Here is a 60,948-nt window from a genome sequence, read left to right as displayed (position 1 = left end):
AATGAAAACATGAATACAGTTGCAGGAAGTAACAAGGACGCTGCCCTCATTTCAAGTATTAAGGACATGCTGCAAATCAAAGTTTCTCAATCAGGTTTGGCTCCCAGAAACCCTCTACTGAATCTTTATTCCTGAATCTGTATATACAATATATACATGAGCATCATCCTTCTAGAGCAAAGTCATTCTATTTGATTTCATTTAAAACTGGAAAAAGCTGCTAATTATTTTGAGAGCTCAACACACGTATCATTTATAACAATATATTATATATAAAAAATATTAAAGTTTCTATCAGAATGTATTTCTTTTATACAGTTTTTTCCAGAGTTTCAGCTTTTTTGTTTTCTCAGCCATGCTTGGGAAATCATTAAATGTAGTGTGGCAGTAAGATACCCAAGAAATAAGCTTCAATCTTCTTCCCCATGGAGTGAAATCATTTCTGAACAAACGTTTGAATAACACAACTCAGGATTCTCTTAGAAAACATTCATTACAAGACAAAATCTTTGTTTTTTAAAGTGCTTTTTTAAATGAAGCGTTCTGTATTTTTGCAGGTATTTATGGCATCTTCTCACATTTGCGTGGTGATGAACAATGACTGCCAAACCTGCTCATTAAAATGCTTGATTTAAAGAGGTGATGCAAACTCACAGCAACCTTATCATAGTGTATGTGCCCTGCCATCACATACAGCGCAGGTAGAGAGCGCCATCTGCTGGTGCATGAGCTGTATTTGATGTAATAAACACAATCTGACCATTATGCTGAGCCACAGTATTAAAAAACCCTGAAGAAGTTACACAAAAAAAAGCCAAAAAACAGAGCAAATTCAACTTTTCAACAGGTTTATTGACATGTGTATAGCGATTGTCTGTGCACCCGACGATTACAGGAGAATATGATATAAAATAATACAAAATAGCTGTACATAACACGGATGTATTAAAAGGAATGCATTGTTAGAGGTGAGGTTCAAACGCTGTATGTTGCGTGTCAGCTACTGACTCAACTATAGCAAGATGAGTTAGGATGTTGAGGTTTTGCCATCTGGTGTGAAGGACAAGTGAAATGTAATTAAAAAAAACAACTTCTAATTACTTAACTGGAGATATCAAACAACCTAAAACACTGAGAAATTCACAGATACTAGAAATAAAAAAATGTTTAGGAGGAAATTGCATAAAGACACCTATAACCCAAAGAGGGTTCAAATGAAGACTAAAACAAAGCAAAGGTCACGAGATTAGCTAAAATAAATATATCAGATTATAAAGTGGAAGCCAATGAGGGTGCTGCAACGGTTCTCCATCCACATGCCAATGGTGTTACATTTATCGTTGTATATATTATCTTGGAAAGCAGGATTCACTGGATTTGGCGTGCTCAGAATAGGGCAGCTGATGGAGATGTTTTCCTAGCCTGTTCGTGCCTCCACCCCTTTTTTATTTTTTTAAAGACCCGTATGTGACTGATGCTAGATCTGTGGCACTACACCACAGCATGCCCTCTACAATTTGGCATTTTACATTAGATGATTACTCTGATATGACTGAAAGTGTCTTCTACCAGGCCTCGCAAGCTGTGAATCTGAAATCACTGATCCTGAGCTACAGTAATTATCAACACTACGTCAGTTATCCACCGCACTAAAGCAAGTTTAAATCTTGTATCGAGACTTCACACGGCATTTTGAAAATCAAATCTGGCTTTGAATATACCCCGATTGGTGTGAATACAAGATTAAAACAAGCGGATTTCTTTCAGCAGTGATTTGTTTGGTGGAAAATATTAGCATAGTAGTACAAAGTGGGATAAGGTCTCATTCACAAACGTCACACATCTATCAAGTATGAGGATTTTTTTTTTTTTTAACTCTCTTTGCTTTTTTTCTTCTTTTCTTTTAGAGAGGTCTTCCAAAAACAAAGAACAGAAATTCTGAGGTTTTACCAGCCGAGGACTCGGAAGACATGTTGGTCTGCGACAAACGCTCTCAGCATGAAGAACAGGTTGGTGATCAACCGTGCAAAGTTGTTCAAAGTGAGTGTACGTGTAGTGTTCATACTGTGTGTGTACGTTCAGCACATGCAAGCTAGACACAATTTTCCATGTGAGTGTGTATTATCAATTATACATCTTCCACACTTGAGGCTATTATTGAAATTATCTGACTTTACTTTTTTCTCATCGAGCTAATCCACCAAAGCTACACCATAATATTCAGTTACAAAAATAGTATCACAATATAGACCATTCAATATGAGCACCAGGGAAGGCTAAATATAGCCTGAGTATTTGGCTACATTCATTGTCTGGGCAATGTTTTTTTCATGGTAGCGGTGTGTTAATAAGTGTGTGTTTGTTGGACACAGTGTTGGCAATGTTTTTCTCACTCACAAGCTCTCCTAGATCTACCACACGATAATATTCGTAAACATACGGAACTTGCTTACACTGAGTAACAACGGTTAAACTAAAACCCAATATCAGTTAGAAAAATAGTTTTTTTTTTTAACACTAAACATCTAAAAGAATTCCCCCCCGCTTCCCCCAAATAAATCCCACCCCATTTCCTAACAAAATAGTTCTTCTTCAAAACAAAACAAAATGTTATCTTTTGAGGTTATGCAGGTCAAACCTTTTTGACTCTCCACCGTACTAACATGGACCCTGTTTACGCATAGTTCAGTAACCAGAAGTGTGTTCAAATGATCACAAAGGCGCTCTTTTATCACGCTGCGGTGTACTTCTGCAGCCTAAAAGCATACTTATATAGTTAGAAATAAATGTTTAATCACTGATTCAGTTGCTCGTCATTAATTTCTAGTGCTTTGGTTACATCACACACACGACATTTGGAAATAAACCACTTTGAGATATTGAACACGCCTCTGGTTGAGCCCTTAACCTGGAAACCGTTTCAGCCATGTTCAAGAGTGACCGCCGACCTCACACCTGGCTAAACATAGCACAACATGTAGCTTATCTATGGGAGTGCTATTATTGCTGTAGAGAGTTATGGAGTGGATTTCTTTTTACCCGGTTTCAATCCGAGCCCTGTGCTTATCCTCGCTCTGCTTGGTAATCGGGGTAAGATCTGGCCTTAAGAGGAGAACTTGGAGTGGTTCGATCACACAGCTTGTGGAGTTCCCTTACGAGAAGTCTGCAGGCTTTCATTCCAACCTTTTACTACACACTGGGACTCATTTATTGGATTCCCCTGCATAGATTTCACACTAAAAGATGCACGAGGACAAAAGATGAAAAACTGCATAAACTCCCTTTAACGATGATTAATCATTTTCCCTTGATCAAACTTTCAAAACTTAAAATGATGAGTAAAAGCTTCTGACTTCACCTTTGCGGTTAAAATGTCCTGCTCACAATTCAGCTATGAATGTAAATCAGCAGGATGTTCAGGGGACAGGGAAATCAGCAACCAACTCTATAAAAAACGTATAAATGATATAATATTATATTATAAAATAGGGTGTTTTTGTTGAGACCAGATCGGTTTAAAACTGTTTTATGAGTTGCAGCATTACAATATAGTGTGAGTAATGATGAAAGTGGTCAGAGGTCAGGCCGAGAAGAAGTGCAAGAGGTGGCGTTTCACCGAGTTAAGGACACACAGGCACTGCAGACGTGCAAGACACAGCAGATCAACTGAGTAAAAAAGGCTGTTCCCTATTTCTGTGCAAGAAAGCTACGTGTCATGTCATACATGGCTTCTGAAAAAGTCAAATAAAAAGGATGAGATCTGGTTGTTTGTGTACGATTAGTGGGTCATTTCATCATGGGGTGAATTCATTTGAAATGGGTTAGAGTAGCATCGTGTAAGCTACAGTTTTAGTTAAGAGAATCCTCTCTTGTTGCCGTTAGCTAAGCAGTGGAGGTGTAATGTTTGGTTGGAATGAAAAGCGGCAGATCTTCCCTGAAAGAGTAAACACTATCCATGTGACCCTATCAATCACTCCATCATGTTTGTTTCCACCTACTCTCAAGATCTTACACCAATCGAGAAGCATTAAAGGTTGAACACGGGGAGGGATTTAGCTTTGAGCTGCATTCGGTAACAAAGCGGGACAGTGTTACACCAAGAAACAGACTTGCTGTTGAAAATAACAGCACTACTGATCCACTACCCATCCCTACTGAACACTGACCGACGTTTGAAACAAGAATGAAGCTCAGGCATCTTTGTGTTACTGTGTTAGTGGTTTGCCAAAGAGTGGCGGCTAGTCGATGGGGCCCTGGAAGATAAGCCGCGTCCAGCCGGGCGTGCTTAGTGCGCTGGAGCAGAAGGGGCAGACGGGTCTGAAGGCGTGCGTCCCGTGGGGGAGCGGGGTCTCGGCCCAGTACCTGGCTGTCCTCTCCGAGCAGACGTGGCCGCACGGCACAAAAGCGTGGGTGGGAGCTCCAGCGTCCACGTACACGGCGGGCTCACAGCCCAGCCACAGGGGCACGTAGGGACCCACCGTCCTGCACAGGGGACATTCCCGCCGGGTCGTGGATACCTCGCCCTCTCCTGGCATCTCCACCCCCTCGGATCTCTGGCCCCAGTCGTGGCGTCCGTGGACGTGGCCGCAGGTGAGGTAGACCCAGGGCTGACGCTCTTCAAGGCTGAAGCAAAACACCAACAATGTGAGTATTTGAGACTTTGTATGAACACCAGTGATTTATATTTAAACTACATAAGTTAGCATGTAAGCACTTCCGAGGTCAACTGTTTTTAAATTTAGATGCCTGGAAGAAGGCTAGCTCAGAAGATTTTCCAATCTTACGATAAACAATACGTCAGACAATACCCTACTCGTGATTTTCCAAAGCTTCTATGTGTTATTAAAGAGGCGGTGATACAAATGGCTAAATTAGACTACCAGACATCCTCACAATGAGTCTGACTTTAGCTAGCAGTGGTAACGCGCAGCAGAACTTCATGTCGTTTAAATGTTCGCTTTCTACTTCTGCCGATTACATTTACACTGCAACCATAAAGTGGTCTTAAAATGTGGAACCTATGCTGCTGAACAAAACATGTAAGTATCAAATGTGTGAGCCTTTTTTCCTGCAATATGCATAAAATCCAATCCAATAAAGAAATCCCATATTACAGCGAGTATTGAGGTTTTTGATTATAGACAGGTTACTTGAGATCGAACAAGATGAACGTCTGGATAGAAAAGAATGAGCATTTTTTAAACATACTTTGGCTCCCACCTGTGGCTGCGTGGCAGGCTGGGGAAGGCCAGTGTGCTGAGGCCTACAGGACACTGGGGCCGGGACGCATTGAGCTCCTGGCGAAGGGCTTCCAGGTGACGGAGGGTGGGGGCCCGCATGAGCCCCTCACCGGTACGCCACAGCAGGGTGGCACCACACAGGTCCACCAGAGAGCCGTCACGTAACGCACTGCTCTCGCCCTCCGCCTGCATGGACACACGCATGCTTATAATCAGATAGTTGTAACCTCACAGCCTGGATGACGGCGAAAGCAACATGGAGTGTGTTCATTTTGGCAATGAAAACTATGAACAATAATATTTAAAACCTTTTTCTCCCCATTTAAATTTAATGGTGGTTGTATCAACATGCAATATTGTCTTTTTTTATATATATATAAAAACTAACTTTTACCAGATTAAAATAAAGATTTCCTGACTTGAAAATAAAATAAAGACTACAATCCAGAATAATAAAAGTGATCATTGATTAAAATCATTTAAAAAATAACTATGTTCTTCTTTTGACTGAGGAATAATGCCTTGCCTTCAGTCAACTAAACATGATATACTAATTGATTGAGATTGACAAAACAATATTTTTAAAAATGACTTACAAGGACCTTTTACAGAGGACTCAATAAATTAAATTACTGACAAAAATGAAGACTACTGAAGAAGGTAACCAAACCGGTGCCTCACTAGTTTTCCCCGGCTGGGTCCAGAGCGTGTCTCCCGCAGGGCGTAGACATCCCCGCACACGGAGATCTCCCTCCACAGGCCCTGCTTAGGGTCCTCTGGAAACCCCTCTGGGTGCATCACCAGCACCCCATTGGTAGTCAGGCCGTCCATATGCCCATCAGGGTTTTTCCATTTGGTTGCTTTCTCCTGTGAAGGCACAAATACATCAGAGTATATTCAATCACTTCAAAACTGATTTGAAAAAACTGACATTTTCACAGAAACCTGAGATCATCCGTCTTCTCACCCCTAAGAAGATATTTTTGGAGGAGTCAAAGCCGGCGGCGTAGATTCGTGCGGTGTAAGGTGGGTTGCGTTCACACACTACTCTACAGGCAAAGCGTGAGATGGTGCTGGGAGCGATGGAGGGGTCCTCCCCCTCCTTCCCCCCTCCTGAGGTGTCTGTCACCACAAAGTCAATGGGACTTTCTGTGGAGCGTCCAATCTGCGGGGGAAAGCACAGACAGGGGTTCATTGTAGTTCATTGGTATTTCTGGACATTATTCATCAGACCAACTACATTTCAAATGATTTTCTTCAAAAGACTATTGGTATATTTAACTACAAAGTCATTCATCATTTGAGATTCACACTAGCGTCATGGTGTTTTTGGATTTTCTTCCCCACACGCTCGTGGGTTTTATCACCGTAATACATAAGCTGTGATACTGTGATACTATTCTAAGAGCAAACTTTGTGTTTAAAAATAGGTCCCAACAGAACCAAAATAACCATCCTCCTGGAGAAAGTCCTTTGATGGCATTACATAACAGCATATTTCAGGAGAAACCTGCACGTGATCACAAAACTAGGAGTTGTCAAAGAGACGTTGTTGACCCTGTTTGATTTCCTCGGCGTTTACCTGGAACATGTCTGTGCTGTTGTCATGGCAGTACTCCACCACCACTGTCTGGTTACGGGACAGCGTGAAAGAGATACTGTGCTGCCCCCTGCTGTGGACAGCCTGCAACAACAATGGCAAAAAGCAGAGTTGGTGAACACTCATCTTCTGGAAAAATCTTTCATTTCATCACAGAACACAAATCACACTTATGTCATGAATTAAAAGACAATGAGATGTACCTCTATTATTTATTATTAAATAAAAGCATCATACTTTATTTTTAAATGTGACAGAAGCATGTGTAAATCACATGATGGTGATAAAATAAACACACACACACACACACACACACACACACACACACACACACACACACACACACACACACACACACACACACACACACACACACACACACACACACACACACACACACACACACACACACACACACACACACACACACACACACACACACGCTTAGTCATCCTTCCTCTAGGACATTTATTAAAGACAAAAGGGAGTCACAGGAAGGATGTTACACACTGATAAAACAGTACACAAACATGACACACACACACACACACACACACACATGCCTACCTTAGTGTCCTGTGGGGTGTTGAGGATGTGCACAGCGCTGGGTTTGACACCGTTGGCCTTGGCCCTTCGGTACAGAGCAAAGCGGCTCTTTCTGCGCCCGCGGTCTCCGGTCGGTAGAGAGCCATTGTACCTGGAGAAAGATGGAAAAGTGGTCAGCAAGGACACACAAAACAAATTCATCTGAGAGGAGACAAGCTTGTACGTGTTCATTCCAGTTCCTCGACCTTCATTGAGAAAGCATAATTCTGGAAAAAAATATATTGTTTGCATACTGTATTTATGGTCTTTTATTACTCGTGGGAAAAAAGTTATACATAAAAAGCCACTGATGGTGCCAACGTGCCAGAAAAAATAACTGGATTCAGAGTGCCGGCTCCAATGATTCTATGCATATTTACGGCTGCAGATCCTTTTGTGAAGCAGTACACTAAAACTATGCGTGATTACTGAACAGCTCAATGAAAAGGACAACTACCACTTGATCTCTCTCACTCAGCTTGTACTTGAGGCTCATGTTTACAGAAGCAGAGCTCACTCTTCATCTCACCTCGATTTCTTTGTTTTAGAATGCAAAGGGCTTTCAGCAGCACACAATCATTCACGAAACCATGGCACAATACCACTAAGAGGGAGGAGTTGCTCCCCCACACACTAGTGGCATCACTATGTAACACTCGCTCTTCTATTGGCTAGTGCCACAACACATTGTACAGGGTTAGGCTAAGAAACAGGACATCCTGAAGCGGTTGACCAATCACAACAGAGCCGGCCAGCTAACCAATCAAAGCAGACTGGGCTCTGGTTTCAGAGGGTGAAAAGAGCTGCTGCAGCACAGGCAGTATGAGAAGAATAAAGAGCTTTTTGAACATTAAAGCATGTAAACACGTCACAGTAGAGGCACAACATACAAATTTGAACCTAAAAAATAAGCTTAATATGGCCCCTTTAAAATAAACTGACTTTAGAATTCAGATTCTTCCTACAAGAGCGGTAAATAATGTATTCCAGACCTCAAGAGTTTTATAATTCATTTACAAACCTTCTTTGAAGAAGATGTCAGTTTTAATGTTTTAATGGAAATAAGTGAAGCCCGATGCTGAAACCTTTTTTTTTTTTAATGGTGCTGACATGATTATGACATTGTACTATTTTTCTAAAGAAGGTGTAGAACGTTCTTTTTAAAGTTTGAGTTCACGGAGAAGCAAGTATTCTGGTTTAAGGCTTTTTCGCTAATCAACAGGGCAAGGTCCTTTTTAAAAACCAATGAGAGGACACCCAGCGGGTGAGAAGACTTTGAGGGACAATAGCAGACTTTACATGCCTTCAGACTTGATCAGATCAGAGGACATCTGTTCTTCTGATCCGTCTCACAGTGGCCTCACAGTGTGGGCTGGAGAAACCACAGACTGCTCGGACAGTGTTTGTACAACAATGCTGAAACTAGGATTGATTCATCAAGCAGTCTCTCATAAGAAAATTAATCAATGCCAATTTAGTAAATTCATTAAATACTTAGTGCTTCAAATTAAAATGCTGATGGTCAGAGCTTTTCAAATGAAAGAGTATACTTCTTAGTCTTCTTTAAGAATTGTAAGAATTATTTTGTAAAGCTATTCGACTGCGTTAAGAGTTTTAACATGTCACTGGTGGATCATGTAAACGACAGTAGGTATTTGTTATTTGTGACAGAGTTTCACATTTTTTAAATGATAAGTAAAATGATCATGACTAAATAACCAATAACTATTAAAAACTTTGGTTTGGATAAAGCGCGAGTAAGGGAGTTTGTTTTTAGTGTAGAATCAGTCTTTGAATACACAGAGAAATCTTTCACACTGGCAAAAGTATGTGTCTTGATGATAGAGCACATAACAGCTAGGTTTAAAGATTGGCCATCTCTATAGGAGGTAAGAAACACATGTATGTAGAAGTACAATGTGCCGCCATTGCCAACATACAGCATTGTCACAAACAGCACCTACTTTTCTTTCGCTTGTTTATCATCCATTCGGAAACTAAATTGAAGTTCAAGATTCCAATCTTTACCTTTTACTTTGACCTTTTCTTAAGACATTTTTTGAAAAATTACTTTTTTTCTGACCAAATTTAACCAGATAATATAGAAGCTTATATGGCAGGGAATACAAATCCAATCATCCACACTTCAGACCTGAGTAATGGCAAAAGCAAAGTGGAACTCACAATGGATTGCACATTTGCTTATATTAACCTCTCTTCTCTTTTATTTGAGTTACTAAATTTGAGTTCATAATTGTATTTGGAAGACTTTTTAATTGTTTTTTTTTGTTGGTCAGCTGTGTGCCTGTAGGTTTGTTGACATTATGCATGTTTAATTAGCTATATATCTCAATGGATCGCAGGACCCAAATTCCTTTTCGGTAAGAAACAACCCTAATGCCAGATCAGGGCAGATGTTTGAGAGAGGATTCTGTATTTTAGCCAGAAAATACTTCAAACAGGCCACAATAACCTGTGATAATCACAGTAGATGCCTCATTGCTACCTGCTCTCCGTATGGCCTTGCCTGTCAGTTTAAACTTAACCCAGGCTGAGAAGAAAAGGTCTGGGTCAGGAAAAGAAGAACATGAGGACTGGGATTCTGAGGGGTCCAGTTAAAAGGCAGAAGCATTAAAGGGGTCGAGGATAAGAGGGCACAGGAGAGATATTCAGCTTATAGAAAGAGAAAAGGTAAGCGTCTTGACAGAAACAGAGACAGAAAAGAAGTCAGAAGCTATTATGAGAAGTACAGATGGGAAACTAAATCCAAATGAATGAAATGAAGCAAAAACAGGCTGTAGGGAGACATAATGGAGAGAGGGGGCTGAGAGAAGAGAGGGTTTAGGGGTGAAAGCCACTGTAGGAGCAGCTCCACGTGGTAACATTTGCCTGGGCAGTTCCGTTCTCCATCACGCATGTGCGCACATCATAAAGCACAATATGAAATATTCACTCCTTCTGCCCCTCGACACAGTTTATTTTCGTAGCCACCAAGGAGGCCTGCTGCTGAGAAACTCAGCACTCAGCAAAACACTGGGAGGCTGGCAAGACAGGGAACTGGGCAAGACATGGAGGAATGCGACACAGACTGTGTTAAGAGGTGTTACGGGTGAGATAAAAATGTGCTCAGGAGATAATCAGAGAACGAGAGGAGGTAGTTATTGGAGTGGGTTAAGAGTGAGTTGCTGGGGGGATAGTGCAGCACTGTACACGGTGTCCAGGCTAAGTAAGGTAACGAGCGATGGCAGACAGCCACTGCAAAGATCACAAGGTCTGCAGTGACATCGACCACACAGGGCATGGGTAATCAAGGCTGACATATGCAGAGTTGAACCACAGTTGCATAAAACAGGCCAGAAAAATCTGACATCTGACAGGAAGTAGTTGAAGGACAGCCTGACACCAAATGTTAAGAGTAACTTGCTGTGTTTGGGGAAAGAGGAACTGGTGGGTCCGAACCATATGAAATCCAGCTGACCGGGATATGGGTTTACATTTTTGTTAATAGTGTATCTGTTGCTGTAACCAGAATGTGACATTTTAAACATTATACATTATGTAACATAACCAAAAAAGCAATAGCAAAGTGCAAAATCTATGGTTTTCATACCACTCAGCCCTTGCTAAAAACCACAGATATCCATAATAGCCTGCAATCCTGTGGCCTTCACTTTCACAGAATAAGATCAACTCAAACCTCCATCACTGTGTTAAAGGGAGCCAATATAAATGCATTTTCAACCATCAGCGAGGCACATTAAGCATTGCAGCGCACACCGCATAGCAGGACAGTGTTTAAGTTGCATGCCCCAAACCTCAAATTAGGCATTAAACTATCAATTCCTTATTCTGGTCTGGAGGATGTAAAAGGACCGCTGTGTTCAAAGAGTCAGATGACGACGAGGACGACTAATCAGTATTCTTATGCAGGCGGGCTACAGCCTCCTCACTCCATGTTCAGCCAGAGGGGAAGCGATAGGCCATTAGGTCAGTTATCTTTGGCATACACAGGAAGCTCCGCAGGGCAAGAAGAAGGCCTGTGTAAGCCTGGATATGACTGTGTATGTTGTGGCATTTCTGGTCCCTGCAGACCCTGCACAGTGTGAAGCTGTAAGGGTGGAAATGCTGTGGAAGCTGGTGGCTGTCATCAGCACATCCTGTCTAGTGTGTGCTGGGGATGTCGAGGGGCTTGTCTCCTCCTCCTCCTCCCTTGCCATGAGTGGTCATCTGGCTTTATTAATTAGTAATAAAAGAGACTTTATGACTTAATAATATTCGCAAGATTCATGTATTTTTCAGACAATGATATCATCCCCAGAGCTACTTTTAGCAAGCCCAGATCCAGCATAGTATGACATCATTGGGATTTTCAGGCTGAGCAATCCAGCGCTGCTGCTTACCCACACTACAACCATTGATGAAAAACAGCTACATCCGTAGTAGCCTTATGTGCTATGGCTAAAGCTAAATGTTGCACCTTTTACACTCAAACGCATCACCCATAGTGTGGAAACAACACGGCGACGTAGTTACAGAGAATATGCTTGCAATTGTGACATAAAGTTAGTTTGTAACACAACTACATAGCCATAGACAGACGGTATACGGCAATGTGCAAAAAATGAGCTCAAATGTGTTACTATGATTAGTTAACTGTCCAAAAAACGACTAATAAGAGGTTATATTGTTAGGGAAAGTGGATTAAACGCTAACTCACACGTCATCTGTTGGTGTATTGTGCTGATGGTGCCGCTACATGTAAACGTTCATTTTCCGCTGGACCTATTCTCCGTCCTTTTCGATTTTACTATCAGTTTAGGTTTTAACAGACTTACCCCAAAATGACCAATTCGCCGTATTTTACCGGGTCTTTAACGGGCACATCATCATCTCCGTCTTTTTTCGGTGAATTCATCAGACTGGACTCCTCCAGAAGAAAAAAACGCGTCCAATAGTGCTGAGATAAAACAATGCTAACACACTCCAAACTGAAGGGAAGTGATTCGGGTTGTAGTCTAATAGTGTTTGGGCACAGTTTGGCAAAGTTTTCCCAGACTTCTCGTTGTTTGTTTTATTGTTTTAATCCCGTGAATGGGCATCTTTTCGTGGCTTTAATGCTAGTGTGTAGCTAGCTAGTATCGCAACATATCTGTTCACTAGCATAGGATACAACAACGGCTAACGGCGGGGTGTGGGGCGTACCATATTTTGTAGGGGTCGTTATTCAAAATGTATCTCGAAATGTTTTGCAAAATGATCTCTACTAAGGGAATGTGTGTTTTTCAGGAGTTTTACACAACAACACAGCAATAATTTAATAGTGTTTTGGATTATGAAATGCATTCATATATTTGATATGCAAATGTTCTTAAGCACTAACCCTCCTGTGGAACAAGGGATGGAGGCAGCCTAGATGAAGCTGGCTCCCGCTGATAGAATAAAATGAGGCATTTCGAAATCCAGAGGAAGTTCCCACATCTCTTGGCATGTAGAGCTGCACTGACACATTTAACGTTAAATACCCAGATCATTTGATGTAATTTAAGGAAAAACATATATCTGATCTCCAGGGCCATTATGGAGTCTGACGTAATGAGACGCTTCGGGGGGTGTGGTGTAGATATAGGATGTGGGTCACCATTGCGCCCCAGACAAAACACCTTCTTTTCGACATTTAATGTGGGCAATGGGAGACAGAAATAGGCCTACTGCTCTCTTTAAACATGTTCCCAATGTTCCCACACTTCCTCACTCTCTCTCCTCCCCTCCCTCGATCTCTCTCCCTCTCTCTTAATCAAACAAATTGTGTTTAAATGTATTTGCTCACAATGCTGTGACCACATGAGGGCAGTGCACCAAAGTTGCAAAGTAAAACTATTCAGTTTATGACGAAGTCAGTAAACTATTTATGCAAAAGTGTATGTCTACACGTCTAGTTTCCACCCACTGTATTCTACCAAACAGGTTCTTCTTATGGTGTAATGCTTTGGGATACAGTAAACTTTGGGACCAAGGGCGTAGCTAGGTTTTCAAGTTTGGGTGGGTGGAGCTGTGTGCGTGCTAATGCGAGCACTAAAACATTTTTGGGGCCTCTTTTTTAAGGTGTGTGTGTGGGGGGGGGGGGGGGCACCTGCATGGTAGTACAATAACTCAGATGGCATGATGGTGGATAAGTAAGTCTGGGAGTTTTGCGCTGAGCAAAGCCACTACACCCCCTTAGTGTTTTGTGCTGGTTGTGTAGTCAATATATTCTTCAACCAGGTCCATGTTACCTAGCCTTCACATCCTCTAAGGGGGTCCGGGGGCATGCTCCACCAGGCAGAATTGTTTTAATATTTTAAAGTGAGTTGCATGCATCTGGTGCACTTTGAGAGCGAAATTAAGATGCTAGATCTAATAGAACTTTGTGGTCTTGGTAAGGGGAGGGGGCACAACTCTCAACACTAATATGAAAAATATATCAATCAATCAAAGTATAAAAAATACCTTAACCAATGACAATTAAGTGAAATATATTCATTTCAAGAACTTTATTCTTCAAAAAGGGGCATGACACGTGAATGCCCTTTTTCAAAATTAATTTCAAAATGTTCATTTGGGTGGGCTTTAAAACATTTTAGGTGGGCTGAAGCCCACCTTGAATAGGCCTAGCTATGCCACTGGTTGGGACAGCTGCCTTGTCACCTACTTGACACAAGTTCCTCCAATAACCTTGTTGCGGTTCATTGTTCTTTGATGAGATAGAAAGCAAAGCCTCAGCTGCAGGCTTTTTGGACAGAGCCAGGGTGTCAGTAACAGAATCTGTTCCCTCTCCAGCTACCTGGCTGCCTTTATCTGGAACAGTGTCCTCCTCCTTGGCAAGCGGGAGTAACATGTAGTGACTTGCATGCAGGGTAAGGAACATAGGCATCATGCATAATCTGCATGATTCTGCAGTGTGCAGTAATGTTTGCCCTTGATTTTGTGTGTGATGGTGTCATTGAAACATTTCCCTGTGCAAATATACAGGTGTGACTGATTAATGTGATAACAAATTCAAATAGAAAGGGCACGGTCATTTCTCCCACATTTCTGCATCTACAAAGAGACTGTTGATGACACTGAAAGCAGGAATGACTCATGAATGAGTTTAAGCATAAACCGAACCGAACAACCAAACACACCCTTAATATACTAACGACAGACCACTGAGCAACTAATCAACCAACTGGAGTGCTGACTCCATGAGGGTATAGAGTGGTACGCCAGCTCTCTGTTTGTATAACATACTTTTCATGTGCGATACAAAGTAGAAACTGGATGGACCAGATGTGTGTCTGTGTGCATGTCTCAGTTAGTGTGAGTTTCTTTCTTTCCCACTTGGGATTAAGGTCACACCCTTCACACTCTCTGTCGCTCTCTTTGTCTATCCATTCTCAACTGCTCTTTCCTCTGCTCTCCCATTTTCTTTCTGGCCTTCCATGTTTGGCTGAATGACAGAAATAAACTAGAAAATATGTTTGGCTTGCGTCATGCAGGAGGAATCCTTGCATGCACCTAATTTATTTTGTTTATGACCATCATAATCAATCAGTAGGGCAAGGATCCAGTCAGTATTGTGGGGACTATACTCTCAGTTAAAAAGGAGTTTACAATGCAAAGTATGCCCTGAATGAATAAATGGCACTCTTTAATCATTTATCTAGCTTTATTATGTCCCCTAGGAGAATTTGATTTAGCTTCTAACTTGGGCAGATGCTTGTCATTACAGAGTTTTGTTCATAAATTGTCTTTCTCCTCATGACACATCGCCGACAAACAGGCAAGGAAACTGTACATTTAGTGACTGTCTTTCCATGACGTAATCAGCTCCGTCACACAGAGTGTCCTGCAGTTAAAGTGATGAAGTGCTGGAGATGTAGTTATTAAAAAAAAAAAATTGGACATTGGCAGTTTTCATTGACAGGCACTTTGTACCATGATGGCCTCATCAGCCTGAAACACTTTCAGTGAGTTGATCACAGGCTTGCTTGCAAATCCCGCTACTGTATCTTAGTATTTACATTCATGGTTCACAAAATAAACCGTGCGTGACATAAGAATGCTGTACAGTAGTTAAACTCAGTAAGTCAGCAGTGCATACCAATTTGAAATCTCCATTTATGGCAGCTTGCTTTGACAGGTTTGTCACCGGCATGATTATAAGAGATGTAACCGGCCAAATTGGGAAGGAATGTGAAGGCTGCTTGAAGTCCACATTGTGTTACCTCAAACACAATGTTAAATCACATTTCAAAGTCATCTAGGAACCATATTTGGTGAGCAGATCAGAATGTATGCCTAATTTTGAACATGTGGAATGCATTACCTTTTCTGAAATTAAACATCTTTAGGCAGGCTGTATTTCAACACAAGCAAAACACATTACAATGAGTAACTACTCATCATTTCTAAGTGCATGCTCATAAAGAATGTACGCAAATATGATCCTTGTGGAGTTACATGATAAATATGTACATATACAGGTTGTCACAACAAAATATTGAGTACATATTTCAGTATAAGAGAGGCCCAAATGTAAATCACCTTAAGATAACTTTCTATTTACACATAAATGCCACAACTGTATGCTACTGCTGTTGTTATTTTAGCCTAGGCAAACTGACCACATGATCAGAAGGAGTTTGTGAAAAACGTGACTTCTGGATTGTTTCAATTATTTATGTTGAATGTCAGAGTATCAGTGACATAAAGATGCCTCCTGGCCGAGTTCCTTGATCTGGATTTAATTGACGCTGATTTAATGATTTAGATGTGAAAAAGATACAGTATGTGGTAGAAGAATGGTAAGTAAGGGATGGGAGATCAGACAGTCAAATTAGACTGCTTAGATGTTCTTCAGTCATATGAGTGTTTGTCAATGCTGCCATAGAGACAAAAGCAAACAAAGAAAATGCATTTCTATCATTTAGTTACCCTGTTTGTAGTAGTCTTAGAACGACTTGTAACGCAAAACCTGCTGGATATAACACATACCAAACAAACGAACAATTGTAATTTAATCACCTCAAAGAATGAAATCATGCCATGAATGATATCGTATAAGCCTCACTGTGTGCCTGGGTAGTGCATGAGGTTGCAACAAAGAGACAGTGTGCTACCTGTGATGCACGAGTGCACACATGCCTACTGGGTGTGTGTCTGTCTGTGTGAGAAAACATACTCCCTCTACTTGAGAAGGAGGCACACTCCTACATAGAGCAGGCATGATACTGCAGATGGCTCAGCATATTCCCATTCTCGGACACAACAGGCTCCACTAGTGATTTTGGCTTCCTGCAGGGAAGACTAATTACATACACAAGCAGGTTTGTTGCAAAACACTTCAAATGGATAGCATTAGGACCAATTGTGTATACTAACTGTACATAATAACTACAGTTATGCAGTATGGTTAAAATAGTTTTGATTTTAATAGTCCTGAAATGTGTGTAGTTCTTTGGGGAACTTTAACTGCAAAAAAAAAAAAAGATATTGTTTTTTAGCCAATCATTCAGCAAGATGAGAAAAGATCATGTGAGATCATGTGAGAAGCCGGAGATAAAGGAAGTCATTCAATGACCATAAAAACGACTTTTGAGCCAAATCAAAATCAGTTATAAACCAAAAAACTGCTGCACATGTGAAAGATTAACCATAGTAGTCAGTTGGTTAGGCAGTACCTTTTATGTATTCCAGTTTTTAGAGTAAAGCAACTGAATGCAGCTGATTAACCTTCAAAATGACACCCTCAATTTTGTTTTGATGCTAGAAGGAGAATGGTGTCTCTGTTATTCCCACTCTGGGCCCCAAAGGCAGTTTCTCACACTATGTAACTCTTGTGAGGGTAGTAGAATTTCCCAAGGGAAGTGCATACTGCTCTATGGAAATAAATTGATTTGGGTAAAACTGGATAATATCTTATGGTTTAAATGTTTTCTAGTTTGTCCCCTGATGCCCTACGGCTGCTTTGCCTCAATTCCCGCTGATTTACAGAGTTTCCTAATGGACAGATAGATTAGCCTGTCTTGAATTATGCTAACTGCAAACTGCAGTTAGCTCGGTTAGCCATGAAGCCAGGACTGGGAGTTCTTAGCGTGGTAGAGTCTTGACAGCTACAGGTTTAGTTTCAGTCCAGAGATGGGTTGATGCTGGCAGGAAGCAGAGTCACTGTTGTCCCAAAATCGGGTTAGTATATGCTAATATTAGCTGTCATACTACGTCATGGTATTGCACTTGTTTGATGTTTGACATCTCACTAGTTCAGTTACAGTATAAAGAGATAACTGATTAAAGGCAATAATGGAAAGTAGAACCATCATTACAACTTAAATAAACAAGTACTATGAGAAACAGGAAACATTGTCCCAGCAAAAAAAGCATTCTGATGCCTTTTAGTAGGACTGCAACTCAGCTGAAACATTGGCTAGTGAGTTAAGACGTTCCTCTCTGATTGCTTACAGCACAAAGAGTCCCTTCACAAATCATTGAGCTCCCTGGAGCACCTGCCAACAACCTGCCATACATGTACATGACCTGAGTACTATAGGCTATATACACAGCTGCCTTTTCGAGTGCCTTACACAAAAGCAGATGGCTCCTCAGACAGGTCATTAGTAAGAGCCTTCGGGGAGGCTGTGTATGGTGGGTTATTTTTGGATTTAGTGTTGTGTGTTATTTAGGGATGAAGTTGTAATGGTGACTCTAATTCTGTGTTTGTACAAGTGGGCGGTTGCCAACCTGCAGGCACCAGAGGGAAAGAGAGCGGCATTTAAGAGTAATTGGCACCCCCTGTTCAGGTTGACACTATTCCACAGCAGACCTATTAATAATTACACAACCTGTGAATGGCAGCCTTTGACCTGGGTTAACAGATTTTATTACAAAGGCTTTTGAAACATGTAACTTGCATTTGCTGATTCTGTTAATTCAATTCAAAATAAATTAACAGAGGAGGATTAACTGAGAGATAAACAGTTTTAAAAGCATTATAGATCAACTGCTGGCCCGATTTTAAAGGCATTTTGTGAAAAGCAAAGCATGGCCATGGAAGAACATATCACATTTTGGAGGATATCAGAAACAAAGGGTGGATACATGCAGTGCCGCTGCTAGCCATTTTGGTGCCCTAAGCATAATTCCTTCATGATGCCCCCCCCCCCCCCCCCCCCCCCCCCCAATAAAAAAACATTATGAGTTGTGATGAGTGAGTGGGGAGGGGAGGCGGGAGGGGAGAGGGGGGCACCATCGGTACCTTTGAGTAGTATGCCTAAAAAGTGCCTCATATTTCTATAGTCTACTGAAATAATTTCGGCCTTATAATTATTATGACGATTTTTCATTAGGCTATTTTTGGTGGTGCCCCCTCGACACTTGGTGCCCTACGCACAGCGCGTAATGCGCGTTATGGGAGCGGCGGCACTGGATACATGCAACATTTTTCCTCATGGAAACGGCCTTGAAAGAGGTCTGCACTTTCTGACCCTCTAGTTTCAAGTAGTTTCAGCAACAGGGAAGATTTTTGGACATTATGGCCCAAAAAGACTCTTATATAGAAAGTGTAGATTAAATACATTGTGAGTAAACCCTAATCGAAGCAAATAGGTTATCCGTTTCACTGCTTTATGCAAACATTGATCTCTCCAACTGCTCTTTTTTTTAAGATGTTGGAAAATAAGCAGTTTTGATTTGAATGATGTCAAAAAACAATGCTTTCATTTCACAGCCTCCATTAATTACATCTGTGAACCTGAATCATTACTGCCAAACACATCCCTCCCACTGCACAGCTTCCCCGCCAAATGCAAGCACAGGCCTCGGGCTCCCTGTAATTATTAGCACATTGTCCAAAGGCGAGGGGAAATGCAATGTGCGACAGATTCTGAGGAACTTACAACTGCCTAGAAGCTGAATGTCAAGCTGCACGCTGCTTTTACGACACTGTTTAAACGGGCTCCATGACAACCGCGACATTGAAACTTTTCGAGCCGTAGCTTAGGCCTATCCAGCCAGTCCTAAAGTCCCTTTGTGTTTTTCAATAGAAGATGTGGTTGGACAGGAAATGCGTATGAGGATAATCATTCAATCAAAAAGACAGTTGTTTTTGAAGAAGATTGAAAACCAAAGCATGAATTGTATTCTTGATGAGCTGAAGAAGAATTGGTTTGATAAAGAAAAAGCAGGGGAGGGGTGTTGAGTTAGATAATGTATAAATATTTTTGAATTAACTATTTTATGGACACTTTTCTTAGGAATTTCAAATGTGATTAGTCTCTGTGTGATTGAGATAATATTTCCATAACGTTTTATGCCAACATTTACCGATGAACTTGGTTTCTCTTATCAATTTTGTTTAAAGGAAAAGTTCAACAGTCCTTGAAATATACTTAATCACTTTTTCGCCAAAAAGTTAGATGGGAAATCATTACCATTTCTGATCATTTGATTATTTTGCAACAACTGAAGTGTAAAAATGACAATTTTTAGGTTGTATATTGGATTATATCTTGGTAACAGCCACCACTGGATACGCCAGGAATTGAATGCTTGTTTATTTTTATTTTGAGTGAAATTATACAAGCTATATATAACGTGGAATGAATCATGTGGTGAGCTAAAGACGAGTTACAAGTCACATTTTGGACCTACCTGAGCTAGCTGTTTCTCTTGACTAAGCTAACCAGCTTCTGCCTGTGGGTTCATATTTAATAAACAGAGACTAGACCTAACTCTAGGTATCAGTAAGTAAAAAACAAATAAGCATAGAACTCAAAGTGTCAAACTATTTAACCTGATCGTAAATATCGAAATAGTAAATATAATGGGAAGTTTTATAACACAACATTTTGCAGTTTCTGTGCATATCTACACCAGCCAATGAAACTAACTCTTAAGCACATTTGTACAAACCGAATGAGAAAAAGCTTGAGACTGACACCCGCACCAAGAGCTTCACTTGGCCTTTGACTCTTGCAGGTACAGTGAGAATACCATCTCTAAACTCCCCGGCTCTATGGAAACAACTGTGGGCAGAGGCAGACAGTGACTGCCTGAGGTGCGAGGAAAGCAATGATGAGAATTGTGATATTCAACTCTATATCTCAGTACATTAGTGTATGTGTGATTGTAGTTGACTCAAACACAATCAATGCTTTTACTGCATTCATGTAGACGAAAATTTACTTTGGCATGTGACATAATTAACAGCTGGTTCAGGTACTCCCTATAATAAATGTTAGAGGATTTAATGTCCTATTTTACTTGATTTAAAATCAGCTTCAGGTTGAAATATCTAACGGTGTCCTGGTTTGCTGATTGAAGAACTGAAATGAGATTAGAATCAAAGAGGAACGCCAGAGTAAACATGTGATAGAGGAACTGCCAATGAGTCCCCCCTTTCAAAAAGGCGTACAATAGTCAAGTCCACCCCCAGCCAGTGACACACAATGGCTGTGCTCGAGGCTAGAGCTTAACACGAAAAAATCAGCAGGTCTGCTCGGGCTTTCATTCAAATCCAACACTTCCGTAGTACGTTTTTACTGGGAGGCTGGTCACAGGAAACACATTTGAAGTGAATCACTTCTGATGTGACTAATGGTGAGGAACTGAAAGAAATGTGTCATTGTATCAATGAGGTTGCAGGGGAACTACAAAAAACTTTCAAAGCAATAGGAGTGCAACTGCTCTGCTAGCACTGAAGTGGCAGGTTTGTCTCTTGACAAAAGGCACCTTACTAGGAGTGACAATCTCATAAATGGTGTTCTTTAACTGAGGGCCACAGGTGAGCCTGACAGCCAGTGACACTAGCCAATGTGTTTGCAGTGCATCTGCTGCTGCGTGCAGTGACAGCTGCACAAAAGGCCTCCGACATGGGCCGCATGATTCACTGGCGCCGCTGACGCAACATCAGGAGCCCTTTTCAAACCGCTCTCTGCCTTTCCATATTTCCTCTCCTGAGACACGAAAAATCGTTTGTAGATTTCACTTTGGAATGTCCACATCCACAATGGAAGCCAGGAATTGAAAAGGACAAGCAAACAAGATCATACTTGACACAGCAGAGGCACTGCCCTCAACTAATAAGGAGCTTTCAATACAATAGAATGTTCTGAAAATGCAGAAATTCCTGTTAGGGATGCTTCAAATTTCCATAAAATGAACTGGAAAGTGATCACTTTCAGGAAAGTCGACAGGCAATGGTATTTGTGTGGTTATCTCAGTGTCCCTGTCCTTCATGCTGGTCACATGCAAAATACTGCTTTAAACCCAGCAACAGGTCAAACTTCAATTCACCAGCTAACAGAACAAACATCACATGAGCAAACAGAACAAATACTTAGATAGACAGCAAGCATTCCTGCAACAGGAATCCCTTGACTCAGTTTATCCTAGACATCGCTATAGTAACATATTAGGAAAAATATGCAATACCTACAAAATGTTACATTTTCAGATAATTGGAGAGTGATTCCTGTGTTGTTACTGCTTAGCACTTTCTGAAATAAAGAAATAACCTGCACTTTAAATGAGTATTTTACCTGTTTATCTTCAACCATATACTGTCACTGTTCTTGCTTTCCTACAGACATGTTAGCCCACCAATTTTGATGACAACTATTTTCCTATTACAAGCGTTTCCTGACTTCACACAGTGATGTCACCACCCACAATTCACACATGCCTCTATAGATGTGCGTTAAGAGATAGGGATACACCATTTGGATTTTTCTTATGGTTTAGGAACATATACATATACAGTAAGTGGTTTGAACAAATCAAAGATGAATGATCAAGTCTGTCACTTATGGGGATTTAGAAGGAAACCAAGGCTGACTTTGAGGCTGCAACTCTAAACCTCAGTAGGAACACAAGAATAAAGCACAACACCGCTCTCGTTACATTCTCTGTGACCCAATTTCACTTTTTGAAGGCAAATTCTAACAAAAATGTAAGATTGTTTTTATTATCACGATATTATAGAGCATGATTTGTGAGAAATGTGTATTTCCTTCTTTCACCAGCACCTATATATATACAAAAGTGAAGTTACCCATTACCAAGTACGTATGGAGTGTCCACCCATACCCTACTGAAAAGTTCAAACTTGTTGACTTTTACCCTTTCCATGTTTCAGGAGTTCGACCAACTCCACATTACTCTCCTCTGTTAAAAAAGATCAAAAGCCATGTAAGGATTCAGCTCGCCGCTGACAAAGGGTTACTTTCAGACCTGTGGCAAAGCACGCTTTACCCAACAATCACAACTCGGAAACTAGAGATCTCATCATTTATTCACAGCCAGTGACTCACACATGCAAGTGCAGAAAGCAAACGTTCCTAGTCTCCTCTCACTTTGTCCTTTCAAACAATTCTAACACACTGAAATCTCACTTCCTCCTTTATGAGTTACACTTTTTCAGAAGTGAAATATTAGTTTTGCTTCTAACGGCTGCAGCTGCTTATTGAAAAGGCGTCACTTCCGTACTGATCTGGATATATTTTTTTATTATTTCATCAGCATAGCAAAAGAGCAAGGGAACAAAATTTAAACAGAACATTATATTTTGGAATTTTAACAGAAAGATGGTGCAGGAACTTAAGTGTACAGGCAGAGGATGATGGGTAAAAAGAATAAAGGGTTGTAGTCACTGAGCACCTACATGGAGGTGGTGGGGGGTTGGGAATATCGTTAACACTTGCTGGGTTCCAAAAGTCAGTCACAGAACGTCTGAAATGTGCACAGCCAGCTAACTGGTTACCAACCCCCCCCCCCCCCCCCCAAAGTGCAAACTCAACATTTTAGAATACGTTCAGCCGCTGTCTTGATTTTGGGGCACCTGTAACCCGGGTTGCTCCTGAAGGCAACTGAAACTACAAATACTCGACAGTAATGGAAGCTCTGGGAAAAACACAAGAGAAATGAGAATGGTGGTAACGGATTAAGACCCTGAAACAACAAAAATATATATCCATATCACAGTGAGTGTGTGTGAGTATCCAGCTTCCACATAGTGTCTTTCAAACAAACCGCCACAGTAGACATGATGGATGTGATAACTGCACATGAAATAAGAACAAACACATCTCCTCAACCATCCCAGTACAATCAATTATGAAAACTTTTTTTTTTTCTTGATGTCCAAACATATCCAGAATGTACATTATTTCAAATTACAGAGGCCGTTTGGGCCATGAAAGCGATATGCTGATGTAGGCAATGGTTTCTGGACTTTCCCCATCCTTTGGATATGTAGCTGGGTCATGGGAATACTGAATGAGAGTCAAGCATAGGTAAAAGTAACCCAAAGAGTCCCCTAAAATGAAATTATACAAAAAGAGGTGAACAAAAGAAGAGCTCAAAGGAGAGCGTGTTGTATATTTAAACAATACTGATTATACAGAAAGTGAACCAAAGCAAAATAAAGAAATAATAAAGCCAGAAAAATAAATTGTCTGTTGTTTAAATGAAATCTGGGGTTATATTGAAGTCAATATCAAAAAAGAAAAATAAAACAAAAATATAATTGCTACTCTCTTTGATATACACTTAGCAGAGAGGTCATTGTATTAATTGCTTCAGATTGCATTTTTTTTCATTCTCGGCTACTTTATTTGCCTCAAAGTGTCCAGGCTGGTGAATGGAGAAACACTAAGATTTGTAATTTGAGGTAAGCCAGGTCAGGCCCTCGTATAGTCCATCCCCTGTTGTCGCACATGAGGGCTGAACGTACCAATTCCTATCTCTGATCCGGGTCAGGCCCAGCTTCTCCTGGATCTCGTGGGGTTTCATGGCATCTGGAAGGTCCTGTTTGTTGGCGAAGATCAGGATGATGGCGTCCCTCATCTCACGGTCGTTGATGATTCGGTGGAGCTCCTGCTTCGCCTCATCGATCCTGTCCCTGTCAGCGCAGTCCACCACGAAAATGAGGCCCTGGGTGCCTGTGTAGTAATGTCTCCACAGTGGTCTGATCTTGTCCTGTCCCCCCACATCCCAGACATTGAACTTCACATTCTTATATGTGACCGTCTCCACGTTGAAGCCAACGGTGGGGATGGTGGTGACCGACTGTCCAAGCTTCAGCTTGTACAGGATGGTAGTTTTACCAGCGGCATCAAGTCCAAGCATCAATATTCTCATCTCCTTGTTGCCAAAGATCTTTGACAGCATTTTGCCCATGTTGTTTGCTGTGCATAAATACTTTGATAGAAGAAAAAAACTTCTCCTGTGAGAGACAAAATAAAAGTTGTTTTCAATACAACTGAGAAGTTACAGTATCAGTGTGTCTGAAAGTCCACGTGATGGCAGCGGTGGGCTGACAGTGTCAATATTCAAAAGGCGGTGACTTTCAAGTTTGTGCAGTTTGGTAACGGATTACAATTAGCTGGATGATCTGACCTGAGAGGGTGACTTCAAGGGGAGCAGTATGTGTGTTGCCCTCGCAGAATTGGGTGGAGATATATGTTCATGATCCACTGCCCTCAGATATAAGGAGAAAAAATGACATCCCGTTGTTTCAAACTAGACTTCCTTCAAAATCCACATTTCAAGTGTTTCTTCTCGGTCAAAAATCTTCTTTCTCTCATTAGATTTTTTGAAACAGAGTGGCTTTTTTTGTGCCTAGCTTACTATATAAATCAGGCCCTGTCAAAGCCCGGGGTTCCCACTTCCTCCTTGGCTGCCGGCTGTCCACACTTGCCCTTAGCCGAATCGAGTCGATTGATTTCAGAGCAGTGTTTTTCGTATCAAATCACGCCCAAAAAAATAGATTTACGGTCCGTTTCTGCATCGGAACATCCACAGGAAGAGCGTTCAAAAGGTCATTGATTCATCCGACTTTCTTCTCTTCCCCCTGTGTGACACAAGAGCGGTCCAGAGAAGGGAGGGGTGTTAGTACAGAGGACAACTTTGAATCCGAAAAAATATTCTCTCTGCCGATAGAAAAGCGAAACAAATGCGTTGAAAATAGAGAGCGGGGTGTATACTTACGTCTGCGGCAATCATCCCCAGTCCCCGGGCCGTTTCTCCCCGCTCTTGCCGCTCTCTGTCTCTCTTCCTCCCTCTCTCTCTCCAGCCGTTCAGTCACAGCGGTGCTGTGTTACCGGAAAAGGTGCGGACCCAGATCAGCCGCCACTTCCTCTACGCTACTCACACACACTGCTGCTGCGTTCAGGGGCTAAGCAAGGGCTCAGACATCTCAAGACCCAAAAAACCCCTTCTACTACAAGGGCGTTGCATGAAAGCCTTGAGTGTTAATATATATTTTTAGGTTGTGTTATTTATCGTATTTTCTCTATTTTAATGTTAGTGTGATTCTATCAGATTATAATTAAATGGACATAATAATGATATTAACATTGGCAAGTCATATCAGTTATAACTAATCACTGGCGTAACACAAGCACTTGGGGCCCCCCTGCAGGTACTTAGACTGGGGCCCCCCACCGCCACCTGCCACGGCCTCCTTACTACTAGCCTACTCAAAATAATGTTTCAAAATAAAAGTAAGTTGTTCATGTATCCACTGGCGCAGTATTATTTCATGTAGTGTCTTTCAAAATTGCGGCCGGCCGCGGCCGCTCTAGTAGAAATCTAACATGCTGTCGGCGGCCGCTTTGGGGTATAGAGGTAGGGGGCCCGTTCTCATATGAGGGGGGCCGGGGCCCCCCCGCCTCGCGGGGGCTGCGGGGGTATACTTTACGCCAGTGTAACTAATATAGCTATGGTGTTGCTGTGGCTTTATTCTCTTACATACCCATAATGTTGATACCACTTTCCATACTGTCTATACTATCCTATATAGCGTGTTTCTTTTTCTACCAATGTCTACTACTGTAGGCCAATACATTGTTGATATCATACCTTCAGCTGTTCATTGTGACAAGGAGTTCTACTATTAACATTTATTGTACTAACAACTGCATCATACATACCTATATCTGTTCAGCCTACAGTAACTGCGGGACATTCTTGTGTTCTTACTGTATCATTAAGTATTCTTTACTCAATTAATTAATTTAGTATTATGTAATGTTTTAAGAGAGCAATAATTATTAAAAGTCTAAATTCTTCTCAACTTTAATTTAAGATAAAAATGCAATCGTCAATGTACTCATCATTTATTATAATCACACATTGCAGACGTATAAAGTACATCAAACAACTCTGTGGGCCAGGGAAACAAGCACTTCCGACGGCACCTGAAGGTACCATACGCCATTTCGCATGCGCGCTTCAAGCAACTAAACTGCAGACAGGTCCATGATTAGCCCAGTGTTGACGCCATTTGAGCTTTCATTGTGCATTAAATCGCCTTTAAAATGACGTCTTCTACAATATTTACACACAGGACTCTAAATATGAAGCATATCCAAAGATTCAGTAGGCACAATGATCTGGGAGGGGGCGTTTACAGCCGGGTTTTCCCGACATGTCTTGTCATTCATTCAAAAGCGTTCCTGTACGATTAAACTGTGACGTGGAGTTTGTGTAGTGCTGGGGGAACTACAGTTTCACACATTGTCGAAAGCAGCCTTTTTCTTGCATTTATTTAAACATTTAGATAGAGCAATTACTAAAACTATTAAATGGCCTACTGGTATTAGTAAAGTGATGTCTAACGAGAAATTTACTTCTCAACAATGGATAAATATGGAAAGGCAACACGTGTTGAAAAATTATGAATTCTTATTAAGTGGAGGCAGGCTTGTATTTTCACCTACAGTATACAAGCCTCACAATTCTTGCTATATTATAGGTTTTAATCAGTGGCGTAGCTAGGCTTATTTTAGCTTTAATTATTCTACTGATATCTATTATGTGTTTAACCAAGTGTATTTCTCTTTCTCTTTCTTTAATCTAGTGACCTTGCACGTACACTTTATCAGAAATGTTGCAATAATGTTTTTCTCATGGATTTATCAAACCCTGAATCCACCACACATAGGGGCGGGGTAAACCGAAACTGAGCATGCGCACACTGCCTTTCTAGGTTCTTCCTCCAAGTCAAGTATGGTTGTCGAAGCGCGCCGGGCCGTAGTGGGTTAGACACGGATAAAGTGACTTCGAACAGCGTTCACAAGTTCTTAAGGTTGGCCAACATTTCATGGAAGATACGGGTAAGATCTTTAAACGCATCTTTATTTTCGAAAACAATTGGTTAAATGTGAATATAATCGTTGCAACTTAACAACCAGCTTATACTAGCAATTGGTGGTAACGGTAGCTAGGGAAATTGCCGACGTTAGCTCACTAGCGAACGTGGAGAAGCCGTTGGTGCCGACTAGTAACTGGAGATGGATGCAAATACGTAGCACGTTGTAGTTCAAGTCACCATTTGGTAATGAAAGTGTAAGATTATCAATCCCTGCTGGGTACGATTCATATCAACATGTATGGCTCTGGTAAGCTGGACATAGTAGTAAACTGACTAAATGCTATTGTTAGGCAAACACCAACCTCTGGTAACTTGAGTGCCGCGGTACTTTCCAGGAAATAGATGAGACCCAAAGTAAGGCCCAACTTATGATTGAACTTTGACTATACAAATACTTGCGGTTGCCACAGGGCCTCAAACAGCAATCGAGGCTAAAGCTAACATAACCGTTTCGAAAACCCATATCTTAGTTAGCCATTTAAGTTCATGAGCTACTCGTAGGGTTACTTAACTAAGAAGCCGATCACGTGGCTACAGTATTTATAGTAGGTTTTATCTTAAGCTTCGTCTGTTTTAATGTTAGAACAGGGAAGTATCCTGTAGCACCAGCTGCTGCTGCGGTGACCTTTTTTGCTGTGAAGCTAGCTTACTTGGATAACATTTCTTATCTTCCTTAATTCGTAATGTATAAATAGTTTACTCTTGTTTATTTTATTCACTATCGAAGACGAATCAACAAATACAATGCAGAAATCCTCACGCTAGGAAGCTCAAACTGGTATATTTTGTCTTTTAAAATTACAGAAACTATTTGCATAGGAAATATAGACAATGTATCAGCAACTTATTGTAGCTTCCCAAATGATAATCCATCCTTCTTCTCTCCAGGCCTGCAATTCTTAGACAACACTTGTATTGGAATGCTCGACACTGAGTCCCCTGTCATGGAGAGCAATGGGGATGCATTTCTTCCTGACCTTCCGGTTCTAGGCCAAACTGCAGACTGGTCCCATGACCAGGTAACTCCAGAACCACTCGCAAACATCTTACCCGAAGACTCCGATGAGTCCCAGGATGCTCCCGAGCAACACCAGAAACCAAATGAGCAGATGAATACCACAGAGCTGGGATCTGTGGAGAAGGCTGTGGAGCAGTTTCAGATTGCCAGTGCTCAGCTCTTCCAAGACGAGCAGCCACCACCACCACCGCCGCCTCCACCCCAGCCAGAAGAAGAGTCCGAGCAGCCATTATACCACAAACCAAACTCTGGAGAGTCTGATCAATACAACCAGGAGATGACCGTTTTGCCAGAAGCTGCTACTCAGGATAACAGTCAAGGTATTCAAAATATGTTACGTTTTTGCTATACATCTTGTTTATATCCTGCAAATGCACAAAGGGAGGCACGTTTCTGTTGGCCTTTTAACATGCACGTCAAACTTGATTTAAAACACTCGATACCTTGCAAATAAAATTCCTCCCTTTTTTATGTTTAAAAAAAACTTGTTATTCACAATTCTTTGTTAACTTCACCAGAGGCGACCGAGGCCCCACATGTGATGGAAGAGGTTATGGAGCTGGAAGAACAATCCAGAGAAGCCACACAAGAACTGGCTGTTCCTGCAGAGCCTGAGCCAGAAGCGCCTAGTGAGTTTGAAAAACTCTTTCAAGCATGTGAGGAGAACCCAGAAGACTTCAATGGTTGGGTCTACCTGCTGCAGTATGTGGAGCAAGAGGTAAGCGAAGACATGTCAATATTTACTCTTTGTATATTACTAAAATCGACCAGAAGCATTGTTGTACTTCGTGGGAATTACTAATCTAATTAATCTTATTGCTTGTCTCCCTTGCAGAATGCTCTTCCAGCTGTAAGAAAATCATTTGACGTATTCTTCCTACGCTATCCCTACTGCTATGGCTACTGGAAGAAGTATGCTGATATTGAAAAGAAACACGAGAATATACAGATTGCAGAAGAGGTAAATATTAATATATTGTGCACTTGTACTCATTTGCTTTCTTTGCTGTGTTTTACCTGTATGTGCTGCTATTTGTAATAAAATATTTGGCTTGTGTCAATTGAACAGTTCTGGCTTTGGCCTTATTATTCATTCCATTATTTTAAAGAACAATTATTGAGACTGCAAACAGCAACTGCTACAGAAATCAAAGATGGGGCAAAGAGAGAGCCACTTAAATGAGTAAAGTAAAAGCATTCCAACTGTTGACATGGTTTTTTTTGGGTCTGATCTCTTCCAAGGTATACAGAAGAGGCTTGCAGGCCATCCCTCTCAGTGTGGATCTGTGGCTGCATTACCTGACTTTCATCAAAGAGAACTCTGATCTGAGTGACCCAGAGACTGAGGGACGCATTCGAGCGTGAGTAAACACTTTAACCTTTTTATAGCTTTTTTGTTATGTGACTTTTTTGACCGCACAATCTACTCATAATCCCATGGTTGAATTTAACCTAATATTTGATTAAATGATAAATAATTGCATACCATTCCCAACCTTTTCTCTTCTTTTCTACCATCAGTGCCTATGATCATGCAGTGCTTGCGGCAGGCACAGACTTCCATTCAGACCGTCTGTGGGAGTCCTACATCAACTGGGAGACGGAGCAGGGGAAACTGGCTAACGTCACCGCCATCTATGACCGAATCCTGGGCATCCCAACACAGCTGTATTCCCAGCACCTCCAGAGGTAGGCGAAAATCTGATTAACAATTCTATTGATCTGCTTTATTGTTATACTCCAGAAACACCAGCTCTCTGTAGTTGAAGTTTTGTTTAATGTGTATAATTGCAGCTACATGGACACTATTTGAAACCTTTCTTCAAGTTTAATCTTATGTATCCGTTTTTCATCTTTGCAGGTTTAAAGATCACGTGCAGAACAACAACCCCAAACACTTTTTGTCAGAAGAGGAGTTCATTCAGATGAGGCTCGAGCTCTCGAAAGCCAGCCTGTCGGCGATGATCTGCGAGAGCGAGGACAAGCCTTCCACTCAGGATGACCTACCACCTGGTACCGAGGACCTTGCGGACCCTGCTAAGGTAAAAATCCACTTTCCTCCTGCAGGGGAGACACATTTACAGTAGCACCGCCTCCAGGCATTAGCAGGAGCTTGCCTGCTTTCCATGATGAGAAAGCATTGTTCAGGTTTGAAGAGGTGTCTTTATGTCAGCAGCCAAGCCAATGAATGCCAGGGGGGATTCAAGTTGGCATCAGGGACTCGCCCTAAAACTAAAAGGATCAACTGAGGCCCAGCACCTGCACCCAGAGGCTGATATGCAAGGTGCATACATACCTCCCCCCCTCTCCACAGGCTTCTTGTCTCTGGCAAGCTCATGGTGATGTAAATACTTGGCTGCAAGACTTGCAGTTTCTACATCAAGTGGAGAATGTGATTGGGTGACAAATGCACGAGTGTTGACCAGTTGTTTTTCTGTGTCTTTGTATAGAGAGTGACGGAGATCGAGAATATGCGCCACAAGGTGAACGAGGTTCGACAGGAAGTGTTCAACCACAACGAACATGAAGTCAGCAAGCGCTGGGCCTTTGAGGAAGCGGTATGTGTTCCTTTTTCTCCAAAACTTTAACAGTAGACAATTTCTTTTTGTTGCTTTATCTCATTGTTATAGAGAAAATCTTGTATGCAATGAAATGACTTCATCATTTGCCATTATAAGCGTTTAGATTGGTTCCCTCTTAATTTTCCCTCAATGCAATTGTCTGCTTTTGGCTTGCAATCTTCTGACTAAATGGAGCCTCCATTATACACACCAACAAGTGTTAAGCGCTTCCGTTTTGCCTATTTTTTATCAAGGTCGTGAAATAACAGCCTCCTTAGTCTGAACCAAGATGGCAAACTCTTTAATGTTCCTACATTATCGATGCAGCACATTACAGCTACACTCCTTTCACTTTTACCTTTCACAATTAAAGCTCTAAACAGAACAGTGAGCATTAACTAGGGAAACTAACATTATCAGGATGTACGTCCCTCTTTGAGTTTTAGTATTGTAAATTTAGTTTTGTCTGTGCCACTTTTGACTTAATTTTACTCTTGAATTTCAGATTAAGAGACCCTACTTCCACGTCAAATCCTTAGAGAAGAACCAGCTGAACAACTGGAAGGAGTACCTGGACTTTGAAATTGAGAACGGGACTCCGGAGCGTGTGATCGTTCTTTTTGAACGATGCCTCATCGCCTGCGCACTCTATGAGGAGTTTTGGACCAAGGTAATTTGACCTTTAACCTCTCCTTCACTCCTGCTACCTCCCTGCACTTCCCCCACCAACGATGATATCACATCGACACAGTAAATCGTCCTGCACTCCTCTTTGCGTGTAACGTTGATATGTGACTGTATCTGTTGTATTAGGGGATGGCCAGCTTGCCACACAAGATTTGACTGCAGCATTTGCCAACTACTACGTTGCATCTACTTCGTCTCCCACTACCTTACAGAAACTTATCTAATTGGTTCCATGAAGGTGCTGATGGGTTTACACAGAAAATTTCTAAAAACGATCTTGTCAATGAAGAAATTCACTGTTTCTGTCAACTGAAATTTTAGGTTTAAAATGTCTTGTCTCTTTTGCCTTTCTCCTCTGTTTCTTTTTCCTCTGTCCTCTTCTGCATTTCTTCCAACTTGCTGTCTCTCTTTCACTCTGAAGTATGCAAAATATCTAGAGGGCTACAGCACTGATGGTGTGAGACATGTCTACAAGAAAGCGTGTACCATCCACTTGACCAAGAAGCCAGCAATTCACCTGCTGTGGGCGGCCTTCGAGGAGCAGCAAGGTAATGACGCTCATTCAAACCAGCATGCAAATTAAAGTCAAATAACCAAAGGATATTTTGAATGAATAATCTACATCTGAGGGTGTTTCTATATGTAAATTAGGATTAATAACTTTTGAGTGGTAAAATGTTGTATAATCTGATGTGTATTAATAGCATTCTGCTGTTCTTTTCCAGGTAATGTAGAGGAGGCTCGTGACATCCTGAAGTCCCTGGAGGCAGCAGTCCCCGGTCTGGCCATGGTGCGTCTTAGGAGGGTCAGTCTGGAGCGGCGCCACGGTAACTTGGAAGAAGCAGAAGCCCTTTTGAGGGAGGCCATGGAATCTGCGAAGAATGCTACCGAGACATCGTTCTACGCTGTGAAGCTGGCCCGGCAGATGATGAAGGTGCAGAGAAGTCTGAGCAAAGCCAGGAAGGTGCTGCTGGATGCTCTCGAAAAAGACCAGGTGAGATAAGTAATGGTCATCATGGAAACTTAAAGAGCCAGCCAGACCTCATGAAATATTGCATTATGTCAATCTGTTCTGTCTTAAGAACAAGTCATGCAGTTAATATAACTAAATTGCATGCTGTATGTGTTAATTTATATGCTCACAAGTGACAACGTTCTCTGTAGAGCCAAGTAAAGAGAAACGGTTCACAAAAGTGTCTACACACTCCCAGGATAACCTTTTCTCTGAATCACCGCTGCAGTATCCCAAAAAAAAAAAAATTCCATGCATTTGTGCAATTTTCAGGGGTGGGGTTATATTTAATTCTACCAGATCGCAGGTTTAGAAAAAAAGTGACACTATTAAGCTATATTGTTATCCATTAAGTTATACTTGGAATGCAAAGACACTCCAGTCCTTATGCAACAATGGGGAATTGTACCACGTTCCACTAAGGCTGTTTTTTACACTAGTTGTGTGGTGTTCACTCATAATTGTGTGGCTTTACAGACGAGTCCAAAGCTGTATCTGAACCTGCTTGAGCTGGAATACAGTGGAGACGTGACACAGAATGAGGCTGAGATCTTGGCCTGTTTCGACCGGGCCCTGCAGAGCCAGATGCCCCTGGAATCCCGCCTCCTCTTCTGCCAGCGCAAGGTTGAGTTCCTCGAGGACTTTGGCAGTGACGTCAATGTGTGAGTTTCATTACTTTAAGTGACGTCTAAATTGTCTCCTTTTTGTCTTGTGTGATACTGACTATTTTTTTTTATCTCGCATCTTTTAGACTTGGGGCTGCGTATGAGGAACTTCAAAAACTACAGAAAGAAAGTGAACCCACGAAGAGGAAAGCCGAGAACGGGTATGACAGGTGGATAACAGAACAGGGATGGGACACACCAACACATTTTCATTGAAGGAAGAGATGAATAGCAGTCAATTAAAGTGTTCTATAGATTCTGCATTTCTTTGTGAATGGCTTTACAAGGGATTATACTAACTTTACCTTTTCTTCTCCAGTGCTCAGGAGCCTGACTCTAAGAGACAGCGGGTGGACGAGGATCCAACGGGTGCGGCAGCAGCAGCGACGGACCCAGCAGCAAACAACTCTGCATACAACAGTTGGTACCAGGTGTGTTTTCTATTGGAGCATTCAAAGGTTCACACTAAACATGTATGGCCATTTACAGCTGTTATGAACCTTTCAGTTATGCATTTTGATCAAAAAGAACTGACGAGGCACACAAGTTGTGGGTGGAGCTACAGAGGACTAAGGCTCAACTTGTGGCTAAGTGTTGAGATTGATAGATGGATTTCATGATATTATAATTTAGATGATTTGATGCGTAAGCACACGTGTTCCGTTTACAGGAAGACAATATGATTGGACTTTTATATTTTGAAGGAAATTTAGTTTTTTTTCTGGCATATATTGCTTAATAAGTCAATATGACTGGGAATGTTATTTGAATTGACATTTCTCATTTGACCTTGGACTTTAAGTTCATGTTTTATGTATCCATGCTGAAATGTTTTCAGTGATTTGTCTGACATGTTCTCGTCTCTTTCCCTCTTCATCAGCAACAGTACGGTGGTTGGGGACAAAACTCCTGGGGACAGTACAACCAATATGCCCAGTATAACCAGTACTACCCGCCTCCCCCAACATAATGGACAAAATCCTTACATGAAGATGAAGACTCAGAGGAATGCATCCTTTCTGACCTGCCTAAATCTCTGGTTATGGTTTCTTAACATGATGCCTCAGAGATTTCAGTCCAACCAAGACAACTGATTTGTTCCTTTCTGGGTTAAATTGTACTAATAAACCTAACTTTGTATCACTTGGTTGGAATATAATACTCTTTGCCCTCTGTGACATCGTGTTGATCAATTATGAAACATTCAATGTTAATTGGTATATTTTTCATCTCCAACACTGGCTGTTCTGGGTTTTTAAATGCATGTTATTTGTCAAGGCAAATATATTTTTCTTGTGTTATTAAAGCTTTTTAATTTTTAGTTTCGATGACTAGTTTGATCTCTTTCTGTGTTTAAAATTCGGAGGCTTTCAAGAATTTACGTCTTGAGTTGTGTTTTTCTCCCTCAAACTGAACGTTTTTTAATATTCCATAAGTATGTTTCCATACAGAAAGTGAGCTGATCCACCTTTTTTTTTATTTTGAATTTATTTCATAATAAAGAGATTGATATCCTAACGTTTCACTGGTTGAATCCATCATTCCATTAATTCCTTATTGGTAAATTATGTATACAGACCTCATAAGATCTCAGAGCCATAGAACACATTCTTAAATTCATGTATGATTTTAGTACAGAAACACATTAAAGGAACCTAGAAATAAACACTATGGAATGTGAGAACGGTTATGTTCTATACAGCACCTGTGTAAGAGCTGATGGCTTTTATATTTATTGTTTATTCCATTTTATTACTGGTGAGTGAAGGGAAGAATTGAGTCCAATAATTTAAAACGGGTAAATTGCCCTGAAAAACCAAGGTCTGCTCAAGCCACCGCTTGCTAAAGACCTGGTAAGGTGGAGAATTTAATGATCGGGTTCTAACTTAAAGTAATTTAATGAAGCTTGGAGCATACATTTTTGATAAATCACACAGAGTTGTTAATTCAAATATAGTAAAAACAAATTATTGCAAGTACAAACTGCAGCCCTCTATTTGAAATCGTAAGGGGAGTGGCGACTACTTCCGACGTGGCTACGTAATTCAGCACATGCGCACTTTCAGCCCTTAAACAGCCCTTTCTATGCCTAGCGTTGAACGACTAGCATCAAACGAGGTAAGGCCTGTGCAATTTTAGTGGAAAACCCTACTTATGTGAAACCCTGATACGTTTTGGTTTAGCAAAAATGTACCAATATCCCTATGTCTACCAAGTTATACTTTATTGGAGCAGTTACGAGACATTCATGGTGTTTTAAAACGACTTTTTGAAACACGTTCCCCATGTGGCTAGTTAAGCTAGCATAGCATTAGCAAGTTACCGATAGAGACGAGGCTGTTCAGCTCCCGGCATGTTGATTTGCACTGCTGCTCGTCAGTTTTCAACATTTCCCTTTTTATTCCGTGCTGTTCTTTTTTCGTTTACTACGTTATTCAACAGTTCCTGTACATTGGCTCAAAGTTGCAGGCATGCCGTATAATGTTTGCTGTCACAAATACTTCATACACCACTAGCTGATTTCCCCACTACAGCTACGGTAGTTTCCTTCCAAAAAAACCTGTTAAATACTATTCTTAAACTCTGGTCAGTTTGAAATGTACTGCTGACCATGGCAATGTCCCAACACTAACACATTTTGTAAAGATCTTACCATCTTTATAATCTTTAAGCTATTTAAAAAATAAATAAAATGTTCTTAGCAAAGTATTAGTCAGTGAAGAATCCTCTTAACTTTGTATCTGATTTTGAAGCTTCCAGCTTATTGGTGTTCTTTGTTTTACTCTTTGAAAAAATGCCCCGCAGCTTTTACGTTGTCAGAATTTCAAATTAATATGATGTACAAAAAAGTTTCCTAGCAGTGACTTACTGGTGACTTTAATAATGATTAATGTTGCTTTGCTCTTGTTTTCTTGCAGCATCAAGATGCAGCTCTTCTTGCGTTCCCAGAGCACACACACCCTTGAGGTGACCGGACAGGAGACTGTTGGCCAGATTAAGGTAATACCACACCTCTTTTGATCTTGAAAGAATCATGACTTGAATGGATTACTGTTTTTATTCATCTGAATGAAATGAATACAAATGTTTTTTGTGTATCTTAGGCCCATGTCCAGGGTCTGGAAGGTTTCCTGGTTGAGGATCAGGTGCTGTCCCTTGCTGGATGCCCACTGGAGGATGATGCTTCCCTGGCAACATGTGGCATCTCAGAGAACTGCACCCTTGAAGTAGCTGCCAGGCTGCTCGGAGGTCAGTACATAGCTTCAAACCTTTAATTTTGTATAGGTTATGTCTGGCTCTACTTCTGGCTCTGATGTTTCGAAATCCAGCATCCCTGTGGCACAAGCCATCATTTAGCCTTATGATTTCATTAGACGATGGCTCCCATGTTACTGTTTTTAAATGGGAACAGTATGGGCCTGAACGATTGCAGGAAAATATATTTAACCCTTTACTTTCCTCCTTAGGTAAGGTTCACGGATCTCTGGCCCGTGCTGGAAAAGTGAGGGGACAGACACCCAAGGTATGTTTGTTTTTTGTGTGTTTTCAATATAACTAACTGTTCATATGAACACATTAACTGGCCCCAAGAACACAGTTGGAATGTGAGTTTGCTGTTTTTGTTAAGATTATATTATTATGTTTAATGTTTTTAAGAAATGTCTTTTACTGTCATGTTGTGCAGGTTGAGAAGCAGGAGAAGAAAAAGAAGAAGACTGGCCGTGCCAAGCGTCGCATCCAGTACAACAGACGCTTCGTGAACGTGGTGCCCACCTTCGGAAAGAAAAAGGGACCCAATGCCAACTCCTAAGTGTGCCAATGCTTAAGAGGAGGACAACGACCGCCACCAATCTTTTTTGACCAGGCTGAATGTTGTCTTTCTGTACAGAATAAATATTGGGCTTGGAAAAAATTACTTCATGGTATGTCCTTCAATTTAAAGAATTTTGACATTTGCAACTAAGTTTTTAGCCCATTACAGAAATGTATGGTATCCTTTTCAAAGGATAGAGGCTAATTTGTGCATCTTCTGATCAGAAGATGTAAAATATCTCCAAGACCAATGCATGGGACCTTATACCAGATCAGCAAAGATAGACATTCTACTTGAGGGATCAAACTAGTTATCCTATACCAATGACATCCTTGTGTATAATTTAATGGCACAATAGTCATCCAAACACTGTACAATTGACTCAATGATGAGATGGAAACCAGGATATGATTTAGTCTCTGAAACAGGTTTATTAATCATTTACATTACACATGCAAAAGAACAACAAGAAAAATACAGAGAATAAGGTTTCAGGGTGTCTCATTATGTACAATATTGACAAGCCATCACATTCTGGCCAAAACTGAAATGCTGCAATAACTGGTTATTGTATTGATGAATGAGACAAAGTAGGAACAGTACGGCGCAATCCAAATGCCATTTTAACACGATCCTTTACAGCCAGGCCATTTGAGAATGTTTTCTTTCCCTGGCACTTGACATTTAATCTACAGCAACCAGCTCAATCTCGAAGATCAGTTTCGCGTTGGGTGGAATTCTGGTAGAGCTTGAGTTAAGGAAAAGATGGCAGTCAGTTGGCAGATCAGATTACAGCTGCAGTACAGGAAAAGAAAGTACTGTCTGTAACAACCATACAATACCTGATTACACATGTAGGTGAAAACGTGGGAAATAAAGTGACACTAGAATTTATATTTTTATGACATAATACAACAAATCCAGCAGAAAGGATACTTTGAGTCAGGGAGACCCTTCCTTCCGTAGGCCCACTCTGGTTCAATCTCCAAGCGGGATGTTTCGCCCTTGCTCATCGTCAGTATGCCCTCATCCCACTGTGAAAGTAAAGGATTATCAATAATGGCATGCAGCGGGGGAGAAGTGACATAATCAGGAATTGACAGAAGTTTAAATGGAGAGCAAAATCATCAAACTTACTCCTCTGATGACTCTGCCAAGGCCAACTTTGAAGCTTAGAGGTTTAGTTTGCTTCTTCTTTCTTGCCGCTGCAGAGAGAAAACACGGTCAGTTTAACTGGGACTTAATTTATCTGTATTCATAACCATAAAGGACAAATGTCACTAGAGATCAAACAGTTGAAGAGGAGGTAAAAAAAAAAACAGGGATGTAACATTACAGGTCAAGGTTTTTCGAGGGCATCCTTTCTTGAAAAGATGACCAATTAACCATTTTTTGCTTGCAGTATCACTTTAAAGTAGAGGTTTGTCATACTTGTGGGAATATTTGTGTCAAAGACGGTTCCATCCACCAAGCTACCAGTGTACCAGCAGCTCACGTTCTCGCCTTTCTTTGGAAAGTTGGTTTTGTCACCTTTCTTCAGCACTGACTTGGTGAACTTGGGAGGACCCTGAAAAGAGCAATACAGGAGTGGTTTAAAGTAGTTTGAATGTGTGCACAAAAAAAAAAGACAAATCAATCTTATTCCCAAATCCCTCAAAATTCAACATCCTTGACCAGTACCTCATCAATAACCTCTGCTGGTAGATCTTTGGGCTTATCTTCAAGTTTCACACTTCTAACCTGCTCGGTCACGTCTTCAACTGGTTCTGTGCCTTTAAACCTCTGCAAAGGAAAAAGCGAGTATAAAACACATACACTTGTTTGTCAATCAATCAATCAAATTATTAAATGTGAGCCAGTCCACATAGATGACACCATCCCAACACATGCACTCTCATTTGTGCAACACCAGATCTTAGTATCACTTACTTTGCTCTCAAAGAGCTGATTATAGGCGACAATCAGTTGTTCTTTCTTTGCTGTTTTCGCGACATTTTTTATGTTTCCCAGCAGCTTGTGCTCGTTGAGGAACTAAAAAGGAAGGAAAATGCAGTTACAAAGAGAAAGTTAGCATATGATAACTTTGTTGCACCATCATGCGTATGCTCAATAAATAAAAAAACACATTTAGACAAAATGTTCAATGCAATAGTTTCTGATCCTGGTCCAACTCAATAATTAGCTGTGGTTTATATTCAAACAACGCATCACATTTCGAGTATACATGTGTGTCCGCATTGAGTGCTAAAACACAACAGCGTTCCTCATGTTGCTACGCTAAGCTAACCACGCAGCATGCCGCATCTCAAAGTGAGCGTTAATGTTTAACCTGAAGAAATTCAACCTAGAATCACACAAGGGTTAATGCAATAAACATACCGAGTGTGCTGCATTGTCCTGAATGAACTTTATTACGTCTTTTTTGGGCAAATCATCATTTTTTAGCTGCTCCTCGCTCCACTCCCGTGTTGGTTCATCCGCCATTTTGAGAGGCGAATGATTAATATTGACCCTCCTGGCGTATCTTAACACCCGCAATGACTTTTTGTTTTATTATTCACTTTTCAAAACCACTCGATTATACCCTTTTTTCTCATAAAAATATACATGTTTGACTATATAATGGATTTGAAAGTGATATCCTCACGATTTAATAATAATAATAATAATAATAAAAATAAACACAGTGAAGTAAACTGGTTGAAACGAACCCCCCGAAAATATTACATGTGTTCGAGTGAAATTACATCTCTCTGATGTGTGTCCTGCCACCTAGTGGACAAACACACGAGTACACAAATATGGAAGGACTGCAGTGGATGCATACTGTAAGCAAAATAAACAAAAATAGAAAAATAAATGTTTCCGCATACTGTACTGTGACTCTTTAAATGATAGTTTAGTGCTTTGACTTCAATACATGTGTTAACAGCTCACATATAAATGTATTGTTACAGTAAAAAGTATTAAATTCCACTGCACAGTATTTTATTCTGTTGAAATGTTATCTTATTCTATTATACATGTATAAAGTTGACTTATTTCTGCATTGACTTGCAAATTGGTCACTTGCAACATTTTCTTGCACTATTTTATTTCTATTTCTGATTTTTCTTGCATTGTTTTTTCATGTTGAATGACATGAAAGGATTCGAACGCTTATCCTCCGCTTTAGGACCAAGCCTCACGTCCACGGGCTGTCAGATCTAACAAATGAGCTATACGAGGCACCTCTCTGATATGTATGACATGAAAAACAAATTTAACATTTTTTTAACAGAACATACTATATATTTTTTTGACATACTTTGCTATGATTTTTTTTTCTAACATACTATAGGCTACTATGTTGATTATCTGATATTTATTTGACGTAAAATAAAAATGATGTTTTACTGATATTTCGACATACCATACTGACACTATACTATTACTTTTTTCGATATTCTATACTATGTTGACGTGCTATACCATATGTTTTTTCAAATATTTTCAACATACTATACTATGTTGTCCTTATGATATTTTCGACATATATATATACTATATATTTTTTTACGATATTTTCACAACAATGCTTTGTTTTTCGGTGTATTCCCTTCCTACTATGATAAGTGTTTTTTTAAATTTTATATTTTGCCATGCAGTTTTTTCTGATATTGTCGACATCCTATACTTGTAGTTTGGTTATATTTTCAACATACTCTTTGTGGCATTCTTTCTGTGTTTTTTTTAACATACCATACTATTTTTTTTAAACGATTTTTCAACATATTGTAGTATTATGCTTTTTTGGCATACTATATTAGTTTTCGTGATTTTTTCGAAAACCTTTTCGTTTTTTATTAAATGTTTCAACATTATATACTATGTATGTTGACTTTTTCAGTTTTCAACATTTTAAACTGTGACATTTTTTGTTATAAATTCGACATACTATAGGTTCAAAGGTTTTATTTGTCATATGCACAGCAGATACAGCGTATATGTTGGCAATGGAAATCTTTCATCTCAGGCTCCTCCAACAACTCAACATACATAGTGTAAATAAGATAAATAAAATAGTGCAAAAATTAGACAAGAAAATATATACAGTAACAACAATAAGGATGTAAAGATGTAAAATATATACATATGTAGAATAAATTGAAATTATTTAAATATACTGTACAGTCATTTAAATACTTTACACTGTTGTATGAGGTGGTATAGACAGATGCATATATTACGTATAAACAGATATTTATGACTGACATGACTCTCTCCACAGGAGTCCCGTTGATGGTGATGGGTGTGTGTGCCTCTCTCTGCCTCTTCCTGTAGTCCACAATCAGCTCCTTTGTTTTGCTGACGTTGAGATGGAGGTTGTTGTCCTGGCACCAAGATGTCTGACCTCCTCTCTGTACGCCGTCTCGTCGCTGTCTGTGATCAGGCCGAAGACGGTCGTGTCATCAGCAAACTTGATGATGGAGTTGGAGCTGTGTATGGCCACGCAGTCGTGCGTGAACAGGGAGTGAAGGAGAGGGCTGAGCACACAACCCTGAGGGGCCCCGGTGTTGAGAGTCAAGGTGGAGGATGTGATGTTCCCCATCTGCACTGCCTGGGATCTGCCCGTCAGGAAGCTCAGGATCCAGTCACAAATATAAGAATATAAAGTATTTGTGATATTTTCTTACTGTAGCACAGGATCACAGAGTTTATACATTGTTAGTTACGAGGCAACTGTGAGAAGCTTTTGAAGGAAGAGGAGAGGGCTAAATATCTTTAGAGAAAATGTACTAGGTCTCATTCCATCTCTTTTGATGCCTGTGAAGGAAAGATAGTCACAACAGTACCAACTAAAAGTGAGTTGGATTCAGGGGAATTGAAATCATTTTACAATGTCTGCTTTATAAAATAGGCATCCACTGCCTTTTGATATGTGATATTTCTTAATGGTTGCATATACTTCGTATGAATCTGTGTATAGTAAACCCTTGAGTTTAACTTGGCCCGTGGACCTACTTAAAATCTATTTTCCTCCTTTTTCTCTGTCTCTTTCCGTGATTCTTGTGCTGCCAGCATTACCTTTGCTTTTGCATTTTGGAGCGACTAGCGCATCTCTCTGTGTTTACGAGTGTCTGGATGAAAGTTGCATTACAGGAAGTTTCAGGAGAGAAGACAAGGTGACTGAGGATCATATCTAATGCGTTGTGTTGTTGTGTTGTTGTGATGAAGTATATCTTAGGAATGCAAAGCTGAGGAGCTTAAATGAACTCACATATCACACCGGGGAGGAATCTTATTCTATGCAGCCCTTGAGAGCTCTTCACATACAGGTTACATAAACAAAGTGATACACATTCTCAAAGTGATGTGCCTCTCAGCACAGAGATGGCAAACAATGTAATCCTCACATACTCTTTGCAGAACTATGTCCTTAGTTACGCTCAATTCAATTCAGTCAGTCAAATGTGAGTGTGCAGCCTTCATTTGAACATTTTTGTTAGCTAACTCTATACACATTATAGGTATATACTTTGAAATGAAAAGCTTACATTTAAATTATTTTTCACTACAGAATTTTGGTCATAGCAGCACATCTCAGGTGTAATCAATATCATTAATGATCAATTGAACACATCGTTAACGTTACTGGGTACACCTGTGCTTAATTCTCTATGTATGAAGTCAACAATGCCTAAAAGGAAAACTGTGGATACTGCACCAATAGCTACTGTCACAATTCAACCCTAATATTGGGTGTTTTTTTTCATTAAACATTCTTCTAATTCCTCAGGTTAATAAAAGTGTGACTTTTATCTGCAGCTATCTGACATTTACCGCCCATGATTGTGTCTGAATGTCTGCCAGTGTTCCAGCAAAGATCTGAATCTGTAGTTATGAAGGAGTTATGAATTGGCAAGCTTTCACGTCCTAATGGAACTAATGGAAATTAGCTGGTTATTAAAGCATGAACCCTTTAACAATTAAGCTTGCATTTATTTTCTTTGCAAATTGAAGTTAAACTGCATACCTGCGATCCCATACTTCTAAATACATATTCTAAAGACTAACATTTTTAATGCTAACGATATTGTGTAAAATATGAACATTTAGATTGATGTTGTATTACCTTATTCAGCCAAATTACTAGTCATATGAATTGATCTGACTTAATATCTTATTTCAGAGAAAAAAGATCAGCTATGCCAAGTATAAATGATAATATCTTTCAAATAAAACTCAACATTACATCTGGTGTTGATAATGCTTACATGCTTTTCTATCTGTTAACATTTTTCACAACTTTAGGCTACATTGTGTTAACAGTTATTCAGTTAACTATGCATGAATGCATTCAACGAGTTTGAAAAGAATTGTAAATCGACATCCCCATCATAATATGACAAAAAGGAAAATATGTATCTACTGCAGATGGACGGATTACTACAGAAGTTCACTCTGACTGCAGTGACACATTTCGAACTCAAGGGAGCAGTATGTACACGTTGTTGACATTGCTGCGGGTAAAGCAGCTTCTGTTCTACATTGACAAAAGAGATTAATCCAACATATGATGTTTACACTAACGCTTGACAGGAGGAAAATGGCAGTGATTCACCCTGTTGAAGAGCACGCAATGATACCATACACAGTGTAAATAAATAACAGGTGCATGGTTCGGGGGAAGGTTTGCTATGCTGCAGTCAACAATCCACTGTCAGGGTGGATACTGTTTAGTGTTCATGGTTAAAGCCCCAACAGGGCATCTTTTTTTTAAAATGTTATGTATGTGCAATAAGAAAAAACAGCAGGAGGAATCAAATTTGTTCAGTTTTCACGCATAAAAGTGTAACAAATGGGTATAATAGCTTTACACTGCAACCCTCCTCCTACCTTCTTCTATTGGCTTCTCTTCTCTGCGTGATAGCTATGTCCTTGTGCTGTAATTCCGCTTTTTGTTTATGTTTGTCGGTTGTAAAAGCTGCAATTAAAAAATTGAAGGTAAATAAGTAAATCATAAGTTACCGGTTTCTTCTGCAAAAGAGACCTAATAGAACCTGAAACATAATACAAATTTTGTGGCAGGTCTATTGCAGATGGATTGTAGCTATCCATCATGAATTAAATCCATAAGCTTTATCTTGTTGTTTACCATTGAAACCTTTGTATGTACAGGAAGAAATATCCTTTTTTTTAAAACTCAGAAATAGTTTTCCAATCTATTCACTATCAGGCCTTGAGATACCTTCACTGTCTGCAACAAGCACTCTGAGGGATCCAATTCTTTGTACATGTTCAAAGGAAAGAGAGCAACACAGAGATGGAGAGAAAGGGGAATGTCAGACAGTGGGTCATTTGTATTATCAACAATGTTATTCCTTACAAAACTGTGTTCATGAAACAACCGGATAAATCATTTCTCGTTCAATGCCAGTCTGGAGCAAACAGGGCTTCTGAGATATCATCCACTTATACATTAACCACCTAACCAGAGTACATTTCGTCTCCTTAAGCTTTTTTCTTTTTCCTATTCCACTTCCTCCTCCAACTCATAACCAGTGGAATTAAAGGCTTTTATAATAGAAATCATCCCTCTGGGGCCTTGGTCCACTGTGGAAAATGTGTTTCCTGCTCTGAGCCTAATAAGCTCTCTTTAAGCCAAAATGGCAAACTCAGTTCACCTGCCTATACGCACCGGGCTGTGTAAACAGGTCTTTAGCTTCATATGGAAAAGGATGCTGCTGCAGCTCACACTTCATGTGATGTAGGCAAAGCATCTCCAAAGTGCTCTGCCAGAAAGGATGATAGGTCAGCATTTCCACCAACATCTGTCAGCGAGAAAGATGAAAACTGTTACCACGTTCCATAAAATTTCCACCTTTAGCCGGGAGAAAAGTTTGGATTAGAGTGCAGTATGGCAGGTGGGCTGGTCAATATGGAGTGTGGAATTTCACACAATCATGCTCCTGGTATCTTCATGCAGCCAGGAGCTGTGCATCCAACAAGCTGCACCAGGCATTGGAACATTTCCAATCCAGAGCTTACCCTGCAGATCTGTAGTCTCAGTACTAGCCCACGCCTGCCCTGTCAGATCTAATCTCTTGGCTGCATGCCGTGAAATGGGGCTTATTAAGAGTTTAACTGAGATCAACCCAACCCCCGATCTGGAGCGTGCAAAGGAAAAGGGAAATCACTCACCTGAAAAATCTCAAAATCACAGGAAGAGGGTGGCATAAGGGGTTGGTATCAGTCACCAGAGGCTTTGCTGTACGCCACTTGGTGCTCTCTCCCGTCTGTCTGCGGGAAGCATCATCTGTTTACTGCTAATTGGAAACCAAAGACAAAATAAGTCTCTGAAGTCCAAGTTTCAATTGGAACTGGTCCCAGTATGATATCTCACACGGCTTAAAGGGACAGACTTCTGAGCCACATGCTACCAAAAGTCTTGTCTCCTCACATTACTCTCACTCTGTCTGTTTGCATTCAAAACGAGATGAGAAATGAGACTCAAGGCTAGATCCTCTGTTCAAATTATACATGTGAAACCCTGCATTATAACTTCACGTAGTCCATGGCTCATTATTTACTTGTTGCAACATCAAAAAGGACAAATACTTAAGACAAAAAACAAGAGAACAAACAATTAAGATAACATTGCAACCACTGAAAACTATTATTTTTGATACCTACATGTCTGCTGTTATTGTATTGAAAGCAGGTCAAAAAATGGTTTACATGAAAACTTCTTTCTCATTTTTTCTTTTCTTCTATTATTTCACCAAGTCTGTATATACACGCTGAATTCACTATCATATAAAAAACAGTTGCATTGCAGGACCTCTGAAAGAAATGTTGCCTGAATGATGTTTTTTATCCGTGCTAGTAGCAGACTCTGCCAATGTCTGTGAATCAGTCGGTCAGTCAGCCAACACTGGAATACATCAGAAACTTTTGGTTTGTTGTACCACCATGACGTTCATATGTCTTGTGTTAAGTGATGTCTAGACTCCTTTCCCCGGCGAGAATAAATTGTAATAACTTTAGTGAACGTTTGACTCTTCCTCCAAGGCAAGGCAAAGTGAGTCACATTCCAACACAAGGCAATTCATAGTACCTTAAGACCATTAAGATCCAGTGCAACAAATGCACATTATGAAGTGACATTTATATACATTAAAAAAACATTAGCGCCATTAAAAATCCCAAAGAATAAAAAAATACAGAATAGAATAAGAGAGGTTTTAAATACAAGAATAAAAGTCATCCAACACAATTTCAATTTGACCTTAACACACACAACAATGGAAGGACAAATTGTAATTGGCGAACAGCTAGAAGCTTACATAAAGCATATTTTTGGATTATTGGATATTACATATTTTCATTTAGTAGATCCTGTTATGCATGTAAATCGATGTCAAAATATGTTGCTGAGGTCATTATAGCTTTTAACGGTCAGTGACTGTTATATGCTCCTCACCAAAGATATTCTAGATATTACAAAATGGACACTGCATTGCTGAGGGTTTAATCAAATCTAAACCTTAAAAAACATCGGTCACGGTCACAGTCAGCCAGGCTTTTGCTCACATTAAGTGTTGTGCAAATTCCAACCAGTGAGTTGTCTGAAACGCATCATTAACATGCATAAAAACAGAGCACTTAATTTGACAGCTAAATGGATGCAGCCATCATTACTAATAATTATTCAGTGCAAGCATCTCCTGCTTAAAAAAGTCCAAATGTCTGCCTTAAAACAGGTACATGTCCTGCTCTTTGTACGGTACGTACACTACCCCTAGGACTGTATGCGGTACAAAAAATGACAAATTATTACTTTGACAATGTGATATCTAGAGACCGGTTTGTGCAAACATATATGCAACACCTTTGTGTGATCTTTAAAAAGCATGGCCTCAAAGAAGATACACTCTCCATTCAGACATTCATAAATACATTAAACACACACTTGCCTGTCCCTGAAGACATGTTGCATCCACCCTTCACGCAGTGATACAGCCGTACAGCCTGAGATCAAGGCCCCATCTCACCAAGACACGCACATCATCCACTCTCCATGCCCCTGCCCGAAGGATCCAGAGCTTTGATTTGTGTTTACCAACCTTGAGGTACACACGAGTGACCCAGTGTTACATGGTGTAAACTCATGCAATTCTCCACAGGGAAACCTCAGGATGGAGATGGTCGATGTGGGGTGATGGTGAAAGGAATGCTGATTGCAGAGAGCTTTTGAGTCAGAGGCAGAACTAAGTGACACTGAAAGGCATATGTCAAGACTGCATGGTTTGGATTATGGGCTTTCTTCTCAGCTTAATTTGATTTGCATGTCACACATCGTGATGGAATGCGAGTATTTTTTCACCAAACAGAGAATCAGGATCCTGTTGGACAAATATATTACCTTGAATCACAACACACAGATTTTTTTATGTATTTGATTTGTTCAACACTTCAAAATAAGCTAATTTTCAAAGCATGTTTTAAGCCGCATTTTTTGTGGCTGAATATATTTCAAGGGGGTACAGACTGACTTAAACACCTTGGCAGTTACATCTAGCAGTGTGTGTACAAAAGGGATTCACCGCCTGCATCAGCCTCTATTAAATCCATGCCAGGCTACCCAATGTGGCCTGGCACTAACCCCCTGCTGCTCTTTAAAACAGTCACACATATAATATTCTTTCTCTACTATAAAAGGGTATTGCATACCTTGCCTTATAAAATACTTTTTCAGAATGTGTTTTGATACTTGGGATGTAGCAACCCCCCACATTTGTTCAAAGTTTCGATGGCATTTTAGAGCACCACAAACATGGACATATGTGCATGAGGTTTTTGTTCTTGTAATTGAAACTTGGTTTGCGTTCAGTAGATGGAATACCGTCTTCCTGCTTTCAGCGCCAGCACTAGGACAGAGCAGGTTTCGCTGAGGCTGCCATGTAAAATACACCATGACTGCGGAGAGAATGCATAGTGGTAACAGGTTTTCTATATTTAGTATTTATGAAACCTCTCCTAAAGGTTTGAGACATGATCTTAGGGAGGGAGGGTAACAGGAAAGATGGGCCAACCTGTGACAGATAGTATCATGGAACTGCTGAACCCATTATGTTGTTTGCAGTAAAATTGTACTCCATGGGCAGCTTTGTGTTCTGTTTTTGTTTCCTGAGTGCAAATGCATGTGCTTCAATGCACTTTAAAGGCCGATGACTGGGGAAGAGAGGGCGTTTGAAAGGGTGAAGTGCTGTGTGTTAAATCCTTTGCGTGCTCAGGGTACACACCTGATGCAAAACCATGGGACATGAAAGAGCACAACAGCCAAAAAGGTGGCCAGTTTTTTTTAATGTGCCGCTTTCCTGCCCTGTCTTCTCCAGCCAGCTGAGCCACTCATGCTCGGAGTTTGATCAGTATGTGAAGCCTGACACAGACAAAGCACCATGCAATGAACATGAAAGGCTCTGACACACACACACACACACACACACACACACACACACACACACACACACACACACACACACACACACACACACACACACACACACACACACACACACACACACACACACACACACAAACACTCACACACAACTTCTTGTATATGTCTGCCTTTATCACTCCCTCTATTTTGAGGGCCAACAAAGCGCCCTGCTGCTCTGCGCTTCTCATTCACTCTCAGAGTCCCATTCATCTCAATAACGGAGAAGAAAAAAGTACAAGTCCCAGATTGTGTGTGGCACCTTTACCACCTTGCGTTTTTGAAGGTGCCAACCACTCTGCCTCTCTGACAAAATTCATGAAGTTTGCACTTTTAAAGAAGAGGTGGAAGAAAGGTCATGATTGAATCATGAATCTGTCCTGGGAGTGAACTACCGGTACAGCCCTGGTGGCTGTGTGAGTTTTTGCAAATGTTCTTCAGGTGGGCGAGGCAGTGACCACACGTTCAATGTCTGTTAGAGACACTTTGGGAATGAAGAGAGTAAATCGCTAAATTAGGGACAAGGGAGACGGTCTGAATGAATAAACAGACGCAAAACTAGCATTAAAAATGTATTATTTATGCCCTCTCAAGGCCTTACATGTCAAAGAAAAAGTCAGAGACAGATGGCAAAGATGATGATGATGAAGAGGATGACTGTGATTTTATTGCATTGTTCACTGGTATTAGCAGAAGGTCAAAATCTGTCCTGACAAAAAAAAGTCATTATCTGAAAGGGTGAGATGGTCCACTGGGGATCAGGGCTCATCAGTGTAAAGGACAGAGAGGCTGCAGACTGCAGATACAGTGGGCAGGTCGAGCTGTCCCAGGACAGTTATAACATCCATTCAGGTGGAGATAGGTGTCATTAGGAATGGGCAGAGATCTTAAGCATCGTCGTTTCTAGCACAGACAGCGACAATGCCATACATTTAGTGCTGTATTTCTTTAAAATCCTAAATTAAAGCTTCAGTCAGAAAAACAGATGTCTTGTATGCACAGCCATATATCCAGCCTTTTAAAAATGGTATCTGTGTTGTGTAGAGAAAGTCTTCTTCGAGTGACCAACATGATCAGAATATGTAGTTTGACATTGTGTCTTTTTAATAAGTAATTAGAATTTCTAGGTAGCATCATCTGCTTTCATGCTTTAGTTATTGATCGATACCTTAAGATATTTTGGTAAGCACAACACACTTGAAACACAACAAGGTCATATAATCACCTTTTCAAGTCTATTTGGAAAAAATGTAAGCACACAGTTGGTGAGTTACACATCCAGCAAGCACATAACATCCATATATCTTTGCAAAAGGTACGCTATATCTTTCTCACAAGCCAATCAGAGGAGACACAGGCTTTTCCAGAGGGGCCCTTTAAGAGACATCTGCCTTGACAGTGTTTCAGAGAGCTGGTAAACTCAGGTATATTAAGAAAGACAGAATGGGAAAAAGAATGTGCTTTCTTAACTTTAACGGATGTTAATATGTTGTAGCGGATGACCAAATCACAATTTTTCTTTAAGTTCTGGTCTGGTGTCTCCAACTCCTGAAAAAACACTGTTTTATCTGTCTGTTTATCTAAGATTCTGCGCTAAAAACAGCCTCCTGCTGTGTCAGGAAATGAGACTGGGAGCAGAGGGAAAAAGCATTAAAGCTGCAGGCCGTAAAAAACAAAACAATACATTGAAAGACGTTAAAAGGCTTCGTAGAGCTGATAGCGCTGCACAATTACAAGATATTTGGTCTGCACATAAAGCCAAAAGTTGCGTTAGTCATTTAATTCATTGTTATTGTACAGTGCTGGGTAAGTGCTGCTTTGAGTTATTTGTGAAGAACTGAATCTTTACAGCACTTCATTTTCTGTACTCTTGATGCTAAACTGAGGCAACCAAGAGTCATACAGATCCCATGATGCATCCCAATTAAGTCTTTATCATAGGAGTATGTTGGAGTAATAAACTGCTTACACTTGAGCAGCCATAAGTAGGAAAATGCTTTAATCAGCAATTTGCAGAATCGAGTGGTGGCCTCCAGTGGACATGAACAGCTGCTGAGAAGTGAGTGATTCTCTACATATAAATGAATGAAAACATACTGTAGGCAGAGAAAAATGTGTATGTGGTGGCGCCTTTCGGCACAGGCAAGGATATTACACTGCAGTGTGTAATATAGTGTTATATGTCTCAGTGTTAAGTTTGAGCACTCTTTGGCAGCCCAAAGTAACAGCTTATATGTAGAGTTTCCACAAAGTAGCAAGTAGAATCATCAGCTGTTTGACTTTAACTGCTTGCCTTTGCATGATCCCGCACAGAGGTTCAGGAGCAGTAAAGCACAATGATGCAATTTTATGAGCAAACCTCCCCTGTAGGAATATAAAGTGAAGGCAGGATGGAGTTCTGCTTCTGAAGACTTGACCCTGTTCCCTGGTGATACTGCATTCAGCAAGACAAGACTTCATCTCATCCTAATTATTTCTAACTGATGGGCCAATCCATCAAGAGAGACAGTCTTAAAGAGGGAAGGAAGGAGGAGGAGTAGGTGGAAGTGAAACAGGTAAGGACGGTAAGAACTCATGCTGAGGCTCAAATGTTTTTTTTCCTCTTGTTCTTTCTTTTTCATCTTTCTCATCTTTTAATGCTTCCTCACTTTCCTACAGCCATCTCATGCTTTGCAGGAAAACATTCCTTCTTTTATGTCACTGTACAGCATGTTTGGCAGGGTGTAGCCGCTAACACAAGAAAAACCAGGTTTTCATCGACGAGAATATAATGTACAAAGCAAGTGATCTCCTGTCCGGATGAGTCGATGTGAATTCAGAAAACCTATTTAGCTTTATTCCTCATATGAGGATTCTATGACAAATGTCCATAGTCCGGGTACATTGGGTCATTAAATTCAGATTTATAAGATTGATATCAATACTTATCAAAACACAAACGCCCCCTTACGCCATCAAAGCCTCCAGGCACCAATTCTCTGATGAAGAGAGAGACGGATAGACCCAGAGAATAGAGCCAAGGAAAAAGAAAGGGATAGATAGAGGGAAAAAACACAGCAGCTGAGTACGATTCCCCATCGCCGCATTAATTGACGTCTCCTGATAACAATGGTAAGGGATTAATCAGTATTCTATGCATAGCTTAGGGCTGCACTAGTCCTTTATCACAGCAGCAACTGCGGCCTTCCTCTAAAGGTAAGGTTAAAATGAAGATTACGCTTTGTTCCTGCTCACCTCCTCTAATGAACCTTATCTCCCCTCACTACCCATCTCTTCATTCTATTCCACTCACACAGAATAACACACCTACTTCCCCTTTTCCCATCTCCGGAAAAAAAACAGAGAAAAGCTCTCTGTTTCCTCTGTCTCTTTTTAAGTGCATTGGGGCAGTCACCCTGTTGTCTCTTTCATTTCCATTTTCAGTCATTCACTTTGAAGCATTTACACTTTCAGCTGCTTAGAGGCTACCCTGTCCAATGTCTAAATACTGTGTAAAAATCCCTGACGGTGGAACCATTTACTCTTAATATGTTAAGAATTACTTACTGCTTTCATCGAAAAACAAAAGTAAAATCCACTCGTGCAATCCAGTAAACACTATGTATACACATGGGAAAAAATCTATTTAGTCTGAATAGGTTTAACATATTGTTGCATATCCAATGCCATCCGTCTCAAAAAACAAATCACATGTACTAAATCACTGCAGGAAGATATTATATTAAATTGCCCAGCCATCACCTGAAGGGAAGAAACAATCTGTTCATGTTTTAAAGCATGTCACATCAATTTAACCTTAAGCATGTCAACGAATTGGGAGTTGGTTTCAAAATCTCAGCTATTTAAATGATGAATCATAACAAAAAACATGTTTACCAAGAGGATATTTATGTTTCAAATTTACATATAAAACCGTTCAAACCGTTAACACTACCACACAATGCTTACAGCATATTCTTACATAGGAATTAATTGATAAGAAATTGACATATTGACAATGTTAAAATAAATGGTCACAAGAGATGCTATATTATATTTGTTCTTGAAAAATATGAATGTTGTAATTCCTTAAGTTTCTATCACGTGATTACAATTAAAAAAAACATTTGTCTTTGTACAACCTTCCTATTGCTCGAAGATTAGAGTGCTGCTGAGGGCCAACTCAGTGAATGCTGAGGCAATTTGTGAAATTTCTGCTCTATAGAGGCAATGTTTTCCCTTCCATCCCAATGTATTCATTGTTTCTCCATTGAACTTAGGAATTCTCCTCATCGGTCTCTAAACCAGATTCAAGTCTTCTCTGAACGCAGAGGGTGCCGATTTTAAGGTATAACTGCAGATCCATGAATCACAAGCGACAACATCGGGTGTGATGTGAATAAAATGTCCTGCAAAGAAAAAGCAGAAACTGAGAGAAAAGCCACAACACATTTGTCCTTCTATTTCAAATCAACAGCCTTTGATATTACTTTTACTGAACTATATCTGCATTGTTACTTTCCCAATCCTCAACCTATTTTTTAAAACGTCTGTCTTATATTTTCAGGCAACTTCCAGTGCTAAGTAGAAATTATACAAGTGATGTTTTTGTTAGCATGTTACTTATACATAATTTTTTACCTTTCAATCCATGGCTGCCTCAGAGCCCAAAGAAGTAAGTGAAGTTTGCGAAACTGTGAGAGATGAACCATCGAGGCTATTGGCATCCAACCTTACATGTTTGAGCCTTTATCGGAGGAGGAAACCGATGAATTTGAAGAACAGCCAGTTGGTCGGAGATTGGAGAGCAACGTTAGGGAGTGGTAAGTGTTAGCGTTAGTGTTTCCAGTAGCTGGTGTATGCAAATGTTGGGGCTGGACTACCGTGTTTGACGTAACACACAGGGATTGTTGTAATTCGCCGTTTTACCGCTGTGATATGCATATTAATGATTTGCACGTGAAGGAGGAAACAATGGTGTTAACGGTATGTCAGTTCAATGTACCGAACTCTCCTTATTCAAGTAAGTTTTACTTATGTTGCACTTTTCAGTTATGTAATTTCTAATTTCTAACCTTTCCCTTTTTAGGTCTTTACAGGGTATCAGTCCTTCTTGTGTGCAGCTGAAAAGCAGATCCCAGGAACTATTTGCATAAACATTTTTAATAAAAAATATTCGGCTTCAAGGGACATATCTTTCATACATGCACTATTGTTCACACCGAACCTCTGCGAAATAAGCTCAAGTCATTTCTCTGCATGAATGGCCTTTCTAAACCAACAGGCTTTGGATGAATTCTAAATCACTCACTGTGCTTCACTCTCCACTTTCTCTCTCAGACCACTCACATCCAGAGCTGGCATGATAAATCTGTATGCACATCTGCCAAACCATCCCTGTCTCCTCTCCATCTCACTCCCCTCCCTGTTCCAACTCCCCCTCTCTCACTCCCAGACTCATTTGATCTGGGGTGTAATTGCGGGTGCAGATCTGTGGCAGGGTGTGGAGAGGAGCGATTGCTGTGCATCACTGAGTGCTGAGGATGAGATAGAAGAGAACAGTGCCCAGGAGACTCCATGCTGCTATGGCATAGCTGGTTACCTACACTCATACCTAGCTCGAAGCGCACTACAGTGCCAACGGGAAGCCGAGGTTGGCTTCGACAGTTGAAGTCGCTCTGTCTTTGCTTTGCTCTCTCTTGTTCTCACTCTCTTTCACACATGAGTTTCTCCCCTGTGGTAGCTTCTTATTCTCTTTTATCTATTTAGTACCTTTCTATCTATCATAGAGGTCCAAGATGTAAACCTAAAATACAACATCTATCTCTGTCTTTATTTTCCACGCTCTTTCTTCAATGAATTTTCAATTCGTTGTGGATTTAGTGCCTCCGGATTTATCCTTGCTAGGGCTGGAGTTACTGAACACTACGCCAGGTGCCTTCACATTTTCGATTTAAACATTCACGTTGCTACAAAAGTAAACAAGAATATGTGTGAATGCATACTTTAGTGAAGCCCATCAGGGAACCAGACTAACCTTGAACACAGGAAACATTTTGTCGTTTTACTTGCAAAAGCTGACATGCTTTTTGAAAGAAAACAGCTGGGCATCTTCTCCATGCAAAACAGGCTTTAAGGTATGCCATCAACAATGTGACAGCGTTTGTGATGATGTTTGCTTTTCTACAGTGGCTAGCCTAAAAAATTGTAGCAAACTCTGCGGTGGAAGCTAGTAATCAAGTCCCTCAAACTGGATAATTACACCAACAGCCCACTGTTAGAAACCATCTGCCTCCTGCGGTTCCATGACAATGTATTAAACAGAGGTATAGCCTGTAATTATAGTCAAGACACAAAGAAGATAAAGTGAAGAGCCTATGGACAGAGAAAAATATTAAAGCAGCTCCCCTGTGAGTTAACAACCTGGCAATTAAGTCCCAACATGCCACAGAACATAGCAATCAGACACTGGGTTAAAAGGCTTAATTGCATGACATTGACATGCAAAGCTCTCCCCAAATTGGCTCCCATAAGAAATGATATAGTGCTGTGATAAATATTCCGAGTCTATTTCAGTAAGGTGAACATACAGACTCAGCTCCCTGCTCTCTGTCATGGCCTTGAGATCCATGCAGGAGAGATTCAGGAGGGAAAAGATTTTGACTGCGGGGAGCTGTTGCTCTGCAGGACACTCCAGGCCTTCACAGGAAATGATTTATTCAGGAAGTAAGCGCAGCAGCGGGCCACAGGGCCTTCCCTGCCATCATTTAGGTGCCTGGGCCTGCTTCATTTATCCTCCCCTTTTTATTGATTAATTCATGGCCCCGATTAAATTTTCACAAGTTTCCAATTGTCCTTCACAACGTCTGACTCCCCTGTTGAGCTGGAGCCATTGGGGATGACTGCCCTCTTGGTAATGGGAGAAAAAGACGCCACTGCTCTGGAACGCTTACTCCCTCATCACAGATATGAAGTTGCTCTCAGAAATCCCTTCCCTGAATATTTTACAAATTGCAGCCCATTATAATCTTCCTTTTTTTGTAACCCAGCGAGAGATGATTTAAATATTGATGATATGGTAATTCATCAATAATTGCAGGCTGCTGGGATAACAGCCCACATATAGGCAGAGGAGAGTATCAATTAAGCAGTCAGTCATTTCTCACTTAGAGTGTGCAGTGATCCTTCATTAGTCTAAGGTGTTTGGCATTAAACAAAGTGTTATATGGGTAAAATGTTGGATACCCCAACTCCACTGCGATGTATCTCATAAGGTCTTGAAGAAGTTCTGGCAGGAAAATAATGTGCAAATAGTAAGATTCCATAAAGTAATTATGCAGATAGCAGCTCCACTTCTCAGACGGAGCAGCAGTGCAGGAATCTCTCAGAAAAGCTGTGGTTTAAGATTTAAATTAGCGCTGGATGGCAGCTTGAGTCACCTTAATACATTTAATGACCATGTTCAAGACAAAAATATTACAGGTTTGACAAGAGCTACATTACTAAAACTGGAAGTTAACAAAGTTTCCTCAAAGTAACAGCCTCTGTCACCAGAACTCTTTTCTCTTTCATGTTCCTTTCCATGTTCCTACGGCTATGACATATGCAGCCAGAAACCCTTCTGACTATGAGAAATCACTTTCATTTCTTTGCAATAAAAGAGTCAAAACCTACAATTATTCCCACACTTCTCTACCTGACTGCCCGATATGCAGCAGTGTGCGCACACTCAATCACAGAAGAAAGAGAGAAAAAGAAACGCTAAGCTAACTTTGAATTATATCTCCACAGCAATAGATCAATCTCATCCAGACAACACAGAGCAACTTTGTGCTGCATTATGCCTACACACATCTGGACGTGAGTAAAGAGAGTGCATTTCTAGGTCAGCTGTGGATCAGCCAGCATCACCAGCCTGTTTGGATAAGAGATGCCTCTCCACTGAGCCACAAAAACAACACAACATCAACATGTATTATTGTGTCCCGCAGTTCATCTTCAGTGAAATGGCTGTTGTGTCACATCTGGGTGTGTAGTGTTTAGTTTCACTGGATGTGAAGATGTTGGCCATCCGATACAAGACCAGCCGAGATGTCTGAGTGGGACTGGCAGCAAAATGCTGGACGATAGCGTGGTACATTTCTCTTTATCCAGACGCAGATGCGAGGCTTTACAAGAATGAGCAATTATTGGATTCTCTATGAGTCATACATATAAACAAGCATTTCTGATCAAAGGATGGATTGTGATCAAGTGCTTCTCATCATGTGCTGGGTAATATTTCACAAAAAACGGCTACAAGGAACAAGGAAATAATGGATGTGCATGCATTTAGACTTATAGCTACTGGTCCAATCAGTACATCCCCTGGAGCTTTCAATCACCTCACATGATCTTCTTTAGCAGGAGTTGCCAAGTTTTTATGGGAAATACTTCTCATCCAAGTCAGTTTAAAGGCCAATTGACTAGTACAACATCTTCCTAAAAAACAATGTAAAATAATCTCTTTCAATCATGATAAGGCGTATAGAAACGACCAGGTGCAGGTTTGTAAGTGTTCTTAAACAAGGAAAATGCCACAACCCAGCAAGAATGCAAATATAATGAGTAGAAGCGCCAGGAAAAACAAAGCTTATTCTAAACTAAGAGTGAATGAAGTGTTGGCTTTCACTTGCTGGCGCTTCTGGTGTCGCTTAGTCGGGTAGGGGCCAAATTTGACTTTAAGGTTTATTATCTGCAACCGATAAATCCCACTGTTTCTGGCTTTAAAAACAGGATGTAGACAATATAAAATCAAAGAATCCACAACAGGTACTTGACCTTGCGGTGACGTTTTTGTTGCTTGCTGTCTCCAATATTATGCAAGAAAATATTTATATAACTGTCTGTAGCAAGAATTCTTTAAAAGCTGCATTCAAGGTGACACATACAAGGAATTTGATTCAGTTTTTGTTCAGTTTTTAGAGCTTTTCCACTGAAAACTACCTGCTGAATCTGTAAACAAAGTGAATGTAAGCTGACTGGTAAACAAATCCAATATCCAAATCCTGATGTAAAGCTGTGATGTAGGTTTCTTTTTTTCTTTCTTAAAGCATATTCAAGTATCAACCACAATGAACCTACATTTGATTGATTTTGCTAATTTATCATTATACCTCACTTCTACTGAGTGGCCTAGCTCTTCGTATGTTTTTCCGCCCTCGGTGGAAAAAGTTTGGACACCCCTGCACTACAGCTTTGATGTGATTCTCTCATGCAAAATGTGTGAACGTGAGAAATCCTGATGAACCACTTGGATTTGAAGATGTGCAAATTGTAGACGCAATGTTTGTACGGAAGAAGAATTTTGACTCGAAATTTCAGGTCAAGTGTGTTAACATCCCTTGTTCTGTTCAGAGACAGCACAGCTTGGAAGCTGTCGGACGGGTATTTAATAACTGAAGTGTTATCCAAACCGCAACCCTAAAATTAGTCACCACGTTCAGTTGCCATGGAGAGTATCAGACTGGGCTTTGTCTGTGTGTCAGGGAGAAGCATAAATCCCACAGCCTTGCGATGAAAGCCGCTCGATTATAAACACGAAATGTGCTGAATGCATCTTTTCTATCTTTCTCCTTTGTTCTCTGCTCACTTTGTTGTTATGTCCTTTTTCACTCTTCTCATTCCAATTTCTCTCTTCTCACCACCTGCCTTGAGGGATGAATGGACTCTTCTCGCTGCTTTTCTGATATCAGGCAGCAAGTCTGGTCTTTCTGTGTCACCGTGTCCTCGGGTATGAGCATTATATCCACACTTTGACTCTGTCTCCCGTTTCCTCTGTTACATTGATTCTCATTTTCACACCTTATTTTCTTCCTCTTTTGCTATCCTCACTTTTTCTTTCTCCCTTCCTCCTCCAGTTCCTCTCAGACTAAGGGGTTGCATGGCGTTGCCCCTTGTGAAGGCACCATCCCACTGTAAACGAATGAGTCTGTCAGACCGCAAACAATCTGCATTCATCATGTCTTATCAGCCTCGGCCTCCACGACAGCAGTCATGATACCCAGGCAGAGCGAGTGTGCCTGGGCCTGGGCACGGAGGGTCAAGGTCTACAGCTCAGGGAAAAAGCGTGCAGGCTCAAGGCTTATTTGGGTAGCCGGTGTTGGATTTAAGCATCAGGCTGTGGAGAGGGAGGACAGGCGGCTTGACTCATCCTTGATGGGGGATAACGTTCTACCTCTATTTTTTCGTATTTGTCTAGGGATGGTTTGCTGACCATGCATGCTCTTTTCAAGCAATGCACGGTTTCGTATTCACACTGCTACAGCACACATATTAACATCTGGCAGTATAAAAGGATAACCAGAGCAGGGCTGGCCCGAGGCATAAGGAACTAAGCGGCTAGTTGCAGCCCCCCCAAGTCGAGTGTTGTTGTTGTGGTTTGTTTTTTTTACTCCTTGTGGTGGTGGTGGTTGGGGAGGGGGGCCCAAAATCAAATTCTGCTTAGGGCCCCCTAAAAGCTCGGGCCGGCACTGAACCAGAGTCTTAAACCTAAACCTAAACAGTTTTAAGTGCCTTGCTTGAGGGCTTATCATAATTAATTGTTGAGATGAGCGAGGAGAGAGCAATGCATAATATCTTTCCCCATCCTGAATTTCTCCTCCACTTGCAGGAATCGCACTGGAGCATTTTTATTCACATCTACTTTATCCTGCTGCATTGATGTTACACATAAAAAAGAAATGCACACAGTAGTTTGGAGACACAGCATGTGTAAAATTGGTGTTTACAACAACCAATTACAAGGTGATGTATAGTTCCAGCGGGGCATAATAGGTCAAACCACACTTATGTGGGGACTGCTGCTTATCAAAGTCATTGCCTCAGACAAAAACATGCAAGCTAGCAGAAGGAACCCCATGGAGCTTGTATTGATGGCTTGAATCATGAATATATATTTAGACTGTCAAAGACATTTTTCAATATCAGTGGGATACCTGATGGAGTTTCGATTGAGTTTACGGGATACAAGAAGAAAGAAGGAACCCTTAGTGGTCCCACAGAGGGGACATTTTACATTCTGCATTTGACCCATCCTAGTGTTAGGAGCAGTGGGCTGCCATAAGTACGGCGCCCGGGGAGCAGTGTAGTGAACGGTGTCTTGCTCAGCGACACTGTAGCACTTGGTCTTTCTGGGATTTGAACCGGTGAACTTCCAGTTCCCAGGCCAAGTCCCTATGGACTTCACCACCACCGAACCACCGAATGAGTTTGGACATGATTTAAACTAAAATCTCCTGGCTTATCCTGTGCTGTAATGGTGCACACATGTAGACAAAAATGTTGCCACCAAACATTGCGTTTATGATCGCAATGTTTGGATGCTAAATTGAATGATAGCGGAGGTTTGAAGGTCAGAGCAGACAAGGCTGACCGAACAACAGAGTCACTGACTCCACCTGCTGCTTGGCAGACCTCTGGGATACCGGATATCACTCACCCACCCAGTGTACGACTGCACTCCGGGCGACTGGACTACACCTCCAAGCTAGCCACTCTATCACAGCAGACAGCGCTCGAGGGAGCTTGGGCAGAGGGCATGTTGGAGGTCGTAGCTCAGTGCACTGCACAACTGTTTCATCTGGGGACGAGTGTGGGGGAAGCAGAGGGGTCAAGGGTCACGTGGACATTTCGGATGGACTGACTGGATGTGAGTGGAAATGAAGATATAACATGGTGGAGATATCACAAGACAAATGCAGCTATTTCTGAAAATAATTGCTGGGGTAATAATTAGAAATACTGTGATGGATGTCTTCAGCTGACCATGACCACATATGTTGATGTAATTATTGAGGATGGCAGTTGTGGCTGCCTGCTGTCTAATTAAAGTCCCATCTATATTTTCCTTCTTCAAGTCGCTCAAACAAAGCCAGTTGTTTGTTGGGGGAGCAGAACAAAACAATAAATCTCTCCACCACAGTACATTCTGCAAATCAATTTTTCATTCCCCCCTTTTTCGCATTTAAGTGAATTATACATAATATCCTTGAAGTACCAGGCAGGACTTAATTTAAGTGCTCTGGTTGTGCTGTGATTGTTTCTTTTGTTGTGCATGTTTCTTTTATTTCCATTAGTCTAATCCCTGAATGG

General features: G+C 40.7%; 5 protein-coding genes across 7 annotated transcripts; 2 read left to right on the top strand and 3 right to left on the bottom strand.

Annotated features, from left to right (window-relative positions):
• Positions 1-831: 831 nt before the first annotated feature.
• Positions 832-12,572, bottom strand: LOC134876908 (E3 ubiquitin-protein ligase pellino homolog 2). 2 transcript variants are annotated; one of them, XM_063902150.1, is made up of 7 exons: positions 12,261-12,572; positions 7,408-7,537; positions 6,823-6,924; positions 6,208-6,405; positions 5,922-6,107; positions 5,209-5,426; positions 832-4,623 (listed from the first exon to the last, which is right to left on the bottom strand). In XM_063902150.1, exons 1-7 carry the CDS (start codon positions 12,338-12,340, stop codon positions 4,239-4,241), a joined length of 1,299 nt encoding a protein of 432 aa, XP_063758220.1. In that variant the 5' UTR covers positions 12,341-12,572; the 3' UTR covers positions 832-4,238. The 2 variants fall into 2 exon arrangements, with proteins under 2 accessions (XP_063758220.1, XP_063758221.1); XM_063902151.1 differs by having other exon boundaries at positions 5,221-5,426.
• A 10,354-nt stretch (positions 12,573-22,926) lies between these two features.
• Positions 22,927-25,644, bottom strand: arf6a (ADP-ribosylation factor 6a). The gene is made up of 3 exons (XM_063901889.1): positions 25,429-25,644; positions 24,838-25,291; positions 22,927-24,664 (listed from the first exon to the last, which is right to left on the bottom strand). The coding sequence occupies exon 3, from the start codon at positions 24,616-24,618 to the stop codon at positions 24,091-24,093; it is 528 nt and encodes a 175-aa protein (XP_063757959.1). The 5' UTR covers positions 24,619-24,664; positions 24,838-25,291; positions 25,429-25,644; the 3' UTR covers positions 22,927-24,090.
• A 1,740-nt stretch (positions 25,645-27,384) lies between these two features.
• Positions 27,385-35,056, top strand: prpf39 (PRP39 pre-mRNA processing factor 39 homolog (yeast)). 2 transcript variants are annotated; one of them, XM_063902209.1, is made up of 15 exons: positions 27,385-27,557; positions 28,484-28,933; positions 29,132-29,331; positions 29,449-29,574; positions 29,856-29,974; positions 30,135-30,302; positions 30,475-30,655; positions 31,064-31,171; positions 31,680-31,844; positions 32,283-32,409; positions 32,587-32,855; positions 33,351-33,535; positions 33,625-33,699; positions 33,858-33,969; positions 34,419-35,056. In XM_063902209.1, the coding sequence occupies exons 1-15, from the start codon at positions 27,545-27,547 to the stop codon at positions 34,506-34,508; spliced, it is 2,388 nt and encodes a 795-aa protein (XP_063758279.1). In that variant the 5' UTR covers positions 27,385-27,544; the 3' UTR covers positions 34,509-35,056. The 2 variants fall into 2 exon arrangements, with proteins under 2 accessions (XP_063758279.1, XP_063758278.1); XM_063902208.1 differs by having other exon boundaries at positions 33,625-33,708.
• Positions 35,057-35,536: 480 nt separating this feature from the next.
• faua (FAU ubiquitin like and ribosomal protein S30 fusion a) lies at positions 35,537-37,454 on the top strand. The gene is made up of 5 exons (XM_063902881.1): positions 35,537-35,656; positions 36,457-36,538; positions 36,643-36,787; positions 37,006-37,061; positions 37,224-37,454. Exons 2-5 carry the CDS (start codon positions 36,464-36,466, stop codon positions 37,347-37,349), a joined length of 402 nt encoding a protein of 133 aa, XP_063758951.1. The 5' UTR covers positions 35,537-35,656; positions 36,457-36,463; the 3' UTR covers positions 37,350-37,454.
• A 304-nt stretch (positions 37,455-37,758) lies between these two features.
• Positions 37,759-39,986, bottom strand: fkbp3 (FKBP prolyl isomerase 3). Its single transcript, XM_063901381.1, has 7 exons — positions 39,732-39,986; positions 39,282-39,383; positions 39,033-39,134; positions 38,784-38,919; positions 38,490-38,557; positions 38,289-38,386; positions 37,759-38,091 (listed from the first exon to the last, which is right to left on the bottom strand). The coding sequence occupies exons 1-7, from the start codon at positions 39,834-39,836 to the stop codon at positions 38,037-38,039; spliced, it is 666 nt and encodes a 221-aa protein (XP_063757451.1). The 5' UTR covers positions 39,837-39,986; the 3' UTR covers positions 37,759-38,036.
• Positions 39,987-60,948: the final 20,962 nt, after the last annotated feature.

Source organism: Eleginops maclovinus, chromosome 15 (assembly GCF_036324505.1).
Source record: "Eleginops maclovinus isolate JMC-PN-2008 ecotype Puerto Natales chromosome 15, JC_Emac_rtc_rv5, whole genome shotgun sequence".
In the NCBI taxonomy this organism is placed as follows: Eukaryota; Metazoa; Chordata; class Actinopteri; order Perciformes; family Eleginopidae; genus Eleginops; species Eleginops maclovinus.
The sequence above is the reverse complement of the archived record's forward strand: the minus strand, read 5'-3'. Positions and strand labels throughout refer to the sequence as shown.

Excerpts from the sequence above, each read along its gene's own strand:
- LOC134876908 (XM_063902150.1), bottom strand. The coding sequence starts at position 12,340 with ATGAATTCACCGAAAAAAGACGGAGATGATGATGTGCCCGTTAAAGAC. Across the intron at positions 6,108-6,207 it reads CCAAAAATATCTTCTTAGGG|GAGAAAGCAACCAAATGGAA; the intron begins GTGAGAAGACGG and ends GTGCCTTCACAG. Across the intron at positions 5,427-5,921 it reads GACCCAGCCGGGGAAAACTA|GCGGAGGGCGAGAGCAGTGC; the intron begins GTGAGGCACCGG and ends GTGTCCATGCAG.
- arf6a (XM_063901889.1), bottom strand. The coding sequence starts at position 24,618 with ATGGGCAAAATGCTGTCAAAGATCTTTGGCAACAAGGAGATGAGAATA.
- prpf39 (XM_063902208.1), top strand. Across the intron at positions 32,410-32,586 it reads GGCCTTCGAGGAGCAGCAAG|GTAATGTAGAGGAGGCTCGT; the intron begins GTAATGACGCTC and ends GTTCTTTTCCAG. Across the intron at positions 33,709-33,857 it reads GCCGAGAACGGGTATGACAG|TGCTCAGGAGCCTGACTCTA; the intron begins GTGGATAACAGA and ends TTTCTTCTCCAG.
- faua (XM_063902881.1), top strand. The coding sequence starts at position 36,464 with ATGCAGCTCTTCTTGCGTTCCCAGAGCACACACACCCTTGAGGTGACC. Across the intron at positions 36,539-36,642 it reads AGACTGTTGGCCAGATTAAG|GCCCATGTCCAGGGTCTGGA; the intron begins GTAATACCACAC and ends TGTGTATCTTAG. Across the intron at positions 36,788-37,005 it reads AGCTGCCAGGCTGCTCGGAG|GTAAGGTTCACGGATCTCTG; the intron begins GTCAGTACATAG and ends TTTCCTCCTTAG.
- fkbp3 (XM_063901381.1), bottom strand. The coding sequence starts at position 39,836 with ATGGCGGATGAACCAACACGGGAGTGGAGCGAGGAGCAGCTAAAAAAT. Across the intron at positions 38,920-39,032 it reads CAGCAGAGGTTATTGATGAG|GGTCCTCCCAAGTTCACCAA; the intron begins GTACTGGTCAAG and ends TGCTCTTTTCAG. Across the intron at positions 38,558-38,783 it reads TGACACAAATATTCCCACAA|CGGCAAGAAAGAAGAAGCAA; the intron begins GTATGACAAACC and ends TTCTCTCTGCAG.